The sequence below is a fragment of the Micromys minutus genome (genome assembly GCF_963924665.1).
Source record: "Micromys minutus genome assembly, chromosome: 4".
Lineage (NCBI taxonomy): Eukaryota > Metazoa > Chordata > Mammalia > Rodentia > Muridae > Micromys > Micromys minutus.
In genome coordinates this window covers 45,284,536-45,356,624 of record NC_137973.1, presented here as the reverse complement: position 1 = coordinate 45,356,624, position 72,089 = coordinate 45,284,536, and positions in this window count along the sequence as shown.

The window sequence follows — 72,089 nt, the reverse complement described above, 5'->3', positions numbered from 1 at the left end:
CCGGGAAAGGTGATAACATTTGAAATGTACATAAAAATAACCAAAAAAAAAATGAAAAGCTCTTCATGATCTTGAGGCTGATATACACGGACAGGCTTATGACTTGAGTCAGGAGAAATAGTGGCCATGAACAGGATCGGCCTAGGCATAGTGGTATATACCTTTCATCATGAGGCATTCAGGAGACAGAGCCATGAAGATGTCTGTGTTTAAGGTATGTCTACAGAATAAGTTTCAGGAAAGGCAAGCTTAGGCAGTGAAGGAGATGGAAAATAAAAGTTATTGACCATGTAGTAGAAAAATAAGCCCATGTTCCAAATCCAACAAGCAGCAGAATTTGACAAATTCAGCCATGTGGCTATATATATTTAGGATCAAGGAGATAATGTCATAAAATGATGATTTGTGGGATAATCAAATGGTGACCTAGGGTAAATGATTAAACTGATAGGCAATTCTTAAGAAGTTATCTTATACAAAGTAAAAGACTAGGCTTTGTTCTACAAGAGAGAGCTATCTTGGCAGAGAACTATCCTAGGTATCTTAAGAACACAGAGCTGGCAGCTTGAATCCAACACTGACGCCAAGTCATTTATCCACCACAACCCCAAAACCTATCCTCAGAACCCTATCACAAGCTGAAACCGGTATTCAGCAATGAGAACATTAAAGATCCACAAAAGAAAAATTAAGTCAATATGTTTACATTGTTTGTCTTCCAAGAAACATGATAACTAACCACAAGAGACATCATTAAAATTTGGCCCATAAGGAACATAAAATATTTTCTGTGAGTTGGCTTATATAATAGAATGTTGAGTCAACACTTTGAACAAAAACATTGGAAATAAGTTGATGTCTAGGAAAAATAAGAGCAAGCACAAGATATGGTAATGGTGATCAGGGACTGTTCAAAGACCCAAATTAAACTTTTGTAAATGAAAATATATAAGACAGTAGACGTAGTCACTGATTCATAGAAGTGTACTGAGAACCGCAGACATTGATTTATCTAAAAAAAAAAATGAAAAAGGCAATTAAAAATCATCAGAATATTAAAACTGAACAAGATGAACATAATTTGAACCCTGAACTCTTAAGAACTATATATATACATATATGAGAAAATTCAAATTTGTTAAAAATAAAGAATCTCAGTTATGAAAATAAATGGAGTACAAAGTATACAAAAAAGTAGAATGGAAGGAGACATATACCATCTACAGAATCATTAAATATCTTAACATTATTTTAAAGAGAAAATCATTAAAAAAGAAGGATTAAGACACATATGCTCCAAAATGAACAAAGATAAGGGAGGGAAATTTTTTTACAAGCATAATAATTTTTTTTTTAAAACAGGACCAATAGAAATAAATGTGTGAAAACAATTGAAAATCCTGTTGTATAGAACACTATGCTCAATGAAAAATATTTAAAAATAATTTTAAGTGTATTTTCTAAAATAATTTATATATAATTATGTATATGAGTGTATATATATATACTCATGTTTATATATATTTGTGTGACTATAGTTATACATATGTATAAACATACATATTTATGTATATTTCACATATATATGTATAAAACACTATTCACAAACTCAGAAAAAGTATGTTTGAAACTACATAGGAGAAAGAAAAAAATAACAACCATAATAAATATGCTTTTCTTTATAAAGAGAAACAAGAATCATTTATCAGTTTAAAATTAAGTCATTGTTCTTTACTAAAATCATTTAACACAGTAACATTTAAGATAGTAAAACATTTTGTAAAATAATAGCAATATACAATAATATTATAAAATGGCATATTTAAAAGCCATATAAACTATAATGACATACTAGGAGAGGTATGTTTTGCACTACATATAAAATATTTAAATATAACTTATTAAAGATTGTGAAGCGGTTACAGATGCTTAACTTAATATGTAATTAGCCAATAATATCAGAAAATGAAAACATACATATAATACCCCCAAACAAATAAAAATACAACCTTAAAATATTAGTATTTCTTCAAAGATGGAAACAGGCAGAATAACAACTAATAATAGTCTTCAGAACCAAGACCAGATCCTCCTAAGTTTAATCAGGACTGGTGGCCTACCTGCAGGTTTCTGGGTACCCAGAAGAGGTGCAGGAGGGTTCTCATTTCTAAGTGCAGTGGTGAGTCCACATGCCCTCCAGATTGCCTATACCAAGAAAGGTTGTCTGGAAATCTAATGGGGTAGGTGGCGCTGCTGCCTTGGGGCACACACTTCTGACCCAATGTCAGAGCTGGCCAAGTTGCATCGGGACTGAACACTGCCATCAGAACTCACAACCTACACAAAGAGCCAAACGCCCAGAAGAAAAATTCCCTCTAGAGACCACAAGTGCACAGACCCACAGGAGGGAAAAGCTCCAGTAAGAGACAGCAAGATCACCTAGCATCACCAATAACAAGATGGCAAAAGGGAAGTACAAGAAGCTAAGAAACAGAAACCAAGACAACCTGGCAATATCAAAACCAAGTTTTCCCAACAAGACAAATGGTGGATATCCCAACTCACCAGAAAAACAAGATTTAGATTTAAAATGATACTTGATGATCATGTAAAGTCTCCAGAAGCACATACATAACACACTCAAAGAAGTACAAGAAGACCAGTAGAACACATGAAAACTAGTTCAAGCCAGTAAAGAGGAAACACACACACACATACTCACACACAGTCACACACATACGATGAAAAAACCAAATATCAAGTAAAGAGATAGAGGAAAACACAGAAAGACAAATGAAGGAACTGAAAACAGAAACAATGAAGAAATCACAAAAGGAGACAACTATGAAGTTGGAAAACCATCGGGAGTCATAGATGGAAGCATGAAAAACAGAATGCAAGAGAAGGAAGAGAGACTCTCAGGAGCAGAAAGTACCATAGAAATCATTGAAAGAAAAGTCAGAGAAAATGCAAAATTCAAAGATTCTAACCCAAGACACAAGGAGAAGACCAAACGTAAGGATTACAGTTGTGGAAGAGAGTAAAGACTGGCAACTAAATATCTTCAATAAATTTATAGAAAAAAACTTCCCTAACCTAAAGAAAGAGATGGCCACAAACATACAAGACACCTACAGGACCCCAAATAGATTAGATCAGAAAAGAAATTCTTCCTATTCATAATGGTCAAAACAACAAATGTTCAAAACAAAAAATAATACTAAAAGCAGTAAGGGAAAAAGGAAAGGTAAGATTTAAAGGCAGACTCATCAGAATTACACAAAACTTTTCAACAGAGACTATAAAAGCTAGAAGATCCTGGCCTGACATCATATAGACCCTAAGAGAAAACAGATGCCAGTCCAGGTTACTATATCCAACAAAATTCTCAATTACTATTGATGAAGCAATCAAGATATTCCAGGACGAAATCAAATTTACACAGTATCTGCCCACAAATCCAGCCCTACAAATGATGATAGATGGAAAATCCCACCACAAAGAGGAAAACGTCACCTTAGTAAAATCAAGAAATTATTCCTCTTGCAACAAACCCCAAAAAAGAAAAGCACACAAAGAAAATTCTACCTCTATAAGTGAAAATAGCAGGAAACAAAAATCACTATTCTTTAATGTCAGTTAATACCAATGGACTCTATTCTCATTTAAAAAAACCAAACCAAAAAAAAAAAAACAAACAAACAAAAAAAACAATACAAACCAAAAAATAAAAACAGACCTAAACTATCAGACAGGATACATAAACAGGATCAGACAGTTTGATCCATACAGAAAACTCATCTCAGCAACAAAGACAGGCAGTACCTCAGAGTAAAAGGTTGGAAAAAAATTTCCAAAAAATGGTCCAAAGAAACAAGCTGGAACAGCCAGCCTAATATCTAATAAAATAGATTTTCCACCAAAAGTTATCAAAAAGGACAAGAAAGAACACTTTTTACTCATCAAAGGAAAAATCTTTCAAGATGAACTCTCAATCCTGCAAATCTATGCTCCAAATACAAGGGCACCCACATTCATAAAAGAAACTCTTCTAGAACTCAAAGCATATATTGTACCACACACAATGATAGTGGGAGACACCAACTACCCACTCTCATCAATGCACAGATCTCAGAAGCAGAAACTGAACAGACACAGTGAAACTAACAGAAGTTATGAACCGAATGGATTTACCAGACATCTATAGAACATTTCATGTTAAAATAAAAGACTATACCTTCTAAGCACCTCATGAGACCTTCTCCAAAGATGACCATAGAGTTGGTCACAAAACAAACCTCAACAAATAAAAGAACACCAAAATAATCCTGTGCATTCTATGAGATCACCATGGACTAAGGCTGGTCTTCAATAACAACAAAAATAGCAAAAATCCCACATACACATGGAAGCTAAACAATGCGCTGCTAAACAATAGCTTGGTGTAAAAGAAATAAAGCAAAAAATCAAAGACTTTTTAGAATTTAACAAAAAAGGAAGGCACAGCATAATAAAACTTACATGATACAATGAAAGCAGTTCTAGAGGAAAACTCATAGTTCTGAGTGCCTCCAAATAGAAACTAGAGAGAACAAACACTAACAACTTGACAGCATACCTTAAAGTTTTAAAACAAATAAAAGCAGATACTCCTAAAAGGAGTGGATAGAAGGAAATAATCAAACTCAGAGTGAAATCAACCAAACAGAAGCAAAGAGAACTACACAAAGAATCAACAAAACCAGAAACTGTTTCTTTTAGAAAATCAGCAAGATCAATAAACCCTTAGCCAGACTACTTAGAGGGCACAGAGAGAGTATGCAAATTAAAAACTTCAGAAATAAAAAGTGAAACAGAACAACAGAAGCTGAGAAAATTCAAGAAATCATCAGATCCTACAACAAAAGCCTATACTAAAAAAAAAAAAAAAAAAAAAAAAAAAAAGAAGAAGAAGGAAAATCTATAGGAAATAGACAAATTTTTATACAGATACCTTCCAAAGTTAAATCAGGATGAGTTAAACCATCAAAGAGCCCCATAAACCCTAAAGAAATAGAAGCTGTAATAAATGGCTCCTGCTGAAGGAAGCCTACGACTTGATAGGTTTAGTGTAGAATTCTAAAGGACCTCCAAAGAAGACCTAATACCAATACTCTTCAACTATTCAACAAAATATAAACAGACGAAATACTACCCAACTCACTCTTTGAAACCACAATTATGCTCATTCCTAAACCACAAAAGTACCCTACAAAGAAAAAGAAATTTAAACTTCCCTCATGAACATCAATGCAAACATACTCAATAAAATTTTGCAAACAGAATCCAAGAACACATTTAAATGATCATTCACCATGACCAAGAAGACTTTATCTCAGAAATGCGGGGGTGGGGGGTGGGGAGGTGGGTCAATATATGGAAGCCCATCAACATAAACCACTAGGAAAACAAACTCAAAAAAAAAATAAATACAATAAAAAACACATAATCATCTCATTAAATTTCAACAACTGTTCATGTTAAATATCTTAGAAAGGTCAGGAATTCAAGGCTCATAATTAATAATTGTAAAAGCAATATATAGCAACCCAGTAGCAAACATCAAACTAAAAGGAGAGAAACTTGAAGCAATCCCACTAAAATCAGAGACTAGACAAGACTGCTCACTCTTATTCTACCTATTCAATATAGTATTGGAAGTATTATCCAGAGCAATCAGACAGCAAAAAGAGGTTAAGGGGATACAAATTGAAAAGAAAGAAACAATATCAATATTTGCATATGATATGATAATATACTTAGGTAACATCAATACATCTACCAGAGAACTTTTACAGCTGACAAACAAATTCAACAAAGTTGCTGGTTATAAAATTAACTCAACAATTAGTACCCTTTCTCCACTCAAAGGATAAACAGACTGAGAAAGGTATTAGAGAATCAGCACCCTTTATTGTAGTCACAAAGAATATAAAATACCTTAGTTTGAACCTAACTAAGCAAGTGAATGATCTCTATGACAAAAAGTTCAAGTCTCTGAAGAAGGAAATTAAGAAACACCTCAGAAGATGTAAAGTTTTTCCTTGTTCATGGATTGGCAGGATCAACATAGTAAAAATGGTCATCTTGCTTAAAGCAGTCTTCACATTCAATAAAATCCCTATCAAAATTCCAATTTAATTCTTCATAGAGTTAGAAAGAGCAATTTTCAATTCATTTGGAATAATCAAAATTCAAGGACAGCAAAAACATTCTCAACAATAGAAAGGGAATCATCATCCCTGACCTCAAGCTATATTACAAAGCAATTATGATTAAAAACTGCATGGTATTGTTACAGAGACAGGCAAGTACATCAATGGAATAGAATTGAGGACCCAGAGATAAACCACACACCTATGGACACTTGATCTTTGACAAAGGAGCTAAAAATATTTAATGGAAAAAGCTTCTTCAACAAATGTGCTGGTTCAACTGGCAGTCAGCATGCAGAATAATTCAAATTGATCCTTTCTTATCTTTTTGTAAAAAGCTCAAATTCAAGTGGATTAAAACCAGGTACACTGAAACTTATAGAACAAAAAGTAGACAAGAGCTCAGAACACATAGACACAGAGGAAATTTCCCTGTACAGAATACCAATGGATTATGCTCTAAGATCAAGAATTAACAAATGGGATCTAGTGAAATTGCAAAGTTTCTGTAAGTCAAAGTACACTGTCAAAAGGACAAAACAGCAACCAACAATTGGGAAAAGATCTTTTCTAATTCTACATCTGATAGACGGCTAGTATCTAATATATACTAATATCTCAAGAAGTTAGAATATAGTGAATCAAAAAGTCCTATTAAAATGGGGTACAAAGCTAAACAAAGAATACTCATCTGAGTACCTAAAGAAATGTTCAACATCCCTACTCATCAGGAAAATGCAAATCAAAACAATCCATCACACTAGTCAGACTGGCTAAGATCAAAACTCAGGTGACAGCAGATGCTTTTGAGGGTGTGGAGAAAGAGGAACTTTTCTCCAATATTGGTAGAATTATACACTGATACAACCAATCTGGAAATTACTCTGTGGGTTCAGCAGAAAATTTGACATTGAATGACTGAGAAGCACCTAAAGAAATGCTCAACACCCCTAGTTATCAGGGAAATACAAATCAAAACAACCCTCAGATTCCACCTCACACTAGTCAGAATGGCTAAGATCAAAAACTCAGGTGACAGCAGATGCTGATGAGGATGTGGAGAAAAAGGAACACTCCTCCACTGATGGTGGGGTTGGAAACTGGTACAACTACTCTGGAAATAAGTCTGGTTATTCCTCAGAAAATTGGACATAGTACTACCTGAGGACCCAGTTATTTCACTCCTGGGCATATACCCAAAAGAAGCTGTAACATCTGAAGAAAACACTGTCTCAACCATGTTCATAGCAGCCTTATTTATAATAGCTGGAAGCTGGAAAGAACTCAGATATTCTTCAACAGAGAAATGGATACAGAAATTGTTGTATATATACTCAGCTATTATAAACACTGAGTTCATGAAATTACTAGTCAAGTGGATGGAACTTGAAGCTATCATCCTGAGTGAGGTTACCCAGTCACACAAGAACACTCATGGCATGTACTTACTTACAAGCAGATTCTAGCACAGAAAACTCATGAACCTCATGAAGCTCAAAATAACCACGAAACCATCTACAAAATTTATGAAGCTCAAAGGGAAGGAAGGCCAGAAAGGGGATGTCTCAGTCCTTCATAGAAGGAAGAACAAAACATTCATGGGAGGAAATAAAGGGACAAATAGAGAAATTGGGTGTTGGGATTCTGTAAAGCCACCCATCAGTTACCTGGCAGTAGTCAAGTATGCTCTGCCCCAATGACCTGACAATATAAAAGGTATTGCTTGCCCCCTTCTCTCTCTCTTGCCTTTTGCTCTTGCTCTTTTGGAGCCTTGCTCTCCCACCCCTACCCCTCCTCTTCCACTTCCATTCCCCCCTCTCCCTCAATGTGCTCATGGCCAGCATCTACTTGTCTATTCCTCTCTTTCTCTCTCTCTCTCTGCCTCTCCCTCCCTTTCAACTCTCCCATGACATGAAAAATCTCTATTCTGTACTATACCATTGTGTGGCTTGTCCCTCCGGGCTCCCCAGAGGCATCTACCTCCCTTGTCCCCAGGTCTTGCAGCACCTACATGGGCCATATGCCCCCCACTCTCTTTCTCCTTTTTTTTTTCTTTTCTTTTTTTTTTTTTTTTGATGTCATTAAGAATTTAATGCAGACTCAGGAAGAAAATACACAATCTGCTACAAAGAACTGCATTTACCTACAGATAATTATTAATCTCAGATAGTGCTGAGCATTATGTAATCACAGCATTTACTATGCTGTAATCTTACAGATTAACGGAATATATTAAATTAAAGTTTTTACATTGTTTTTATAGTAACAACTTAGGGACAGACCACAGCAAACAAACACATCTAGAAAAATCAGAGGTGTTTTATGCTGAAGTCACTTTCTGTCCAGTCCTCAGAAGTGTGTTTTATGCTAAAGTCACTTTCGGTCCAGTCCTCAGAAGTGTGTTTTATGCTAAAGTCACTTTCTGTCCAGTCCTCAGAAGTGTGTTCTATGCTAAAGTCACTTTCTGTCCAGTCCAAAGCACTGTCCCACTCGGGTTCTTTCTCTTCTTCAGATTTTGAAAGTTTTCATACAGCTCAGAAAATTCCTTCCCTTCATCTTCATTAATGGACGGTCTTGTGTGGGCAAGCACAGTCATTAAATGTGCCTGACTAATAGCAAAACTGGTTTTGATCGGTCCAGGCTGGTTAAGGGATTCATCCTCTCCACTTTGGCTCCGGTATAGGCCTTTGATGATGCTGATGTCTCTCTGCTCCTGTGTAAGGTCTTGGCAGCCTTCTTGGGAAGGTGTCCTGAGCACAGGACGTTGTGTACCCAATGGGTCTTTCCCAGGAGCTGCTGGTAAATCCTGAGTCATGGAGCTTGGTGCGGACAGACAGTGTGAGCTCAAGTCAGAAGAGGTTCCATTTCCAAGTTCTGATTCATATGAGCTTCCAAAGTAGAGCCGGTACATATGGGAAGCTTGGTGGCGCTCATCGCCACGAGCCAGCTCCAGCAGGCTCTCCATCCTTCACTTGTGTCTGCTCGGACAGTTGCTTCTCTTTTTCAGGTAACAGGACACCGTGCTTGCTTTTGTCATGCTGTTGTTTTGGAGAATGTAGCTTAACTAGTTTTCCATAGATCACAGTAAAGCTGGGCTCCACATCAAAATATTCTTGATCCCACGGAAATACATGGACAGTGCAGTGTGTGTGAAACACGGAGTTAGCTGGGGTGTTACACACACTAGGAGGCTGAACTTGGCATACTCTGAAAATACTGTCTAGAGGGACAGCCTGTGACTGCATGTTTTTGAAAGCACTGAGTTCCAAAGAGCCCCAACCTGACTCTTGTTTGTTGTCAGGCCCAAAGGAAAACATGCTTCCTAGCATAGTCCACCAGCGTGGCTTCATTGAATCACCTGGGGCTTTTGGGTCTCTCCCATTAGACTCGGTGACACCCTCTGTGTTCATAGGAAGCTGATTAGTTAGCAATTCTTTTGACATTCCTTTCTGTTCTCGCCCATAACTGTGAACTTGTCCATGTGTATCTCCTTTGGGAAATGTGTTCTGTTTGGCTTGAATAAGGAGTTCGGTGTTAGTTTCTAGCCTTCCATAAGGGGCAGCTGGCATCAGAGTAACAATCTGGATAAATATGTAGGTCTGCTGGTCAACCCAGATGGGAACAATGGCTTTAGGGAAAACTATTCGAATCTGATCTAGAAGATGCTGTTCAAGGGAAATGGCGTGCAGCTCCAGAATCTCCCAGTCGTCTGCTGAGAGAGGCTCCACCTCGTCCTGTTGGCAAGACACCACATGGGAACAAGGCCTGAGAAACACCTGATCCCCACTTGAGAGTCCAAGTTTCTGGCCAACTTGTCTATTAATTTCTGCCACATTTTCACTTTGATCACTAAAATGCCGGCCTTCCACCCAGCTCAACTAGGTAGGCTGCTGATCCCCAGTTACTTCTATAGCTTGATTCTGCAGCAGGTGAAGCTGGGCCACAAGGCGCCGCGGCAGATGAAGGAAGCAGTCCCGAGCGTTCGTGAGAGCCACCGTCACCACCGCCCCACCAGACCCTGTGCCCCCTAAGCGATCACCGCTCCACATGGTCCAAAGGTTCAACTCTCTCATCTTCCTCCTTTTCTTAAAATTGGTGCCGAAACCCGGGACATTACCTTTTTACAACATTGGTGCCCTGTGACTTTTCCTTTCAGTGACTTTTCCTTTCATAAGGATTGGAGAGAAGATAACCCAAAGACACTCATACCTGGAGATACACCCCATATGTACCCAACAAACACAAGTACACTTGCTGATTCCAAGTAGTGCTTACTGTCAAGAAACTGATATGGGTTCCTCCTCTGTAGGCTCTGGTAAAACTACAGTGATAGAAAGGAGGATACTTTCAGCTATCCATCAGACTGAACATGAACACCTCAAGGAAGGAACTAGAGAAAGACTGAAGGAGCTGAAACTATCTGCAACCCTGTGGAAAGAACATAATTATCAACTAATCAAGCTCACCACAACTTTCAGGGAATAAAACATCAACCAATGTGTTTGAATATAGAGATCCATGGCCCCAATTGCATATGCAGCACAGGATAGAATTTTCTTAAATCAATGGGAGGAGAGGCCTTTAGTCCAGTGAATGCTTATTTTCTTAGTCTAGGGGAACACCAAGGTGCTGAGGTGGTAGAGGATGTTTTGGAGAGTGAACTCCTTCATGAAGGAAATGGGAAGTAGATGGGGGAAGAAATTGTTGGAAAGAGATAACATCTGAAATGTAAATGCAGAGACTATCCAATAAAAAAGTTGGAAAAAAAAAACAACTGATAACATATGGTAGATTTATAGTTATGTAAATAATCATGTGCCAAAGGTGTAAATCCCATAATTACAGTGGAGTAAATAAACACAAGTTTTATGTATGAAGATAAGAATGAGTTCAGTGGGTTAATTCTTTCCTCCATGGGGAACCAGATCATGGGAGTTTAAAGAAAAAGAGGATCTGATAGAAGCTCATCAAAGTGAGACAATCTTTATGTCCTGGTAGGAATTGAAACATCCTTATTGGTAAACAATCAGCTTACCTCTGAACTGCTTAATCTAGCTAAGGACATTAAGCAAAATTACAAAAGTACTGTCTTGCCTGCTATACACTTGAGGATCAGCCTGGGTACATGATTTTGAGAAAAGAAGGGAAAGGTGAAGATTTGTAGTAGGTCTATATGTTTCCGTAGCTGGAGACTAAACCAAGTCTCTGCAAGATTCTGACAGTACGGAGAAAAATTACGTGGTATCTACCTAATTGTCCACCTTTTTCAACAGATTTTTACTTTAGAACTTTATGTAGTTTTGGCATAATTCTTAAGGATCCTTTTTCCTACAAAATCGATACTGTTGGTTGCAAAATTTTAATTATACTTCTGGGACCAGAGAGAGGCATAAGCAAACAATCGGGATCCTCTCTACTTTTGACAGGAGCAGTAACACCTTCTCATGAATTTCTTTGTTTCTTCACACTTCTAAACAGAGAAGTCCGTTTAAAGTCTCCTTTAGATTTAAACTCTTTCTTTATACACTCTGTCACAGTTGCATTAATTGATCATGAAATGTGTGAAGAATCATTCTTCAGCATCTTTCGTGTAATACTCTGTGCACTATTTCCGTAGTACTTTGAAGGGACAGAAGAAGGTTTATAACCAAGCATATTCTGTGAGTGCTGCCTAGTCAGAATTTCCCTGGGTTTAAGATTTTCTTCTTTCTCCATTTATACTGATGCTGTTTATACAGAAGTGTGTAATTACACTTTTTCTCTGGTACTTGAGTATCTAAGAATGAATCTTCCTGTGATAGTTTGTGAAGAGCTTTTTGGCCCTAATGTCCAGTGGCAGCAGGAAGTTTTTACATCACCAGGACAATTAGAAGTTAGTCAAGGCAGAAATCTGACTCTGTCCCTAAACTCTGGAAACTGGCCTGGATTAAGAAAATTTTACATTTGAAGCTCAGGGAAGAACATTTACTATTAAAGCTCTGGGCAGGCTCAGAGGATGTAGGTGTGGTGGTTTCTTTGTCACATGGGACCTACTTTGGTTCCCCACCTAGCCCCAAGAAAGATATTTAAAGTATTTTGATTATTAACTTGCTTGTTCCTAGTCTGAGAACTGATGTTATCTTTCTACATGTAATTAAAGTGGTTTAAAAGAGGACAAAATAAAAAAGACTTTGCTTTATCCTCAGAACTGCCTATATCTTATTATACTGTTGTCTCTTTTATTTAAAAATCCTGCCCTGGGAATCTGTTGTCTGACCAAACTGGCCTCAGACAGTAATTAACATTCACACAATCACATCCATGTATGTAACATGTATCCTATAATAAAAAATGTTATAATGAAGATTTTCTAACCTCTTTGAGAATAAAAATGGCAATTTTTTCACCTCATTTTAAAGTTATTTTTCTCTCTGGAATTTTGCAATAAATTGCTTTAGTGAAAAATAACTTTTGTGTGATTTTAAATTTTAATTAAAATATAATTATATCCATTTCAATTTCTTCTTCTTTCTGAAAAACCTCTCAATTGCCCTATTTCTGTTCACATTCATGTCCAGGATTACATACTCTTTGATTACCTTCTATATTTCTTCCTTCCTTCCTTGCTTTATTTCTTTCTTTCCATCTTTCTTTCTTTCTTTCCTTCTATCTATCTTTCAGATGTCTATTATCTACGTATTTATATAATGTATCTATCCATCCATCATATATATATATATATATATATATATATATATATATATATATATATATATATATATATATATATATATATGTAAGTATATATTACAGGGATATAAAAATTAATGAATAATTAATTACAATATTTAAGTCACTTTAGTGTTTCTTGTAAGTATATTTATTATGATTAACCTCTTGAGATTGAGTAAAAATTTGGGGGGGTAATCTATGTGCAAAGGCTTCTTTTTTAATAGTCTTTATTTGCCTGTGGCAACTTTTAAAAATCTTTAATATGTTTCAAATATTTTAAAAAGTTACCAAAGTTAAATTTTCCCGTAAACTTAACTACTATGATCTGTTGCTTTTCAGTTCTTTTATGAGTAATGACAAAAGTCCTTGATACTCAAAAGTCATATTCAGAATTGCTTGTTATTATGTTATACCATGAAAGCAGGCTTTGGTTTCTACTACATGACTCAGCAACAGTGTAAAGGCATTGATTAACTACTTCACAAAAATAATAATTTTCTAATGTCCTATATATAAAATATTATATGGCAAAATCTTAATTAATCTGTTCAGTTCAAGTGTTATACTTCTATTCAAAATCAATTACAATTTAATCTAATTTATTATCCTTAGGTTCTTTATTTTAATTGAGTTCATTAGATGATACTCTCAATATATTCTCTATTTACAAATCTGCAAACTTCTTATGTTTCTTTTTATCTTGATAGATGATAAAAATTTTCAATTTTTGCTTAGGTCAAGCAGCAAAACTTGATTATTCACTTAAGTATTAGAAATATTTCATCATTTCTTACCATTAAAGTAAATAATCAGATATGATTACCATTGTACCTTCAGTGAGAAAATGACCTGTTTCAATGAATAAAAATCTAGATCTCTCCAGTTAATCAGAAAGATAAATCTTCTGGGGACTAACTGTGTATAGCCAGGAGGTACTGACAAGAAGGGCATTTAAAAATTTAAGACAGCTCCTCATAAGAATTAAAGAAATTAAATTTGTGAAGGTCACATCTGGAAGGCTGGTTGAACTTCTTTCCTTACTTTAAACTCTAAAGAATATCATAGCATGGAGCTAAATAAGCCATTTTCTCCTAGACATATTTTATTACCACTTTGCACATTAATAGTTCTCTCTTCTCAAGAAAATTATGTGTTCAGTAGAAGAATGTGTCAGTTTGAAACGCTACCTCTTATTTTTTCCAGACAGTAATTCTGGCTATTTCAACCATACAATTTCAGCTCATCTTTTCATTATGATTTCTTGTATAGGTTTACCATAGCAGTGGTTCAATCTGAATGTTCAAACACTGTGAGCAAATACCTTAGTTTTGCATATATTTTCCAGAGTTGCTCCTGCTGACTCTAATCTATCCATACTAGCTCTTTATAAATTTTTTAAAGCCTGAAAAATTCTATTATAGTTTTTTTTGTCAAATCTTTAGTGTGAATAGAAACATTTGAGAATATTTTATCTACTTTCAAGCAATCTAGATATAATTCCCAGGCACTCAATACTACACTATATTCTGCTAAAGGACTTTACAACTGTGAATGAGATGGCCCCTATATGCCTGTGTATTTCAATACTTAGAGTTGATGGGAATATTTGGGAAGAATTAGGAACTGTGACCTGGTTGGAGAAGGCATACTGCTGGTGATAATGATTTCAGAAGATTCAAAAGCTCACCCGAATCACTCTTAGCTTTTTTAATTTCTAGGCTTCCAACTTGTTTGTCAGAATGCAAGCTCTCAGCTTTTGCTCTAATGCTTTGCCTGTCTGCTGCCATGTTCTCTTCTGATGATCATGGACTTAACCCTCTGGAAAAAAGATTCCACATACATGTTTTCTTTTAAAGTGGCCTTACTCTGGTCCTTTGTCACATTAGTAGAGAGTAACAACAAAGTACGTAATCTGCTTTAAGTCACCAAACCTGTGTCCTTCAGGAAAATGTAGGTTTTGAGGTTCTGTCTTTTCCTGTTTCACTTTTCTATACAAGCAGAGTTTTCTCTGTCAGTTTTCTGTCATGACATCATAGGCCCAACACAATAGGGCCAATGGTTTCATCTTTCACTAAAGCTTCTAAAAGTGAGAAAAAAAAAACTTTCTGTTAATCAGATTAAAAAAAACTTTCTGTTTTCCTACACATTTTTTAAAGCAGAGGCTTAACTGACATAGTTAACTACAATTGTGTTCTTTCAATATTGAAAATTTTTATAACTTATGGTTCTTCTCATTAAGAATGTAGTATATTTTCTTTTCTACTTTAATCCCATGTACTATATTCTAATTGAAAACTGAGTCCCTTCCCTTGTATTTCATGTTACTAGGGCCCAAAGTTTCTTTTTAAGTTCCCAACCACAAGGTTTAGATGTAAGGTTAGTGACAAAGCTGGGATTATATTCCTGGTCCAACTCAGCCCAGTGGATAACATATCACATTAGCAAGGCCTACAGTATCTGTGAGTCTGTGAAAATGTGGGCAGTATTCTAATGTCTTTTATTACATTTTTTATTTGTTGCCTAAGGCTTCAACTTTAACACTCCTTCCCCCACTGGTGAATCACACAGTGGAGTTCATTGGCCTACCTGTTGCTTCTTTTTTTTTTTTTTGTTTTTTGTTTTGTTTTGTTTTGTTTTTCATATATATATATATGAAATTTATATATATTATATATATATATATTTTCAAATGTTATTCCACTTCTCAAATTCCCTTCTGCAAACCCCCCAGGCCAACCACCTCCATTGTACTTCTATGAGAATCCTTCTTTATCAACCCACCCACTCCTGCCTTACCCTAGCATTCACATTAGGGCTTCAAGCCTTCACAGGATCGAGGGCCTTCCTCCCAATGATGGCAGATAAAGCCATCCTCAGTACCTGGAGCCATGGGTCTCTCTATGAGTACTGTTTGGTTGATAGTTTTGTTCCTAGGAGCTTTGGAAAGTCTGCTTGCTCAATAATATTGTTCTTTCTATGGGGTCATAAACCACTTTAGTTCCTCCAGTCCTTCCCCTAACTCCTCCATTGGAGTCCCCTGCTCAGGCAGATAATAGGCTGCAAGCATTGATATCTGTATTTGTCAAGCCCTGTGAGAAGGTCTGCTAGACGTTCCTTCTTGATGTGGCATTCACTCTTCTGTTTTTCCAGTTCCCTATCTCCCCTCCTAGTTCCTTTGTGAATTTATAGTGCTTTTTCTGCAGCTTGAGTTTTTAAATTAATATATTCTCTTCACTGCATTTCAGGTAGGTATTTCTAACCCTGCATGTTACCCATAATTTCTATATTTTAAAAACAAGTATTCTACATAGAATTATGTTTCTTTGATAAATGGAAATGAAGCTTAATTTATGGAAGGAAAGGTTTGTCAGGTTTAAAGACTAAGATCTATCATTAGGGGAGAAAATTGTACTCAGAGTGGAAGCAGAAATTGAAACAGAGACCACAGAAGAATGCTGCTTACTGGCTCGTGAAACAATGAGTTGTTTGGCTATCTTCTTATTTAGTCAGGTACATCTGCACTGGGATGGCACTGCTCAGAATAGTCTGGGTTCTTACATGTTAAGTGGAAGTTAGAAATACCTCACAGTTGTGGCTATAGAATTTAGTTTGCATCACCTTGATCAACACTAAACATCATGGTACGTATAAACACTGATAAGATAGTACTAGTTGTCTTAGCTATTCATCTCTTACATTTTCCTTACATTAATGTTCCTAAATTTAATAAACTGCACACATTTTTGGTTATTCTTGTGAGGCAGGGTTATACTCCCTAACTCAAGCTAACAGTCCTATTGCAACACATTCTACCATTCTGAGCACCAGAATTCCAGAATTGTGCTATGATTTTCGGCTAACAATTTTATTCTGTAGATAGCACATTTTATTTTAAATTTAGCAGATATCCAAATTAATTGATATGCTAAATGAACAAATATGCAATAACTTTGATGAAGATTTTACAAAGTTTATTTCTTCTAGTTAAGGAATTACCACTTATATAATAACAACATATTTCATTCTTACTTTTTTAGAACAAATGGCTACTAAACAAGTTAAAATATTATAACTTGCAAATAATTTCAACAGAATATTGCCAGATATATGCTCTTGTTTTACATATATTTTTCTTGCTTATTATTTGTATATATACACTAATTAACATATGATATTATATTTTAATAGCTACATGATCTAAAACTAAGCAGGATCATGGCCTTATATAGTTTATTCTTTATACTAAATATTGATATCTATCACCTCAAAATATATTTATTAGTTGTATTTTTTTCTAAAAATATATTAGAGCCTTATCAGTGTCTATAAGTTTGAAAAAAAATCTGTCCATTCCCCGGGGATGATTAGATGCCTATAGATTCAGACAAAGAGACAAACTTATGAGTGCATACCACTGAGCCATTACTATCTATTTCTGGGTCCTTTGGAAAGATTCAGCTCAAAGACCTTTCTTCCTCCCCTAACAGAATATTAGAAAAAGCACTTTTGTGGATGCATATTAGTCAATTAAAATTATTTCTGGAGTCAGTAGTGCAGCACATTGGGTTATAAAAACAATAAGCAGTAAAGCAAGCTATAAATGAAGAAAACAGCCCAAGTTGGGTGAAGAGGAGTTATTCAGGAGTAATGGGAAAAAGTATAGGGCAAAGGCAATATGAATAAGCGAAGAATATATTATATGTAAGAATAAAAATGTTGTAACAACATATATTGTTATGTATAATTAGCATTAACAAAGACAAATTTAAAAACCTGTGTTCTGTTTTTGTACTATGTGTTATCTTGCAGACACTTTTAGGCAAAATGTCCAAGATTACAAAAGTGGTTGGTTAGATTATATGTGTAATATTACTGAGAAAAATAAAATGTAGGAAATGAAATTAAGAAATTGACCATCACAACAGTTTAGGATAAAATTAATATCCTTTTTACCCAAATAATATTCACAAATTTACATTAAAATAAGGACAAGCATAAAATTATTACATAACTGACTTATTCCTATACTCTTAGAAAAATGCAAATCACTTCATGTGAACCATGTTGTTGAATTTTAGTTTTAATGTGGGGTAGAGACACTTTAGCAATGAAGAAATAAATTGAGAAAAAAAACATGAAGATTTTAATTCAATTTAGTGCAATAGAGATCAGTTAAGTTTGGGTGGATTAGTATAAAATTAGAAAGATAAGTTTAGTTGTGATTCTCCAAAAAAAAAATAAAACAAAACAAACAAACAAACAAACAAACAGAAAACAGAGTCTTAAACAGGATCGTTAGTGAGAAGCTGTAAGGTTCTTGGGTGAAATTTCACTTTGATGCAAGTCTTGCTAACATACATGATAGAATCAGTGATGCTATTAATTATTGCCTATTGATTTCTACCTATTCCACTAAATCTGAATTGTTTCCTTTTTATTTGATCATGTCATTAGTTTTATGTGTATCATAATTATAATTATATATTTAATTATATATTTGATGTTTGGCTCAAAATGTTAAATTTAGCTTCTCAAATAATTATTTTAAGAAGATGTAGCCAAGACTTGCATTTTGATTTCATACCTGTCTTGAAATATTATTTTGTCAAAATATTATTTTGTTTTCATCTCAATAGCTACAGTTCACATAGAGAATGGCCCTGTTTCTCCGTTTGATTTCTCTATTTCTCCTGTCATGTCCTTCCTTGCATTGTGCAGCATATCGTTTCCTTCTTACTTCTCACTTTTTTCTCTTCTCATTTTGTTTGTTTATAAAGCAATGGTAGAAATCCAAATCCATACCTGTCTTACACAGGTTGAGCATTCTACTTCTCTAACTCCAGCAAGGACCTTGAGACTTTGTCAACTACAGTTAACATAACTTAAACAAATTTCAGTAGATACATGTGCCACCAATAGCTGAAAACATGCCAGAGTGTCCATTTCAGTCATATGTGAAAAACCACACCTTAACATCTTTATTAGTATATGATAAATTACCAAAAAGTAAGGTGACTTTCCACATTAGAAGATTTCAGAGAAGGCCATTTATATTTTACATTCTACTAATGTTTATTCGTTTTTCTCTTATAACAGTTTAAATTATTGCCTATGAAAAAAAAAGTTAATGTAAAATGAAATGGCTCTATGTTTTTAGTAAGTTGCTGTCTAAAATACCAATTAGCAACATTAAATAAAGTGTGGCCTATTAATAAATGTCAAAATTTGATTTATTCTGATAATTCTATTTGAAAGTTATTTCATTTGCATTTCCCTGATGATTAAGGGTATTGAACATTTCATTAGTAGCCACTGGATATTCCTCAATTGAGAATACTTGGTTTCACACTAAACCCATTTTTTTATTAATCATTTTATTTGTTTGCATTTAAAATTATATTTCCCTTCCTGGTTACCCCTTCATAACGCCCCACATTCCATTCTCCCTCTTATCCCTCCCTTTTGTCTTTATGACGATGCTCCTCCACTCACTAACACACTCCCACCTCACCTCTCTAGCAACCCATTATGCTGGGGCATCAAAACTCCATAGGACCAATGGCCTCCCCTCCCATTAATATCAAATAAGGCAGTACTCTGCTACATATGTATCTGGAGACGTGAGTTCCTCCGTGTATATTTTTGTTCATGGTTTACACACTGGGAGCATTGGGCCGTCCAGTTAGTTGATGTTCTTTTATGAGATAGCCATCCCATTAAACTATTTCCCTTAAGAATTCAGCAATTCCCCTAACTCTTCCATTGGGATTCCCAGGCTCAGTAAGTTGTTTGGCATTAGTATTTGCATTTGTATTTATCAGATGATGGTAGAACCTTTCAGGCACCAGACATATCAGATTTTTCTCAGAAAGTGCTTTTTGGCATCAGCAGTATTGACTGGCCTTGATGTTTGCAGAGGGGATTGATCCCTTGGTGGGGCAGTCTCTGGATGGCCTTTCCTTTAGTATTCATTCCATTATTTTCTCCCTGTCTTTCCTCTGGACAGGATGTTTCTGGGCTAAAATTTTTGAGATGGGTTGGTGGTCCCATTCCTCAACTGGGGTCTGTGCCTACTGGAGGTAAACTCTACATGCTGTATTCCCCCATTTGAGGGAATTTTAGCTAAAGTCATCCCTTTGGGTCCTGAGAGCCTTTTGCTTTCCTGATATCTGGGACTTTCTGGTGGCTATACCCATTTCCTTATCACCTACTGCTATATATTTTTATTTGGTTTTCTAACCCTCTGTACTTCTCTCTTGTTCCTTCCAATATCTGCACTCTTTTCTCTCTCCCTCCTCTCCCTTCCTCCCTCTACCTCCTGTGATTATTTTGTTCCCTCTTTGATGTAGGATTGAAGCATTTATACTTTGTTCTTCCTTCTTCTTAAGTGTCATATGGTTTGTCAGTTTAAAAGGGTATTCTACGCTTTTGGGATAATATCCACTTATTAGTGAGTACATGCTATGTGTGATGTTTTCTGTCTAGGTTACCTCACTAAGGATGATGATATTTTCAGTTCAGTTCATTTGCTTGCCAATTTCATTAACTCATTGTTTTTAATAGCTAAAAAGTACTCCGTTGTATAAATGTATCACTTTTTCTGTATCCATTCTTTTGTTGAGGAATATCTGGGTTGTTTCCAACTGATTGATATTATAAAAAAGGCAGGTACACACACAGCATGTGTCCTTCTTATATGTTGCAGGATCGTTGAGTATATGCCCAAAAGTTTTATTTGATTCTCTGGAGTCTATCTTATTGAAGTCTTTGAATATTTTGGATATTAGCCCTCTATCAGATGTAGGATTAGTAAAGATCTTTTACCAATCTGTAAGTTGCTGTTCATTTCAATTATTAGTATCCTTTGTCTTGTAAAAGCTTTTTAATATCACGAGGTCCCATTTGCCAATTACTAATCTTAGAGCCTGAACCACTGGTATTCTGCTCAGGAAATTTCCTCTGTACCAAAGTCTTTGAGGCTATTTCCTAACTTCTCTCTTCTATTAGATTCAGTGTATCTGGTTTTATGTTCCAGTCTCTGATCCACTTTGACTTGGGCTTTGTACAAGATAAAATATTCCACATTACACCAATCAGAGGGTCTAAAATAGAAAACTCAAGCAACAATCAATGCTGGTGAGAATATGTAGAAAGAGGAACACTCTATTGCTTTTGGGATTGCATGCTGGTATAATTATTCTGGAAATCTATCTGAACCTTCTTCAGAAAATTGGGAAAAGTTCTACCTAAAGATCCAGTTAAAACACTCCTGGGCACATACCCAAAATATGCTGCACCATATCACAAGAACACATGCTCCACTATCTTCATAGCAGCCTTCTTTATTATAGCTAGAAGCAGGAAGCAAGATGAATGTCCCTCAGTGCAAGAATGGATACAAAATATGTAATACATTTAAACAATGGAGTGTTGCTCAACTATTAAAAAAAGGAGGACTTCACAAATTTTACAGGCAAATGAATGGAACTTGAGAATAGCATCCTAAATGAGGTAACCTAGAAGTAAAAGGACATACATGGTATGTACTCACTGATAAGTGTATATTAGCCCAAAAGCTTAGAATACCCACAATACAACTCACAGACCATATGCAGTTGAACAAGAAGGAAGGCCAAAGGGTCAGGATGCTTTAATCCTTCTTAGAAGATGGAAGAAAATTAGCACATAGGGCAGACAGAGGAAGGCATCTGGGAGGGTCAGAGGATGAAGAGAAAAAGAGGGGGATGGGGATCAGATATGGGAAGAGATGGAAAGAAGTCCAAAGTTCGAAAAGAATGAATAGAAATATGTAGCAATGGGGGTTGAGAAACAGGAAGAACCAACCACACTAGAAAGTCCTAGAGACCAGGGGTGTGAAAATTTCCCAGTACCTAATTGGAATGACAATAGTCTAAATGCTCAATAGTGGGGATATAGAACCTGAAGAGTCCCAGTTGAGCAATGGGGTCAACCACCTTTCTCAAAGTTTTTTTTTTTTTTTTTTTTTTTTTTCCCACCCAAATAGATCCTGTCTAAAGGATATGCTGGACTTTAAAAAATTAGAAACAAAAGGAAAGGCCAGGAAAAGATTGCCCAAACTCCAACCTTGGGGTCCATCCCATCTGTTGACACTGAGCCCTATCACTATTACTGATGACAAGATGTGCTTGCAGACAGGAGCCCAGTTGGCTGTGTTTTGAGATTCTCTGCAAGCACATGACTTATACAGATGTGGATATTTACAGCCAAAAAGTGGACTGAGCCCAGGGACCCCAATGGACCATTTGGGGGAAGGATTGAAGGCACTAAATGAGATTGCAACCCCCATTGGAACAAAAACTCAGAGTTCTCAGGGACTAAACCACCAACTAATGACTATGAATGCACCATTTGATGGTTACTGCTACATGTGTAGCAGATGATAGCCTTTTCTGGCATCAGCGAAAGAGAAGGCCCTTTGTCCAGTGAGGGCTTAATGCTACAGAAAAGACTGGCAAAGGGATGAGGCAGGAGTGGGTGAATGGGTGGTTAAGCACCCTTTTAGAGGAAAAAGAGCACAGGAAGGAAATATAAATAAATAAAATAATTAATTTAAAAATATTTATTTTTTTAGTTTTATTGAAAATATTATTTATGCAATGCTACCAAATCACAAATATTTCTCATTCTCCTTCTCCAAGCTCCCTATCCCCATAACTCTCTTCTTCCCAAGATCTATTCTCCTCTAATTTCTTTTCCAAAAAGAATGTCATTCTATGAGATGACAAAACAAGATACAAATAAGATAATGCAAAAGCATGCCCATTGTTGCTGTAGAAGGCAACCTAATCAGAGGAAAATAGTCCCAACAACAGACAACAATCAGAGACACACCTGTTAAGAAAACCAAGTCAGCATCCATAACATACACAAAAAAACAAAACTAGGAAAGACTCAGGTGTTTTGCTCATGTGTTAGGCCAAGCGTTTGCTAGTTCAGTCTCTATGAACACATTTATGCTTTCCTGAGTTGATATGATTGGCCATATGCTCTTGGTGTCTTCTGTTCCCTCTGACTCCTACAGCCTTTCCTCTGCTCATTCTTAATGTTATTCTACTATACTCACAAATCTGTGCATTGTCTATACTTCATAAGAGAAGCTTCCTTGGGAGCAGATGGTAGTGGGTGGGGAAACTCATGGAAACTATGAGGAGAAAGAGACTAAATTAGAGGTATCTATCCTGTCACTTTCATCAAAGAGAAATTTACTTCTTTCTTATAAGCAAAAATACTTGATTTTTGATGTTCAAAATTTTCTATACTTAATATGATAAACTAGCAAATAAAATAACTTCTTTGATAAGTATAACTATCAAGTAAAATATTTTATGATATTTTAAAATGAAATATTTTTAGAGTAATGAAATAATACAGTATGCTTTCAACTAATAATATTTACATAAATATAAAGGCTGAATCATTGTTATTTAGCAAAAAGTTACTTGAAAGAACAAATTTTATTATTTTACTTTGTTCCAAGGGCATTGCTTGTAGATGAAAGGTAAAAGAAATATTACCTAAATAAAAGAATAGCATAATTGTGGTGGTTTGAATAGGGTTGGCTCCCATATATTTTTGTGTTTGAAAGAATGCTTGGCTCATATGGAGTGACACTAATTGGAGGGGTGGCTTTCTTAGAAGAAGTATGTAACTGAAGTATTAGGCTTCAAGGTCTCAAATATATGTTTAAGCTATGTGGAGTGTTAAACAATCCTCTCCTGGCTACCTTCAGATGATAATGTAGTACTCTTAGCTCCTCTAGGAGCCATGTTTGCATGCTTGCGGCCATGCTTACCGCCATGGAGGATAATGGTCTAAGCCTCTGAAACTGTAAGTCAGCCTCCACAAAATGTTTGCCTTTATTTTTTTAACAACTTTATTTCCAAAAACAGAAATAAATGTACAGATTATTAATTCATTTTTGCAAAAAACTATATGAATATATTTTTGTTAGTACTTAATTATTTTTAAATGTTTGATAGTATTAATTGAAAACTTACTAGTTTCAATGAACATAAAGTACATATAAAACAAGACATAACATAAAAATAGTCAAAGTCTTTTCGGTGTGTGGCTCAGCTGTTAAAGGGTAGGCTCACAACCAAAAATGTTTGCCTCTGTAAGAGTTGCTTTGGTCATTGTTTCTCTTCACATCACAGCAATAAAGCCGTAAGACAATAATAAAATAGTTTCTCCATTGGTATCACCATATGTTTGAAAATTCTAATAACAGCCTTCATTGTTTTTTCTCATTTATTACATTTTGGGTATTGAATGTAGTTTTACATATAATAGAATGTAGTTCATAATTAATGTAACTACTCTCACTTTATTTAAAAATAACATAATTGCCATTTTATAAAATGCTGTACTCTTTAATATAGACTTTCTTTTAGGCAGTCATTGACCTTGTTTTCTCTAAGGACTTAACTTTCTCCATTAACATGTGTTAAATTACATAGAAATTATGTCTAATGCTTGTGATGATTAAATATTTTAATTTAAAGGGGTGCTTCTAATGTCTTTATATATCAAGATAGTCTTATAGTTGAAAATAATTTCTCTTAGCATATCTATGAATTAACAGAAAGGGGCATATGACAATGCAGAGAACAGGCTAGTGTAGAATATTTTGGAAGAAATACTTGTGAGAAAAGAATGGAAATTGGTACAATATTGAAGTTAGTAAAGTGAGAGAAATTTTCAGATGATTCACACAATACTTACTAGCTTTTATTTATGACTTAGCTCCAACAAGCATGTTTTGAATTTATGCTATGCTTTAAGAATTATAAGCAACCTTATTGTTTGTAAGACATAATCAAACAGGGCTTGAACATCTTTAAGTTCATCCTGCAAGTACATGTGTTACTGCTTGTTTACAGAGAGACCACAATGTAGGTAACACAGAAATCATTTGAAGAAGTCACTGATATGTTCAACACTCTGAAAGCTCCAGAAACTCTTCCTCCTGGGAAACCCTTGAGTTGCTTGAAGTATAAACAGTCATTGCAGAATGAAAAGATAGAGAGAAATAGATAGTTATTAAGGAAGTATTTTTAGCTAGCCATTAATATCAAGTTCTATTATAATTTAACAATCTGATCATCAAATAGAAATACAGTGTCCAAGCAAGCAATATTCAAATTCTCAGTACTAAAACCTACATAGTTTGATTTTTAGTTTTGTGTCCCTGTGAAGTAGAACAATTTTTTTTTCTAGTTACTCTCTAGAAATTATGCAAATAAACATTTTAAAAAATTCAAACCAATTTTCAATTAAATAAACACATTAGAATATGCATGTATTATGATTCAAAAAGAAAGTTAATTCATATTGAGGTATTGAATCTATCCTAGGAGTAAAACTTTTGCTTTTTTATATTAAAATATTGGATAATAAGTTGCAATGCTTTTGTAAGTTTGTAAAGCAATGAGAGTATTGTTGACACTCGTTTAATGAGAAAAAATTTTATAAATATTATGTAGTATTGAATTGCCATCATAAGTAAATCCATGTATCTGTGATTTCCATATGATTTCAATATAATACTTGTATAATTTATCAATATTGACACACACATTCAACCTTTCAGGAACTTGTAGCATCCTGTTGAAGTTTTATTGATAATTGTAAAATGCTACATAATATATATTAGTACTTGTTTTACATATTATTGCTCTTCTTTTTCGTGTGCCAAAATACTATTATACAGGTGAAAGTTTATTAGCCCACTAAGACTTAGCCAAAGCACATTAAATATCTTCAGGAATATCATCAAATATTATGAGAAGGAAATTTTCTTTTCAGAGAAGTTATATGTCTTTGATTGTCTACTTTGGATGTGATGTCATCATTATTAAAATTTAAAATTTCACATTTTTATGGAACATCAATATTTTCTAAAGAATGAGAATGAAAGTTACTAATATTATTTTGATTACAAGGTTTAAAACATAGTGTACACAATGAACTTAACATAGAATGATAAGAAATAGCTTCCTATACTAAATTTCAAGACAGTTGTTTATTTTTTAAAACCACATTTTCTGTCTAAATTACACTTTATTTTTTCAATTAATTACTTTTACATTAAAGAATTTACTCATTTCTTGGTCCACCCTCCTACTGTTCCATATGCCATACATTCCCGCCACTGCTGTCTCTACATGGATATGTCTACCCTATCCACCCCATCAGACCTCTAAATTTTCTGGGGCCTCCAGTCTCTTGAGGGTTAGGTGCATCATTTCTGACTGAACCCAGACCTGAGAGTCCTCTGCTGTATATGTGTGGGCCTCATATCAGCTGGTAGATGCTCCTTTATTGGTGATGGAAAAAACTCAGGGTCTGGGTTAATTGAGACTGCTAGTCCTCTTACAGGGTCACCATCCTCCTCAGATTCCTCCAGCGTTTACCTAATTCAACCACAAGGGTTAGCAACTTCTGTTCATTGATTGGGTGCAAATATCTACATCTGACATTTTCAGCTGCTTGTTCAGTCTTTAGAGTCATGATAGCTCCCTTTTTGTGAGTCCTACATAACCTCAGAGGAATCTCAAAATGTTGAGAAACAACTAAAGAAATGGTCAAAGTCCTTAGTGATGAAAGAAATGTCAGTCAAAATGACCTGAGACCCTACCTTACACCAATTAGAATGGCTAGAGTAGAGATCTATCATGGAGGGAAAGGAAAGAAGAAAGGTAGGAAGGAAGGAAGAAACAAATGTATAAAAATGAATGAAAAAATGATGAAAGAGAGGGAAAGAGTATAGGAAAGAGGGAGATATTAAGATTTCTCAATTTTAATGATATTTTGAGAATGTAAATTTATGTTGGTTATGATAATTTTAGTTAGAAATTACTAATGAAAATAAATTATTTGATAACTTATTTAGGCGACATAAATAATTTTTACTATGAAATATTTATTCTGAAATAGCTTTTTTTACAACTTTATTTTTAAAAGCAGAGATACATTTAAAGATTGTTAAAAGCATTTTGCCATAAAACTATAGGAATATAAAATCATTTTTAATCATAATTTTTTAATCTTATTTCATTTTACATCAGAAAAGTTGCCCCTCATCCTTGACTGCCTCCAAGAGTTCTTCACATACTTATTTTTTCTCTAAGAGGTTATTCTCTTATCCACCCAACTACTCCTCCACTCACCAGTATCCCTCTTCACTGGAGCATAAAGCATCTAAAGGATTAGGCACATTCTCTCCCACTGTTGCTTGAAAAGCTTGCATCCACTATACATGTGTCCAGGGCCACAGATCAGTCCATGTATGCAACTTGGTTTTTTGCTTAGAACTTGGGAGTTCTGTGTGTGTGTGTGGGGAGGGGGGAGGTTCAGATTAGTTGACACTTTTGTTTTACCTATTGGGTTGGAATCTCCCTCATCTTCTTCATTTATTCCCCCTACTATATCCTATGGATCCAAAAACCTCATATATCTACTGGAATTGGTCACTTCAGGCTCCATATACCCCCTGTTGGGCATTTCAGCCAATGGCATCCCCATTGTGTCCTAGTAGTATCTCATATCCCAGGTCTCAGAGTTTTTCCAGGGTTATGCCCCTGTCCCCAGTCCCCAGTGCTACATATTTGGCTTCATTCTCCTGACTCTCTGGTTTCTCCCCTGTTCCCCTACACCTAGTTCTGACCCCCATTCTCTGATCATTCCTCCCCTCTCACACACCCAGTTTTCTCTTTGCCTCCCATGATCATTTTATTTCCCATTCTAAGTGAGCCTACTGTGGCCACACATGGGCCCTTCTTTATGTCTAGCTTCCTACAGTCTGTGAGTTGTTTCATGGGTATGTTGAATTCTGGGGATAATATCCATTTATTAGTTAGTATATACAATGCATGGCTTTGGGGTCTGGGTTTTCTCATTCTGGATGATATTTTCTGGTTTCATTCATTTGCATGTAACATTAATGATACTTTCATTTTTAATAGTTGAATAGTATTCAAATTTGTAAACCATCCACATTTTTGTAATCCATTCTTTCTGATTGAGGGGTATCTAGGTTTTATCTAACTTCTGGATATTATAAATAATTTTGCTATGAACATAATGAAGTACCTGTCTTTGTGGTATAGTGGAGTGTTTTTAGGGTATATTATCAGGAGAGGCAGAGTTGCATATTAAGTAGAGCTACCATATTGATCTCCAGGTGGTTGTATTGTTTTGCAATCCATCAGCAACAGAAGCATGTTCCTCTTTCTTTACATCCATGCCAGCATATGCTATCTCTTAAGTTTTTTTTTTTTTTAACTTTTATTACTATTGCTCTGTAGTACTGCTTGTAGTAAAGAATTTGTCTCAGTGACAAAGACAGACAGTATTCCATAGTAAAAGTATGGGAAAACCTTTCCAAGCAAATGATCCAAAGAAGCAAGATGGAGTAACCATTCTGATATCCAATAAAATAGATTTTCAGTGAAAAGTTATCAAAAAGGATAATGAAGGACATATTTAACTCATCACATGGAAAATGTATCAACATGAACTCTCAATCCTCAATGTATACATTCCAAATAAAAGGGCACCCACATTCATAAAAGAAATTCTACTAAAGCTCAGAACATATATTGGACCACACACAATAATAGTGGGAGACTTCAACACACCACTCTTATGAATAACAGATCATGGAAGCAGAAACTGAACAGAGACACAGTAAAACTAGCAGAAGTTATGTATTAAATGAATTTAACAGACAACTATAAAATATTTCAAGCTAAAACAAAAGAACATACTGATTTTCTAGGCAACTCAAGGTACCTTCTGCAAACCTGACTACATAATTGGTCATAAAATGGGCCTAACAGATACAAGAAAATTGAAATAACCTCATGCATCTTTTCAGATCACCATGGACTAAGGCTGGTGGTATTCAATAAAAACAAAAGCAAAAAGCCCACATACACACGGAAGCAGAGCAATGGTCTACTAAATGATAACTTCGTCAAGGAGGAAATAAAGAAAAAAATTAAAGATTTTATTGAATTTAACAGAAATGAAGGCACAAGATACCCAAACTTAAGAGATACAATGAATGCATTAGGAAGTGGAAGACTCATAGCTCTGAGTGCCTCCAAAAAAGTAGGTGAAGAAAGCAAACACTAAGAACTTGACAGTACACATGAAAGCTCTAGAACAAAAAGAAGCAGATATCACAAAGAGGAGTAGACAGCAGAAAATAATCAAACTCAGAACTGAACACAACCATGTAAAAACAAAAAGAACTATTCAAATGCTCAACAAAACCAGGAGTTGGGTTTTTTTTTTTTTTTTTTTTTTTTTTTTTTTTTTTTTTTTAGAAAAATCAACAAGATTAATAAACACTTAGCCACAAGAACAAGAGAGTGCTGAGATATTATCCAAATTAACAAAATCAGGAATGAAAAGGGAGACAAACAACATGAAATGAAGGAATTTAAGAAATCCTCAGATCCTAATAAAAAACATATACTCAATAACAAACTTATCAAGAGGAATTGGACAAATTGCACAACAAATACCAGGTACCAAAGTTAAGTCAGGACCAGATAAACAATCTAATCTGTCTCATAACCCCTAAAGAAATAGAAGCAGTCATCCAAAGCCTTCCAACCAAAAAAACCCCAGTACCAGACAGGTTTAGTCTATCAAACCTTCATAGAAGCCCTAATACCAATACTCTTTAAACAATAACACAAACTAGAAAAAGAAGAAACAATACCAAACTCATTCTTTGAAGCCACAATTCTGCTAACACTGGAGCCATGAAAAGGAAATACTAAGAAAGAGAACTTTTGACCGATACCTCTCATGAACATTGACGCAAAAATATGCATTAAAATTTGTTTAAACTGAATCCAGGAATGCATTAAATGATCATTCACCATGATCATGTAGGCTATATCCCAGGAATGCGGGGATGGTTCATTATACAGAAATCCATCAATGTAATCAACTATATACAAACCCAACAAAAAAGATGCATGGTCATCTCCTTAGGTGCTGAGAAAGCATTTCACAAAATTCAACATCCATTCTTTTTAAAAGTCATAAAAATATAAGGAATTAAAGGGTTAAACATAGTAAAAGAAATATACAGCAAAGCTTTAGACAACATCAACTAAATGGTGAGAAACTCAAAGCAATTCCACGAAAATCAGGGACTACAAAAGGCTGCCCACTCTCCTCCAACCTATTCAATACAGCACTAAAAATCCTAGTTAGAGCAATTATACAGGAAAAGAAAGTCAAAGGGATACATGTCACAAAGGAAATAATAGCATTGTTTGCAGATGATATGATAGTATACTTAAACACCAAAAATTCATCCAGAGTACTCCTACAGCTGATAAACAACTTCAGGAATGTGGCTGGATATAAAGTAATCTCAAACAAATCAGTAGCCTTCCTCTACTCACAGGTGAAAGACTGAGAACAAAATTAGGGAAGTGACACACTTCACCCTAGCCACAAACAAAATGAAATACCTTGGAGTGACCCAGACCAAGCAAGTGAAAGATCTGTATAACAAGAACATCAATTCTATTAAGAAAGAAATTGAAGAAGATGCCAGAAGATGGAAAGATCTTCCATGGTAATTGATTGGAAGAATCAACATAGTAAAAATGGCCATCTTGCCTAAAGCAATCAACATATTTTATGCAATCCTTATCTGAATTCCAACTCATTTTTTATAGACTTAGGAAGAGCAATTTGCAAATTCATCTGGAATAACAAAAAAACCTAGAATAGAAATATCTATTCTCAAGAATAAAAACACTTCTAAGGGGATCACCATCTCTGATCTCAAGGTATATTACAAAGCAATTGTGATTAAAAAAAAAAAAAAAAAAAAAAAAAAAAAAAAAAAAAAAAAAAAAAAAAAACTTCATGGTATTGGTAAAGAGACAGGCAGGTAGACCAATGGAACAGAATTGAGGACCCAGCAGTCACTTGATCTTTGACAATTGATCTAAAAACATTGAATTTAAGGACAGTCTCTTCAACAAATGGTCCTGGTTCAATTATCAGTCAGCCTGCAAAAGAATGAAAATCAATTCATTCTTGTTTTGTTGTGGAATCCCAAGTCCAAGTGGATCAAAGACATCCACACAAAACCTGGTACTAAAACTAAAAGAAGTGAAAATGAGGAAAAGTTTAGAACACACAAATTGACAAATGGGACCTCCTGAAATAGCAAATTTTCTGTAAGGGAAAGGACACTGTCAAGGGGACAAAATTGCAACTAACCAATTGGGAATGGATCTTAATCTATTCTACATCTGATAGTGAGTTTATATCCAATATATACAAATAACTCTAGAAATTAGACTCCAGAGAAAAAATAATATTATTAAAAATGGAGTACAGAGCTAAAAAACAAAAGAATTCTCAATTGAGGGATACTGAATGGCTTAGAAGCACCTAAAAAAATATTCAACATCCCCACTCATCAGGGAAATGCAAATTAAAACAACCCTGAGAACTCACAACATACCAGTCAGCATGGCTAAGATAAAAAACCCAGGTGACAGCAGATGCTAGTGAGGATGTGGAGAAAGAGAAACACTCCTCCATTGTTGGTAGGGTTGTAGCTTGCACAACCACTCTGGAAAAAAGTCTGGCGGTTCCTCAGAAAACTGGAAACAATAATACCTGAATACACAGCTATTCGACTCAAAAGACACTCCAATATATAACAATTATTCATGTTTTACCATGTTCATAGCTAGAAGCTGGAAATAACCCACATGTCCTTCATAAAGAAATGGATATTAAACAAATGTGCTTCATTTACACAACTGAGTACTACTCAGCTGTTAGAAACAATGACTTTACGAAATTCCTAGGCAAATGGATGGAAATAAAAGAAATCTTTCTAAGTGAGGTAACCCAGTCACAAAAGAACACTCATTGTATGCGCTCACTGATAGGCAGATACTAGCCCAAATAGCTCTGAATAACCAAGAAACAATTCATAGAATTTATGAAACTCAAAAAGAAGGAAGGCCAGAATGTATCCGCCTCAGTCTTTTTTAGAAGGCAAAATAAAGGAACCACATTAGGAAATACAGGGGCAAATAGTGGAGCAGGGACTGAAGAAAAGATCATTCAGAAACTGCCTCAGCTATTACGCACCCTAATACAGCCATCGAACCCAAGCAATATTGTTGATGCTAAGAAGTGCTTACTGGCAAGAGCCATAAATGTATAACTCCTCAGAAGCTCTACCAGAATCATAAAGATAAAATTTAGGATGCTTACAGATAACTATCAAACTGAACAAGAGGTCCTCAATGAAGAAGCTTGAGAAAACTGAACAAGCTGACAGGGCTTGCAAACTCATGGGAAGAACAACATTATCAACTAACCAAACCCTCCAGAATTTCTAGAGACTAAAACACCAACCAGTCAACATACATGGAGAGACCCATGGCTCCAGTTGCATATATAACAGAGGATAGTATTGGCATCAATAGGAGACAACTTTAGTCCAGTGAAGTTGTGTTTTTCAAGTGTAGGGGAATGCAAAGAGCTGAGGTGGAGAGGGTGGTTTGGAGAAGGAGCACCTTCATAAAAACAAGTTGAGGGGAAGGAAGTGATGGGAATTGGGAGAAAAAGGGTATAATATTTGAAATGTAAACACAGATAGTATTCAATAAAATAATTTAAAATATTCTTGCAAACCTAATCCAAAAATAAATCGAAATCTTTTTTTATCACAATCAACTTGGTATCAACCCACAGATGTAAGGATGGTTTAATATATGAAAATTCATCAATGTAAAGAAACACAAAGGGTAAAAAAAGCATAATCATCGCATTAGATGTTTAAAAGACTTTGACAAAACAAAACACCCATTAATATAAAATGTCTTGGACAGATCAGGAATTCAAGGCCCTTACTCAACATAATAAAAGTCATATACAACAACTCAAAACTTGGTAAAGTAACTGCACTAAAATCAGAGACAAGTCAAGGCTGACCATTTTCTCTTGATCTATTCGATATACGTCTTGAAGTTCTAGTAAAAAAAAAAAAGTAAACAACAAATGAGGTCAAGGGGATACAAATTGGAAAGGAGGAAATTACAGTACTACTATTTGCAGATGATACAAATAATAAATGTAAAATCTTAAATATACTACGTGGTACCTTTAAGACCAGAATAACATAATTACTTTGATGTCAGAAAATAATGATGTACTGTTTCGTTAAGCCTTTAAAATATAATTATTTATGTCAGTTTTGTCTGTAATTTTAATAACAGAAATGGAGCACATAAAAACAAAACAAAACAAAAATATGCTTGACGGTATCTTAGGAAAATAAACATTAAAAGGGAAATGCATATTTAAAAGCTACATAAAGCATTATTTTATTAACCTGTCCCTCATTATAATAGAGAATAACCATAGCAAAACTGACTTATTATAAGATAGTAATACCAGAAAACATAGCTTTAGTAACTATGTATACCTAAAATTAAATAAGTTTTTTTATTCCTTTTTTGATAAGATACTCTGTATTTACATTTGAGCTGTTATCTCTTTACTCTGCTCTATACCCATCCCTTCCCCACCAGTTGCATTCACAAAGGTGCACTCTCTTCTGGTCCTCCTCACCACCCCTATTCCCTTGTCATTCTCCTCCATTGGCACAACATGCCCTTTCTGGAACAAAACCTATTCTCACATTGATGCCTGACGCTGCCATCTTCAGCTACATATGCAACTGAACCAATAGGCCTCCCAAAGTGTGCACAGAGGTTGTTGTTTTACTATATAGGAGTTTTGGAGGGTTTGGTTGGTTGATAATGTTGTTATCTTCCCATGAGATAGCAACACCTTTCCTAGGGTTCTTTCTTTAGCAATCTCATTGAGATCCCCAAGTTCAGAATGATGGTTAGCTGCAAACATGTTAAGCTGTATCTATATGACTCTAGCATAGTCACTGAGAGCTCATCTTTGTCTGGTTCCTGCCAGTAAGTATATTTTGGGACCAGCTATAGTGCTTGGATTTGGTAACTGTATATGTGGTGGATCCCCAGGTGAGGCAACTTCTCAGTGATATTTTCTTAAATTCCTGTTCCTCTATTTGACCTTGAATTTCCTCCCATGAGGAATTTATCTTTCCTTTCATTTTTTTCTTACAACCTTATTTAAAAAAAAAAAAAAAAAAAAACAGTTTCCGGACGCAGAGCAGAGCCTAGGTTTCCAGACGCAGAGAAGAGCCTGGGTTTCCGGACACAGAGCAGAGCCTGGCCTACCTGCCAGGCAGAATGGCGGCTCATAGAAGCTGAGCAACTGCAATTGGGAACAGAAAATTGGAACTTCTGTTTCCACCCAGAGGGGACTTCCAGACGCAGAGCGGAGCCTGGCCTACCTGCCAGGCTGAATGGTGGCTCATAGAGGCTGAGCAACTGGCGACTTCCAGACACAGAGCAGAGCCTGGCCTACCTGCCAGGCAGAACGGCGGCTAATAGAGGCTGAGCAACTGGTGAGTGGGAGACCAAGACTGCAGGGGAGCAGAGAGATCTCTGCGGAGTGCACACGGAAAGTGCACACCGTACCTTACTTTGCCCCGCCCTGCCCGATCCAGCAATTGCGAACAGAAAATTAGAACTTCTGTTCCCACACGGAGGCGACATCCTTACCCAGAGCAAAGCCTGGCCTACCTGCCAGGCTGAATGGCGGCTCATAGAGGCTGAGCAACTGCGACTGGGAACAGAAAATTAGAACTTCTGTTTCTACCCGGAGGCGACTTCCAGACACAGAGCGGAGCCTGGCCTACGTGCCACCCAGATCAGCAGCTCATAGAGGCTGAGAAACTTCGATTGGGAGCAGAAAATTAGAACTTCTGTTTCCACCCGGAGGCGACTTCCAGATGCAGAGCGGAGCCTGGACTACCTGCCACGCAGACCGGCGGCTCATAGAGGCTGAGCAACTGGTGAGTGGGAGACCTAGACCGCAGGGGAGCAGAAAGATCTCTGTGGAGTACACAAGGAAAGTGCACTCCCTGCTTTGCCCTGCCCTGCCCTGCCCTGCCTGATCCAGCAAACAGAAACAGAACATTGGAACTTCTGCTCACACCCAACAACTGTGAGGCATAAAACAGGGCTCGACCCAGCTGACACCTCAACCAGTGGAGAACCAGGGACACAGACCAGATACAAAAGAAAGGTAAGAACATATCACTGGCAACAAAATGGCAAGAGGAAAGAGAAAGAGTATATTCCAAGGGAACCAAGACAATCTAGCAACACCAGAGCCCAGCTCTCCCATAACAGCAAACATCGGAATTCCAAACACTGCAGAAAAAGCAGACACAGACCTGAAATCATACCTCAAGACGCTGATAGAGTTACTTAAACAAGAAAGGAAGGAAAAGCAAAAAGATTCAGAAGCTTTTAAAGAAGAAACAAGAAAAACACTCAAAGAACTCAAAGAACGAGAGGAAAACAGAACCAAAGAAATAAAGGATTGGAAGAGGGAAATTAAAACAGAGATTGACATGATAAAGAAAACACTAAAAGAGATAACCCTAGAGTCAGAACACCAAAAAAAGAAATCAGGAGTCACAGAAGCAAGCATTTCCAATAGATTACAAGAGATCGAAGAGAGAATCTCGGGGGCAGAAGACAACCTTGCAAACATAGACAAAACAGCCAGAGAAGATGCAAAGAACAAAAAGCTCCTAACCCAAAATGTCCAGGAAATCCAAGACACAATGAGAAGACCGAACCTAATGATAATAGGAATAGAAGAGGGAGAAGAGTATCAACTAAGGGGCACAGTAAATATCTTCAACAAAATCATAGAAGAAAACTTCCCTACCCTCAAGAATGAGATGACCACGAGCATAAAAGAAGCCTTCAGAACTCCAAATAGGTTGGACCAGAAAAGAAATACCTCCCGACACATAATAGTAAAAACATCAAGCGCCCAAAGTAAAGAAAGAATACTAAAAGCAGTAAGGGAAAATGGTCAAGTAACATATAAAGGCAGACCAATCAGACTCACACCAGGATTTCTCAACAGAGACTCTGAAAGCTAGAAGAGCCTGGACAGACATTATGCACTCCTTAAGAGAGCACAAGTGCCAGCCCAAGCTGCTATACCCAGCAAAATTATCAATCACCATCAATGGAGAGACAAAAATATTTCAAGACAAATCAAAATTCACACAATATCTGACCACAAACCCAGCACTACAACGAATTATAGATGGAAAACCCAATACAATGAGGGAAAATACAGCCTAGTAAGGACAAGAAAACTCCTAAAAAAGAAAACTAAAAGAAGAAAAAAAACACAGACACAACTCAACCCAAAGAAGCAATAATGGCAAGAAACAGAAACAACTATTCTTTGATATCTATTAACATAAATGGTCTTAACTCCCCAATAAAGAGACATAGACTATCAGACTGGATACATAAACAAAATCCAGCCTTTTGCTGCATACAGGAAACTCATCTCAGAGACAAAGACAGACACTATCTCAGAGTAAAAGGGTGGGAAAAAAACTTTCAAGCAAACAGCTCCAAAAAGCAAGCTGGAGTGGTTATTCTAATATCGAATAAAGTAAATTTCCAACCAAAAGTTATCAAAAAAGATAAGGAAGGACACTTTTTACTCATTACCAGGGAAATCTGTCAGGAGGAAGTCTCAATCCTTAACTTATATGCTCCAAATAAAAAATCACCCACATTCATAAAAGAAACCCTACTAAAGCTCAAAAAATACATTTCACCCTACACAATAATAGTGGGAGACTTTAATACCCCACTCTCCTCATGGACAGATCAGGGAAACAGAAACTGAACAAGGACACTGCAAAACTAGCAGAGACTTTGAACCAACTAGAATTAATAGATATATACAGAACATACTATCCCAAAGTAAAAGAATACACCTTCTTCTCACCAACCCATGGCACCTTCCCGAAAACTGACCCCATAATTGGACACAGAACAAGCCTCCATCGATATAAGAAGATTGAAATACTCCCATGCATTTTCTCAGATCACCATGGTCTATGGCTGGTCTTTAACAACAACAAAGACAACAAAAAGCCCACATACACATGGAAACTAAACAATGCTCTGTTAAAGGTCAGCAGGGTCAAAGAAGAAATAAAGAAAGAAATTAAGGACTTTCTAGAATTCAACGAAAACGAAAACACAACATACCCAAACCTATGGGATGCAATGAAAGCAGTATTGAGATGAAAACTCATAGCCCTAAATGTTTCCAAAAAGAAACTGGAGAGAGCTCACATCAGCAACCTGACAGCACAGCTAAAAGCCCTAGAACAAAAGAAAGCAGATATACCAAAAAAAGTAGACGGCAAGAAATAATCAAAATTAGGGCAGAAATAGACCAAATAGAAACAAAAAGAACCATTGAAAAAATCAACAAAACCAAGACTCGGTTCTTTGAGAAAATCAACAAGATTGATAAACCCCTAGCCAGACTAACTAGAGGGCAAAGAGAGAGTATCCAAATTAACAAAATCAGAAAGGAAAGTGGGGACATAACAAGTGAAACTGAGGAAATTCAAGAAATCATCAGATCCTACTACAAAAACTTATACTCCAGAAAATTGGAAAATCTGGAGGAAATGGATGAATTCCTAGACAGATACAAGGTCCCAAAGTTAAACCAAGACCAAGTAAACCATCTTAATAACCCTATAACACCTAAAGAAATAGAAGAAGTCATCAAAAGCCTCCCAACCAAAAAAAGCTCAGGTCCAGACGGGTTCAGTGTAGAATTTTATCAGACTTTTATTGAGGATATAACACCAATACTCTCCAAACTATTCCAAAAGATAGAATCAGATAGATTATTACCCAACTCATTTTTTGAGGCTACAATAACCCTCGTACCTAAACCACACAAAGACCCTACAAGGAAAGTGAACTTCAGACCAATCTCACTTATGAATTTGATGCAAAAATACTCAACAAAATCCTTGCAAACCAAATCCAAGAACACATCAAAACGATCATTCATCATGACCAAGTAGGCTTTATCCCTGGGATGCAGGGATGGTTTAACGTAAGGAAATCCATCAACGTAATCCACCATATAAACCAACTCAAAGACCAAAATCACATGGTCATCTCACTAGAGGCTGAGAAAGCATTCTACAAAATCCAACACCCCTTCATGTTAAAAGTCCTGGAATGAACAGGAATCCATGGCCCATACTTAAACATAATAAAAGCTATATACAGCAAACCAACAGCCAACATCAAACTTAAAGGCAAGAAACTTGAAGCAATCCCACTGAAATCAGGGACTCGACTAGGCTGCCCACTCTCCTCCTACCTATTCAACATAGTACTGGAAATCCTGGCTGGATTAATTAGACATCAAAAGGAGATCAAGGGGATACAAATCGGAAAGGAAGAGATAAAAATATCTCTCTTTGCTGATGACATAATAGTGTACTTGAGTGACTCCAAAAATTCCACCAGAGAACTCCTACAGCTGATAAACAAGTTCAACAAAGTGGCTGGATACAAAATTAACTCAAACCAATCAGTAGCCTTCCTGTACTCAAAGGACAAACATGTGGAGAAAGAAATTAGGGAAAACGTACCCTTCACAATCGTTACAAACATATGAAATACCTTGGTGTGACTCTAACTAAGCAAGTGAAGGACATGTATGACAAGAACTTCAAACCTCTAAAGAAAGAAATTGAGGAGGATCTAAGAAAATGGAAAGATCTCCCATGCTCATGGATTGGAAAAATCAACATCTTAAAAATGGCCATCCTACCAAAAGCAATCTACAGATTCAATGCTATCCCCATCAAAGTTCCAACCCAGTTCTTCATGGAATTGGAAAGATCAATGTGCAATTTCATATGGAATAACAAAAGACCTAGAATAGCGAAATCCATCCTCAACAACAAAAAAACATCTGCGGGAATCACTATCCCTGACCTCAAGCTATATTACAAGGCAATTGTGCTGAAAACTGCATGGTACTGGTACAGAAATAAGCATGTGGATAAATGGAATAGAATAGAAGTTCCAGAAATGAGCCCTCATGTATATGGTCACCTGATCTTTGACAAAGGAGCAGTAAACATTCAATGGAAAAAGGACAGCCTATTCAACAAATGGTGCTGTTCTAACTGGCACTCAGCATGTAAAAGAATGAAAATAGACCCGTTCTTATCTCCTTGTACAAAGCTCAAGTGTAAGTGAATCAAAGATCTCCACATTAAACCAGATACACTGAAACTATTAGATGAGAAAGTAGGGAAAACCTTAGAACACATAGGTACAGGAGAAAATTTCCTGAAGAAAACACCAATGGCTCAAGCTCTAAGGTCAAAGATTAACAAATGCGGCTTAATGAGATTGCAAAGTTTCTGTAAGGCTAAAGACATTGTCAAGAAAACAAAACAGCAACCAACAAAATGGGAAAAGATCTTTACCAACACCACATCAGATAAAGGCCTAATATCCAAAGTGTACAAGGAACTCAAAAAGCTAGACACCAGAGAATCAAATAACCCTATAAAAAATGGGGTACAGAGCTAAACAAAATGTTTTCAGTTGAGGAACACCGAATGGCCGAGAAACACCTGAGGAAGTGCTCGACATCCTTAGCCATCAGGGAAATGCAAATCAAAACAACCCTTAGATCCCACCTCACACCAGTCAGATTGGCCAAGATCCAAAACTCAGATGACAGCAGATGCTGGCGAGGCTGCGGAGAAAGAGGAACACTTCTCCACTGTTGGTGGGGTTGCAAGCTAATACAACCACTCTGGAAGTCTGTCTGGTGATACCTCAAAAAATTGGATATAGTACTACCTGAAGACCCAGCTATTCCACTTCTGGGCATATACCCCAGAGACACTTCAATACACAACAAAGATATATGCACCACAATGTTCATAGCGGCTCTGTTTATAATAGCCAGAAGCTGGAAGGAACCCAGATGTCTTTCAGAGGATGAATGGATATAAAAATTGTGGTACATATACACAATGGAATACTACTCAGCCACCAGAAACAATGACTTAACCAAATTCTTAAGAAAATGGCTGCATCTAGAGAATATCATCCTGAGTGAGATAACCCAGTCACAAAAGAACAGACATAATATGCAGTCACTGATAGTGGGATGCTCATCCCAGAGGCTTGCACTCCCCCAGAAACAACTCACAGACTGTATGAAGTCCAAGAAATAAAGAAAACAAAAAATATACATATATTTACAAAACAAGAAGACTTTGACTATTTCCATGTTCCCTTTTGTTTTGCATGTACTTTACGCTTATTGTAAGTATTAGGTTTTTAATGCATACTGTCAAGCCCTTGAAAAAAATCAAGTTCTGTTGAAAAAAATATATTCACATGGTTTTATGTAAAAATTATTTCAATGTCTGAAAAAACATTACTGACAAAAATGTATAATTTTAAGCAAAAAATATTTAAAATCTGTACATTTATCTTTGCTTTGTAAAATAAAGTCGTTTATATAAACAGAGATACATGTACAGATTATAAAAGACATTTTGGCATAAAATTATATGAATATATTTTTGTCAGTACTTGATTTTTTTAAAGGTTTGATAATAGTATTGATATCTTACTACTTACAATAAGCATAAAGAACATGTAAAACAACATGTAACATGGAAATAGACAGTTTCTTAGTGTGTATATTAAACATAATGATTTTTAAATACCAAAAATTGTCATCAGGCTATCTTTTTAGCTCTTGAGTTACTAATGATTCAAGGTCTATTTGTACCTTTCTCTAAGAGAGTGCTATACACTTAATACTTTTTGTTTGTCTTACTTGTTTTTGTTTTGCTTGTTTTGTGTTTGTTTATTTATTTTTTCTAAGAAAGGCTGAGGCTTCCAAGTTTTGGCCTTTATTTTTTTGAGCTTCATATGTTTTATAAGCTGTTTTCTTGGTATTCAGATCTTTCTGGGGCTGGTATCAAATTATCAATAACTGCATATTTTATCTGGGTTTTTTTGTGACTGGATTATCTGTCTTAGGAAGATATTAGCTACATTTATTCATTTTCTTAGGAATTTCATATAGTCATTGTTTCTAATAGCCGAGTAGTACTCCATTGAGTAAATATACCACAATTTTTGTATCCATTCATCTTCTTTCCAGCTTCTGGCTATTAAAAACAAGGTTGCTATGGACATGGTTGGGAATGTGTCCTAATTGTATGTTGGAGCATCTTTGGGGAATATGCTTAAAATTGGAATTACTGGGTCTTCAGGTAGTACTATGTTCAATTTTCTGAAGAACCGCCAGACTGATTTCCAGAGTGGTTATTTTGGCTTACAACCTCACCAACAGTGTTGGAGTGTTCCTCTTTCTCTGCATCCTCACCAGCATCTACTGTCACCCGAGTTTTTCATCTTAGCCATTCTGACTGGTGTGAGGTGGAATCTTAGAGTTGTTTTAATTTGCATTTTCTCGTTGACTAGAGATGTTCAGCATATACTTAGGTGTTTCTTAGGCATTTGTATTTCTCAACTGAGAATTCTTTGTTTAGCTCTATACCCCATTTTCTAATAGGATTGCTTGATTCTCTGGAGTCTAACTTCCTGACTACTTTGTATAGATTAGATATTAGACCTCTATCAGATGTGGGATTGGTAGAGATTCTTTCCCAATCTGTTGGGTGCCGTTTTGTTTTTTGACAGTGTCCTTAGTCTTACTGAAACTTTGCAATCTTATTAAGTCCCATTTATCAATTAATGATCTTAGAGCACAAGACATTGATATTTTGTTCAAGAAATTTCCCCCTGTTCCTATGTGTTCTAGGGTTTTTCCCATTTTCTCTTCTAATAGTTTCAGTGCACTTGGTTTTATGTGGAGGTCTTTGATCCACTTGCATTTGAGCTTTGTACAAGGAGAGAAGAAAGGGTCTATTTTCATTCTAATGCATGCTGACTGCCAGTTAAGCCAATACCATTTGTTGAAGAGGCTGTCCTTTATCCATTGAAAGTTTTCAGCTCCTTTGTCAGAGATCAAGTGACCACATTGTGAGAGTTTATTTCTGGATCTTCTAGTCTGTTCCACTGATCTACCTGCCTATTTCTGTACCAATACCATGCAGTTTTTAATAAAATGCTTTGTAATATAGCTGGAGATCAGAGAAGGTGATTCCCCCAGAAGTGTTTTTATCCTTGAGAATATATTTCCCTATTCTAGGTATTTTGTTATTTCAAATAAACTTAAAAATGCTTTTTCCAACTCTATGAAGACTTGAGTTGAAATTTTGATAGGAATTTCATTGAATCTGTAGTTTGCTTTAGCAAAGATGGCTATTTTTGCATTGTTAATCCTGCTAATCCATGTGCATGGGAGATCTTTCTATCTTCTGATATCCTCTTCAATTTCCTTCTCAAGAGTCTTGAAATTCTTGTTATATAGATACTTCACTTTCTTTGTTAGGATCACACCAAGATATTTCATAATGTTTGTGACTATTGTGAAGGGTATCTATACTCAAATTTCATTCACAGCCTGTTTATCCTTTTAGTAGAGGAAGGCTACTGATTTATGAGTTAATTTTATAGCCAGCCACTTTGCTGAAATTGTTTATTAGTTGTAAAAGTTCTCTTGTGGAATTTTTGGGGTCATTTTTATATATTATCATATAATCTGCAAATAGTGATATTTTTAATTTCTCCTTTTAAATGTGAATCTCTTTAATTTGTTTTTGTTCTTTAATTGCTCTAGCCAGTACTTCCAGTACTATATTAAACAGGTAGGGAGTCAGTGGGCAGCCTTTTCTTAGTTCCTGATTTTAATGGAATTTTTTTACAAGTTTTTCTCCATTTAGTTTGATTTTGAATACTGGTTTCCTGTATATTGATTTTACTATGTTTAGGTAGGGTCTTTGTATTCCTGCTCTTTCCAATACTTTTATCATGAAGGAATGTGTAATTTTGTTGAATGCTTTCTCAGCATCTAGTGAGGGAATCATGTGTTTCTTTTCTTTGAGGTAAGTACTGACAAAATGTATTCATATACTGTTATGAAAATGCTTTTAAAATCTGTACATTTATCTTTGTTTTTTTTAAATAAAATTGTTCAATTAAAAAAAGAAACTATATTCTTTTGTTTTGGATGAAATTTTCTGTAGAAGTCTGCTGACGGCCCAAGGCTGCGCCCTTACAAGATGGCGCTGGTTTCAGGTGCCATGAATCAGCTAAAGTGTGGTAAACAACCACTGGGCACATGTGCAAAGAGTGGTGCGAGCCAAGTCACCGCCCATCCCGGGGCGTCACAATCGGACCACTAGTGGGCAGCCAATCACACAGCGACATGCCACCCTTTTGGGTATAAATTAGGGTGCCTTTTTCTGCCTGGTGTCTTCCTCTTCAAGATGCAATAATCGTTTTCCTGCAGAAGGATCCTGGTGTCCGTGTGCGTTCTGGCTGGCGAGACGGTAGCACAGGACAGATGTCTGTAAATCCAATTGGTTCATAACCTCTGTTAATTTTGCTGTGTCTTTGTTCATTTTCTGTTTCTATTATCTGTCCATTGATGCGAATGGGGTGTTAAAATTTCTCACTATTATTTTGCATGGTGTAATATGTGCTTTGAACTTTAGTGTGCTTTCTCTTATAAATGTTCTTGCCCTTATATTTGGAGCATAGTTATTCAAAATTGTGAGTTCCTCTTGATAGATTTTTTTCCTGTAATGAGTAAAAAGTGTCCTTCATTTCTTTATTTTTTGATAGCTTTTGGTTGAAAATCTATTTTATTTGATATTACAATAGCTAATTTCTTTGTCTCTGAGATGAGTTTCCTGTAAGCAGAAAAATCTTGGATTTTGTTTACATATCCAGTCTGATAGTCTATATCTTTTTATTGGGGAACTGATCCCATTTAAGTTAAAAGAAATTATGGAATAGTGATTTTTGTTTTCCTTGTGTGTAGTTTTTTTCTTGTGTTAGATATTTCCATCTATCTTTATTTGTAAGGCTGGATTTTTGGACGGATATTGTGTAAATTTGGCTTTGTCCTGAAATATCTGGGTTTCTCCATTAATGGTAATTTCAAGTTTTGCTGGATATAATAACCAGGGCTGGCATTTGTGTTCTCTTAGGGTCTGTATAATGTCTGTCCAGGATCTTCTAGCTTTTATAGCTTCTGTTGAGAAGTGTGGTGTAATTCTGATTGGTCTGCCTTTATATGTTATATGTCCTTTTTCCTTTATTATTTTAGTATTCTCTCTTTGTTTTGAACATTTGGTATTTTGATTATTATGTGTCGGGAAGAATTTCATTTCTGGTCCAATCTATTTGGAGTTTTGTAGACTTCTTTTATGCTCATGGTCATCTCATTCTTAAGGGTAGGAAAGTTTTCTTCTACAATTTTGTTGAAGATATTACTGTGCTTTTTAGTTGATATTCTTTGCCCTCATCTATTCCTATTATTCTTATATTTCATCTTCTCATTGTGTCCTGGATCTCCTGGTCATTTTGGGTTAGGAGCTTTTTGGTTCATGCATCTTCTTTGACATTTTTGTCTATGCTTTTTTATGTTGTCTTAGGACCCTGACATTCCCTTTTCTATCTCTTGTAGTCTGTTGTTGATGCATTTATAATTCTTAGTTTCTTTCTTTCTTTCTTTCTTTCTTTCTTTCTTTTTTTGGTTTTCTATCTCTAGGATTGTCTCTTTTTTTTTTTGTTTTGTCTGTTTGGTTATGTTTTCCTGTAGTTTTTTGAGTGATTTTTTTTTTTTCTGGTTATCTTGTAATTGTTTAAGGGAGTTATTTATGTGCTTCTTCAAGATCTCCATCATCATCATGAAGTATAATTTCACATCTGAGTCTTCTTTTTCTGATGTTCTTGGCAATCTGCTACTTGCTGTGGTGGGAGAGCTGGATTCTGATGTTTCCAGGTTGTCTTGCTTTCCATTGCTTAGGTTCTTTTGTTTAACTCTTGCTACCTTGTTATTTGTGATTGGAGGTGATCTTGTTGTCTCTGCATGGAACCTGTCTCTTCTGTGGATCCTCCTGTTTAGGATGGAAAGTGTTCCTGTTGCTCCTCTGGGCTGGTCTGGCTTTGGCCTGGAAATGTGCACCTGTATGCAGTTCTGTTGCTTCAACAATGAGAGCGCTGTGCAGGATTTCTCGAAGTATAATGTGGGTAAAACAAGTTGACTCACCTTCTGCTTAGGATGAAAAAGATTCCTGCTGCTCTTTGGAGCTCCCAGAACCCTTCCTCTTAGGATATAAAGCTTTGCTGTTACTCATTCTGAACTCTCAGGGACCTGTAAGTGGGCAGGCTGCCCTTCCAGATGCGGCCGGGCTGGGTCTGGCTTTGGGTCGAAGGTTAATATGTTATTATAAACTATGGTCATAAGATTATATTATAAACTTAATTTTTAGTTTTAAAAAGTGCAGGGAAAAGGTGAAATATTTCTAAAGAAACATACATGTTAAAATTTAATATCTTTCATTTCTCCACATTTTTTTCCCAAAACGCTAGTCATCAGATTGAATACGGTCAGCAAACTCTACAATTTTCTTATGCATTTTCTACTTATAAAAGACAGAAAAATCTCTAAGGTGTTGGGTGTCTACTTTTGAAACCAAAACAAACATTAAAATAATAGAAACGAAGATATACATAATGAACCCTGAGGAAAATATCAACCATGCTAGAGGTAGGCAGTTAGGTATGACAGGTAAGCCCTTATTTGGCTTCTACGATCTCAGTAAATCAAAGCAATGGAATCTTGAATGTGGGATAATTGTCTCTGATATGATGCTGGAGGGTTATTTATGATTTTTCTTTACAAAATGTGCTGCAAAAACCTCCATGGTATTTATGGAGTAGCCTGACTTTAAGTACCTTGTGCTAGACAAAATTTTAAATAAGGAAAATAAAGTATGCTCAGCATTTTCACAGTGAAGTGGTCTTGTGCTTTTTTATATCGATGTGAATAAATTTTAAAATGTGTATATGAATGATATCTAGTTTGATTATTTGTTTACTGTGAATAGAATATTAACTCAACTAAATCATCCCATTCAGCTTGTGTTTTTACGATGAAAATTAAAATCAGATGACCTCATCAAGAGTGCTGCTGGGAAGTTATCTAGATATGTTGATAGCATTAAAGTTGCTTTAATGACAAGGAACTTCTTACATGATTTAACTGTTAAGTGTCTTTTTGATATTTCAAATATACTATGCATTCAAACTGATGATACAGTTGTTTTATTGTATGTAACTGTTAATCTTGTTGATGAACTATCATTTTATTCAGATAGAAGAGACTTGAAAAAGAATTTTCATTTATGCACCGAGTATGTGACAACCAAAATAATGAGAAATATTTTCTTTCTGTAGAAATAAAATTGGAAAATATTAAAGCACTGAGATTATTTGTCATTATTAATGATGACTTGACTTTAGATACTATATAAATTTATATTATGCTCTCATAGTAAAGGAACAATAAAACTAATACAATAATTATCTAAACCACAGTTTTATTTCTATTTACTTTGTGTGTGAGAGAATAGGCTGTCTATGAATAAAGTACATGCAGTCTGATGATGGTATCAGATTCTTTCAGGCATGGAGTTTCTATTTCCAGCATGGTATATGGGTACTGGGAGTTACTGAGTTTGGACTTTCAGCATAAGCTCTGGGGACTGGGGTTTAATGGTCAGTCCTCAAGACTGAACAGCAATTTCACCAAACTTCCATCTCTTTTGGTCATTTTTTCCTTATAATATTTATCTGTTAATTTCTTTCAGAGAAACTTTACATCTTAAATAATGATATTTCATGGGAGACTTTATTCATTGAATGAACAAAATGTTCTAATAACAATTTGGTCTGGGTTTCTATTGAGAAGAGTAAAACAAAATAAAACAAAAAATGAATTTGTGATTTAGCATTAAACTACTTCTAATTTATATAGTAAATGCATTTATATAATCATATGTTATTATAGATATTTTCTTACTACCACGAGGCTGAATTTAAAATACTCAAAAATTAGGAGATCATTTTTTGCAGAGATATTCAAAATAAAGCATAACAAAATATAGGCATGTGTTATGAATATCATCTAGGAAGAACAAACTTAACATAGAATTGTAGAAATGAGAGTATCTGCTTATCTACATAAACATGATTGCTTTCTTTGTATATGATGTAATAAAACGCTTCAAGTATAAAGTCAGATAATTTTAAGAAAAAAAAAGAATGAATGAAGAAATTTTAAAACAGCATAACTCTAAATTAGCTTTTTTAAAAGTCATTTTGGGATATTCTATGTATTTCCATTTCAGTTGTAGTCTCCTTCACCTCCTCTCATCCTCCTCCGCTGCTCCATTACTTCCTTGAAGATTCTCCCACTTCCAACCACTCACTCCCACTCCTGCATCTGCACCTTGACATTCCCATACACTTGGAAAATGATCCTTTACTTGACCAAAGCCTTCTGCCATTGCTGCCAGACAATCCGCTCCTCTGCTACATGTGCAATTGGAGCCATGGGTCTCTTCATGTGTACTCACTGCTTGGTGTTTTACTCTCTGGGAACTTTGGAGTGGGGGGAGTTGTTGGTTGATATTGTTGTTTTTCCCATGGGATTGCAAAGCTTTATAGCCCCTTCAGTTCTTTCTCTAGCTTTTCCTCTATTTGGATCACTGTGCTTAGTTCCATGGTTAGCTGCAAGTATCTTCATCCACAATAGTGACTGGGTTTGATGATATTATATAGAATGGTTCCCAGGTGGGGAAGTCTCTGGATGATCCTTTCTTCAGTTCCTTTTCTACCTGTCCCTGTATTTCCTCCTGTGAGTATTGTTATCTCCCTTCTCATAAGACTGAAACATCCAAACTTTCTTCTGTTTGAGCTTCATAAGGTCTGTGAATTGTTTCTTGGGTATTCTGGGTGTTTGGGCTAATATCCACTTATTAGTGAGTGCATACCATGTGTATTCTTTTGTGACTGAATTACCTCACTCAGGATGATAGTCTCTAGTTCCATTCATTTGCCTAAGAATTTTGTGAAGTCATTGTTTTTAAAAGCTGTGTCATAGTCCACTGTGTAAATGTACCACCTTTTCTGTATCCATTCCTCTGTTGAAGGACATCTGTGTCCTTTCCAGTTTCTGGCTTTTATAAATAAGGCTGCTATGAACATGGTTGTGCATGTGTCCTTGTTAGAAGTTCGAGTTTATATTGGGTGTATGCCGAAGAGTGGTATAGCTGGGTCCTCAGATAGTACTATGTCTAATTTTCTGAGGAACCATCAGACTGATTTCCAGAGTTGTTGTAAAAGCTTACAACCCCACCAACAGTGGAGGAGTGTTCCTCTTTCTCGGCATCCTCACCAGTATCTGCTGTCATCTGAGTTTTTGATCTTAGCCATTCTGACTGGTGTGTGGGGCAATATCAGGGTTGTTTTGATTTGCATTTCCCTGATTACTGGGGATGTTGAACACTTCTTTAGATGCTTCTCAGCCATTCAGTATTTCTCAGTTGAGAATTCTTTGTTTAGCTCTGTACCCCATTTTTAATAGGATTTTCTGGTTCTCTGGAGTCTAACTTCTAGAGTTCTTTGCATATATTGTATATTAGACCTCTAACAGATGTAGGATTGGTAAAGATCCTTTCCCAATTTGTTGGTTGCCATTCAGTCCTTTTGACAGCGTCCTTTGCTTTATAGAAGCTTTTCAATTTCATGATGTCCCATGTGTCGATTCTTGTTCTTAGAGCATAAGTTTTATGTGGAGGCCTAAGAGACACAATCACATAGCAGCAGATTACTTGATCCTCTAGCACTCACATTCTTCTTATTGGATAGTCCTGGACATGTCTTGTGTTGCAGGTGTGCTGTTGTTGTTGGGCTAGCCAATAGATTTTTATCAATGTATGATGGTCATTATGTGTTATTTTCATATATGCTTTTTCATTTCCCTGGATATAACCTTCTAGACTTGACTGGGCTGGCTATTTGCAAGTGTCAGGGATTTGCTGATCTCTCCCTCTCTACAAACAAGTGCTACCACAAATGACATTTTATTTTCACATGGGACCTGCAACTTTAGCAATGTACACGTTCATGAATTAAAAATCTTCTAAAATTTAAAAATCATTTGCCATCATTACTGAAACACATTGCAGTAGCTTTAGCCCTTGGGAGTCCAAAGCAAGTGGTTAATGAAGTTCAGTGTTACACTGGGCTATATATTAAGGTCCTGATATATATTTTAGCAAAGAATAAGTAGTGTGACATAGCATGACTCATCTTATGCAAAGAAATCGTTTAAATATATGTTTTCTAAAAACACTAGATTTTTTGTATAGAATTCATTTTGCATTATATTGTATAAATTGTAGTTGATGATGAAAGGGTTTTTTAGTTTAATCTATTTTACATTTTTGAAATGTTTTTGATCATCTTACTACCCTTTTACTGACGATATTAACAAGTGTCCCCTGTGCTTTCAAGCAATCTCATTTAAGTGTCTGTCCTGAGTAGCGTTTGAAGGCATGAATATCTTCTTAACCTGTAACCCTAAGCCTAATTTTTAGAATACAAAGATATTCGTCACAGTACCAAGTATGAAAGTTACTTCTTTAATATCTGTAAAAGTTTGAATCAACAATGCTGATTTTACTGTTTCCCTCAGGTAAAAGGGACAATTGAAAATGTATACAAAAACGTGTAGATGGGATAGATAATTGTTTTATCTCACTTTGTAGTAGTTATAACATTAACTGTATCAGAAAGTTATTGAAAATATTAACATACTTTGTTTTATAAAAGGCTTTAAAGTAGAATGTGAAGAACAACAGATTTAAAAACAAACAAACTATTTTTTCTGATTCAGTTTGAAATACAAAATTTCATCTCATAGTATCTAAACTGCGGAAAGAATGAAGAAATGACTCTTGGTAAAGATGTCAAATATATAATGATGCTTAGTTACTCCTCACCCTATCAACACAGTTTTGCCCTCAATCATGTTCATATGTATTCTTTTTGGTTTCAGAATAATTTGAGATAATTTAGTCTCAAAATGTAAATGAAGTCAAGATGCACTCAATAGGTCCTGAATTTTAAATGTCCTGTTACCTTGCTAGTGGTAAGTAATATGATATTCTCTTATTGAGTTGAGACTCCCAGTGTTCTCTGTAGTGACTGTGTTGCTAAGATACAATGTTTGAAAGGTTCTGTGAAGGAATGGAATTTTCTACTTATGGTACTTTCATCTCATAATGCACACAAATCTATCAAAAGCAAAGGAGCATCTATATTGTATTGTAAATTATTCATCATTGAAAAATACACTATTATATAATCAAATCTGATGTAATTTTAAATTACATTTAAAAAATAACTTGATCAACGTGGCACAGAAATAATTTTAACTCTAGAATAACAATAAATCAATGTTAATCAATAGTGTTGAATTATTAACAAAATCACACATATTAAAATTCCATTATTTTTTTAAAAGATTGTAAATATTAACTTTAACATAACTATTAAAATTTTGCTACTCATGTGGGTTTTATATGTTTTACTTCAAATGATTATTGATTATAAAAACTGATCTCAACTTTTAAAAATACCAGTAAATTCTTGCTATATGAAAAATGTATAAATAGAGTTCCGTACAATTTACAATATATAAGGTTTCTACGAGGCTTTCTAAACTGCTATCATTTTTAATTTCTAATTTGAAAATGTCCATTTTTGGTAAATTACCAAAATATAAATTTTGAAAGCAATATGAATATTACCAGCATATTTTGAATTGTATGTATCTATTTAATTCCCATAACAATACATACTGAGCCCCCAGACTTACTGGAAAAAAATGTGATAAAGCTATGATTTTAAATTGACTTTTTTTTATACCAGCTACCCTATGAAGGTGATAGAAAATGTTTTCAGGACATTGGAACTTGTTTCTTTGTGCAATGATATACCTTAAGCTAATGATTTCTTTTCTTTTTCAGTCAGTGTAGCCCTGGGTATGTAAGGAGGACTTCATAGTGGTTAATTGATCGTCACAGAGCCTCTCATACACTAAAAGCATGGGGCAGTGGATTGAATTACAATCAGAACTACACTGACTTTCTCTCGGCTTTCATCTTGGCAGGTGGTCTGCCCACCTTTGTGTTTTAATATCAGCTTGGTAAAGGAGAATTAAGATCAACACATTGAACAGCATTGCTGATTGATCTCATTTGGGAATAAAATTGAGGCACAAGTGTTTTAAATGAGACATTCCTTTCAGCAATTTGCTTGAACATACATAGAAACACTTTTATATGCTGCACAAAGTGACCTTTGGAAGAAAGCATTCAACATGCTGTGTGAGTTTTCCTTTGTTATGAGGAATCATGCTGCTAAATTATGCAATTGACCTGCAAAAACTAACTCAGAGCTGTCTTGAAATAGAGTTCCAAAGAAAAGTGTATGGATTTATTTTAGGCATATTAGTTAGCACTTTTCTATATAGATTAAATTTTAGATTAAATTTTATGTCAAATATCAGGCTATTAAGTTTTATGTAAGTGGGATTATATTTTAATGGAAATTTTATAAATACAAGAAAAATCACTTGAACAATAGATGGTTTCACTTACTGTTTGAGCTAAATGTGATTACCACATTCAGGTTAAAAGAGTTAAAGTTTTTGATGAGTTTATCTACAGTCCATGACACGCTTAATTTGTCTTCATTACATAGGCTTGGTTACAAATTTTTCCAACAATATGTTAATCTTTAAGTTCATATTTATAGCTAATAATACCATTACATAAAATGGGCAATTTATTTTGGAAATATTAATGCCTTGAGAACAGGCTCAGTAGTTAAAGGCATCTGTTGTTCTAGTAGAATATCTGAGTTTAGTCCTTAGCACTTATATGATGCCTCACAAACATATGTAATTCAGGTCCAGGGTATCCAACACATTTTTCTAGCCTCTGCATTTGCCAAGTACACATATGGTTTTGGTAAATATATGGATGAAAATTATTCATCCACATAAAATTTGAATAAATCTAAAATACAAAAGAACTATTTGGGACATATTTTTAAACTCACCCCAAAATAACAGCAGCTAATATTTTAAACAAACATAGCAGGGAATTAGATTTGAAACTGACTGACACAATGGCCAATCCCATGTCGTGTCACAAAGGGACAGATGCAATGACTATGTAATTGGCATAGCTGTCATGACACAGACTGTGTGCTTCGGTGTATGGTTTCTATGCCAACATTTTTCACAGGAATTTTGTTTACGTAAATTCCAGTTTCAAATTAACTGTATTGTTGAAGAATAAATTGATCTTTTAAAGAGAGAATTAAGTGCAGGTTCTATGAGTAACAGTTCTCCGGAAACTTCCAGAGTTTATATGTGTGTACTATTTTTGCCACTGCGATGTATATTTAATACTTCAGCTATAATCAGTGACGGCAAAGATATTACTGGAGCAAAAGATAATGTGATCCTACAAATAACAAGGAAAAAAGATTGCTTCTCTTTTGAATCTTAGAATATGACATAAAGAGTAAAAGCATCATTTCTAAATACAGTTAAGTCTTTCCCCTAAAGTTGAGAATAAAATGTAGCTTCACTTTTTGTGCAACATTTTTTAATAGATACTGCAAAAACAAAAATAGAGTGTAGACAATCTCACAATTTGATGCTAGCTGTGAAGGAATTTTTGCTATCTAATATTATTGTCTTTTAGGTTACCTCTATAGCTATGCTGGTTGCTGTGGTTCATTCACATATAGGTTAATATTTAAACTATATTTTTTCTAGCCAACCTCTATGGTTTTTGTCATTGCAAACCCCAAGGAAGAATTTATTTTCATATATTCGAATTAGTATATGTAGTTATTACTTGTTTTTTGCTGATGAAGATATTTCAAAGTTGCAGGACAAAGATCTTTAAAATAAAACAACCCTTTAAATATTTCTTCGATACAATTATTACAATTAACATATGCTTTCTGAGAAATAAGGGGCAAATAGCTGTTACCCACAGAATGAATCCCATTAGTGTTTAATTACCACATATGTAAAACTTCCCATCTGTAAGATGTATTCATTCTAGAAAGAGCATTCTGTTATCTTGCTGGGAGTAAATGATGTATCAGAAATCATGCTCTATTAAAGTACATCTCCATGAAGTATCATGCATATTCTCCCTTGAAATATCCAGAGCAGGTAGATGTTATTTATTGGTGATAAATTACCTGAGGAGATAGGCCACTCAGTTTGTTTTGAAGGATATATTTTTATTAGTTTTATATAAACAGGTAGAGCTATTTAATTATTTCTATACATATAATATTGACATGTATATATGCTTTTAAGGAATATTAGTAAATGTTATACTGGATAACATAACAGATCTTTTCTTTATTTTCTCCATGAATGAATGATTTTTCTTCATAGTAACAGCACTCAAATATGAAGAAATATAATCAGTATTGATTTACAATAAAAATAATTATGGATGAATGTGTGAGAAAGGATCCTAATAGAATTCTGTCAATCAGTGTCTAGCCCAACTTTCTCATTACATGTTTGCTGAAACTATATGATAGGATTTGTCCGGTGACATTTCAGGGATAGTGACTTTTGATTTCCAAGGAAATGTTTCAGGTTCATTTCATTACCTTAGAAAAGTAAAAGCAAATTTGCCTTATAAAAAGCAATTACTTCTTAGCTGACCAGGGCACAATAGCAATATAGGAGAGATTTCTCATTCCACTATTCAAATCCTGAACCAGCAAACTACTGTTTGATTTTGCTTTAAGCCAATTTTACCATGTTTGAATTGCAAAAGCATTTAATCTTCATAAAGCAGGTTATTATAATGGAGATCATATTGTATTGGTATGGAATAACATCTAAGAGGCAGTGGGTTTGGGCATAATTTTAGTATTGATGGAATTATGAAAATAATTTTAGCTAAAATATATCTATGAACATTTTGAGTAGTCCACAAAACAGATCACAAGTTATCACTGCATTCATTGTTGTACAGTCATGCTTTTATTTCACGTTTTAATTATACATAGGTGAATAAATAAGCATTAAGGTATTTTCAGTACTTAAACAACGCTATTCTGTCCAAAATATTATATCATTAACTAGTTACATGTCTCCATTTGTCTTCACGTTACTAAGCTGCTTAATAGTATCCACTATTTACTGCTCTGTCTTTCAATGTGCAGCCTAAACTAGGATAAATGAAAATTTTCCATCATATTTACCACAAAATTGAATAACTTAAAAATTGAGATCAATAAAAAATGTAAAATTTAAGGTAATAATATTTTCCCTTTAGTCTTTGTTAAGTAAACAATTTAAGCGTTTTTTTGTAAATTAAACTCCTAGTATAAAATCACAAGACAACAGAGATAATGTTATAAAAAAATGTGAAGTCTAGGAAAGCACTAAAATTACCAAAAGAACAACAACAAGGTAAATTTTAATATTAAAATATTGTTCCTTTGTTATTTTTATTCTGTGAGAGTATCACTATTGTAGCATACTATAACACATACATATATAAATATATATAACGTAATAATGTAATTATATAAATATATATTTTATAATATAATATAAAATATACTTATTTAAAATATCCACTTAAATATTACATTCATAATGTGTGTCCATGTCATGATAATTTCTCCCAATTTCAATTTACTGATTAATTTTATCTTGCAATTTTATTAATACAATCTATAATTCTGATTCTTTTTGACACTGTCTCATGTCTCCTATCTGCATCCATAACACACTTCATATTGATCAGTCATATTTCTAGGATTATCACATTATATTTGGATTTATGAAATGTTTATTCCACTAGATTTTAGTGAAATCATTAGTCAGATTAATCATTATACAGCATGTTATTATTCTTGTATATCCTTTTAATTTAAATTTTGCTAATTTTATACTATGATATAGTGTATTTACAAGTCTTTTTAAAAATAATTTTGCGCTAATTATTCATTGTATGTCTATGAGCATTTTATTTGTATGTATGTCTGTATACTAAGTTCATTCCTAAGGCCTGGAGAGGCAGAGTGTAGGTTCCCAATCTTCATGTGGAGTTACAGATAGTTGTGAGTTTCATTGAAGGTGATGGTAATTAAATATCTGTCCTATGTAAAATCAGTCAGATTTTATAATCGGTGAGTTAAATTTCTAGTCCCAAATAATTTCATAATTATTTTAATGTGCATGTACAACAATATATTAGTCAAGGTTGCCTAAAGCAACAAAACTAACAAAAGAGAGAGATAGAGAGAGAACAGATTTAGTACACTCACAGGCTGCACTCCAACTAATCCAACAGGCTATTAATAGAAGATTAACAATCTAAAAGTGTGGATGTCTCATATGGTCTTTGGTAGACCCTAGAATTCCAAGGACTTAACATATAATGCCAGTGAAGGAGCAGACATATTAAGAAGGCATGAAATCCTGGAAAAGAACAAAAGCTTTTGGTTTTCTATGTCATTATATGGAAATGAAGCAAAAAGTGTGGTCCAGATTAAAGGTGTGTTTTCCTGCCTCAAGATATGTATCTGTATTCAGTGGATGGATCTATTCTTTATGCACACACCAAACCCCCACACTGATGCTAATGCCAAGAAGCACTTACTGAGAGAAGAGTGAGAGAGAACAGATTTAGTACACTCATAGGCTGCACTCCAACTAATCCAACATGTCAGGCTATTCCTAACATGTATGATGTACATGCTCTTCCCGGAAAGGTTCTACCAGCACCTATTCAATACAGATGCAGATAGTCACACCCAACTATTCAACTTAGCCTTAAAAACCAATTGGAAGAGGTAGGAGAAGGACTGAAGAGGCCAAATGGGATTGGAATCCCATAGGAAGAACAATATCAATGGACTGGACCACTCAGATCTCCCAGGAACTAAACCACCAACCAAAGTATACATAGATGGACCCATTGCTCCAGATACATATGTAGCACAGGATGACATTATTTGACATCAATCGAAGGCGAGGACCTTCGATGGAGGCTTGGTGTTCCAATGTAACTGGATGCTAGAGCAGTGAGTTGGGAGTAGGTGAGTGGATGAAGGGCCACCCTCTTAGAGGAAAAGGAGAAAGGACAGAGGGTGTGTTGTGGAGGAGTAATCATGAAGGCAGATATTATTCAAAATGCAAACAAATGAAATTAGTATTGAAATAAAAATATATGTGCAAGTAACATTATAAATAAACATAGTAGTTTATCATTGTAAAGACTGAATCAAGTCACACAAACATAGTGAGGAATGTGGAGAAATCACCTGATCAATGTTTATTGATATATAAAACACTATAGCTATTGTGCAGACCAGTGTGGTATAGAGGTATAGTTCCTTAAACTATAACCACAGAAACACTGAAAGTACTATTTGATCTAGTAATTCTGACACTGAATAGATCGATAGATAAAGCATAGATAGAGAGGGAGGGAGAAAGAATGGTAAATAGATAGGCAACTGATAGGTATAATATATACAAATTTGATATGTAGAGGTAAAATCAACTCCTATATATTCATGTCCTTGGAAGCATTCCAAATTTCATTGATAAGTAGAATGTGCTATATGTTCATTATACAGTGATGAATCTCTGAAATAAAAAAAATTCATATACATTCTTCAATATAGTTGAATAATCAAAACATTGTGCTGTGTGAAATTATCAAAATAAAAAAGGTGATGTATTGAATCAAAAAAACAAGTTATAAAATTTCCTTTGGTAACATAAAAAATTGAAAGCAAGTTCTATATAAAATTATTTGATAATATATGGCAATATAAAATTAGTATTTTGAGTAAAGTATAATATTAAAATATGTGTAAAATAATAAATTTATATATTAATATGTTTAAAAATTGAGAAGTCTATGATAAATAATTTAAGTTTCATACACTGCTTTGAAACTTATTGGTATTGTTTAGAAATCAAGAATATACAAAATGACTCCATGAGAAATTTTAGCCAAATGTTCCTTTTCCACTTTCCTGTGGAGAGAGAAAATACATCTTTGCAATTATGATAGATGTCATGTTGCTTGGTGTAAGAAAAAAGTTCTTTAAAATTGTCTGGAAAATGTAGCAAAGGTGACATCATCAGTCCTGTGATTGCATATTGTTTAGGAGCCATCTGAAAACTTATTTAGTTATAGTGTCTGTGTGTTTGTGTGTGTGTGTGTGTGTGTGTGTGTGTGTGTGTGTGTGTGTGTGTAAATTGAGGCAAAAATGTAGGTGTCTATTTTTCTTGGCTACTGACAAAAAAAAATTGGGACACAGGAAGCTGATGAGAAGTCTGGATCTTTTACAATTGATTTGAACTTCAGCCACTGCAGTTAGTGTGGATGTCTCTAATCTGTGTCAATGCTTAGTATAAACAATTTCTTTATATTCATCTGATTGGTACTACAGTTCAGGATTATTCAACTTGTAACACGACAGATGACTCTTTCTAGACCCATGAAAATTTTTTTTTCATATTACAGCATACAATAATATAAGATAAAACAAAACCATCCCATCATAGCTGGAGCCTAAGAGAAGCAAGTGTCACAAGTTAGGCAGAAGAATCAGTGATCTACCTATTTACACTCACAGGAGTCCCCAAAAGTAATAAATTGAGAAAGATATATATGCAGGAGACTAGAGACTGTGTGTGCCCTATGCTTGCTGCTTCTGTCTGCGTACATGTTAGCTTTGCTAATTTGGATTGAGAAAACGTTATTTTCTTGATGTCCTTCATCAATTCTTGCTCTTGAAGTCTTTCTTCCATCTCTTCTGTAGGGTTCTCTGAGTAATGAGGAGAGGAATTTGATGGAAACTTCCCATTTAAGGTAGTGTTCCAAGGACTTTTACTTTCCTCATAGAATCTGCCTGTGAGTCTCTACATTGCTTTTCATCTGCTACAGGGGAAAAAAAAACTCTTTAGTGATGGCTGAGTTAGGCAGTGATCTATGAATACATCAGAACACAACTAGGAGTAATTTATTGTACATGCGTTTCTTTTATATGAATAGTTTTTTGTTTTATTCTAGGTGTCTGGGCTCTCTTGATTCTGGCTAATGTTCATTCAAGCAGTTTAGTGTGTGGGTTCCATCTAGTGGAGTGGATCTGAAGATAAATCACACATTACTTGGTTTCTCTCATTAGTTCTGAGCCACCATTGCCAAAGCATAATTTGCAGGTAGAGCATAGTTTATGTCAAAGTTGGTGGAGCTGGGTAAATATTCATATTTCTGTTTTGGTAGTCTAAAAAGTACCTTTTCTTATCAAAAGCATAATTATTTGCTCAAATTAAATTTTTACTTTATATATTATGTTATTCACAAAAATTGATGGAGATAATTTATTTTAAATAGTCTTCTATAACCACTTATCCATATATGTATGTCTAAAATATGTACATTCTATGCATCATGCTGACTTAAATATTTCTAAATGTGTCATTTTATCTAGATTTTAATATATATAATTCATCACAAAGTTCAGTAAGTTAATAAATCTTGTTGGTTGAGTGATTTTTTCAAAAAGTCAATAGATAATGTTTTAGAGAGACATTTGTAAATTACTGGCAATTAGAATCAGCATAAAGTATTTCTATAAATGGTCTTATGTTTGCACATATATCATTGACAAAATTACAAAATTGTCATAATTGATATGCTTTCTGTTGTTTATGGCTGTTATTTGTAAGATGTTATATCTCTTCATTTTCATTGCAAAAACAATTGAGTTTCATAGTGCCTATTTTATTTTAACCAGTGATGAACCAGGACTTGTAGAATTGGGCCCAGATCATTTTACGTTTGCCATGATAAGCAAAGCATAATTTAGAGAAAAGTACTAAGGTAAGAATTAACTCAGCCCTAAGAGTACAACAAAACATATCACATGTTTACATTGAAGTTCTCAGCAAAGTCCATATAACATCATCTGCTTTAGAATGCTTGTAAACAATGTTCAAGATAAGGGTTGAGGGAGATTGACAGAAGTAAGCATAATGTCTATGGGAGTCAGGATTGGCCTGACTCTTTGATAACATAGAAGCCCATTGGTCTGTATTAAAGCATACATGACGTCGCTCATAAGTATAGGTTTATGATGTAAGAGTAATGCATTAGGATTCAATTAGAGTAAAACCTCAGAAAATTTAATTCTGGGAGATGCAGGCAGCAATATCTCAACTACACCAAAAAAATCACAAGAATGTAAAATTATGTCAATCTTGGAATTTCAGTAAGAACAGCTAGTAACATCATTCCATTGAAGAGGTAAGCTGTGTGTTAACTTTCCCGGTTTCTTCAGTGTTTATATGTGTACACAAATCATTCTCATCATCTACACTGATTGACTTCTTTACATTAATTTTTACAGATGAAATTAGAAGACCTAGCATTGTACCATAATCTAAGGATTATATAAAAAAGAGCAGATAAAAGCACCAATATTCATGAGAAAGAGACTATAACAATGAGATAGATAGGCTTCAAGAAACATAGACATCTTAGCACTGTAGCATATGATTTAAGATCAGCTTTTAGATGCTAAATAGGAATTCAGAAAAGCTATACTAAGCAAACAGAAGTAGAATTTCTAGGAGCCTCCCAGCCAGAAGAAGTCGGAGACAGAGCATAGTGTAGGACTTTGGTGTAGCTTTAAAGTCTGAGGATCTCTTGATATTCTAACTCTCTAACTATACTGAAATACTGATGGCAACTTCTAAACCATCCTAAGAAAAGTTCTTCTATTTCAGGGGGTTAAAACATTTTAGCTTAGGCAATTGACACCTGTAGCCTTATAGCTAGGTACTAAGTAATGTGGCCTTTTTTCTATCTCATTGAACTTCTCAGCTCTAATTTTCAGCCCACTAGTCAGAAGTCAAGGAAGAAAAAAGAAACACTTTTAAAAGTGATTACAGTGTTTATTACTAAGTTCAAAAAAGTTTCTTGTGAAAGATATTTAACCAAAGGGGAAAAAGCAGAAAAAGCCTAAGTGGATTAAGAGAATTTTGTTTCATCTTGTCCTCAGTACTTAGACATGTTTCAGAATACTTGATCACATGTTAAAAAGTTCATCACAATTTTACACATAAAATAAATTCATAATTGATATAGAAGTTTACAACAGAGAATGTTTATAAGCATATACATTAGGTGTAATTATCTGTGTAAGCATTCATCACCTGTCATAGCTCCACAGGTTCATTGAAAGTTAAAATTAATAGCTAATAGTAAAATTTTGGACAGATAAACAGTCAATATTTTGTTTTCTTTTTGTTTTATTGGGTATTTTCATTACTTACATTTTAAATCTTATCACCTTTTCCTATCTCCCCTATGGAATCCCCCATCCTATCCCACCTCCACTTACCTCTATGACTATTCCCTACCCACCCATTTTGTCAGCTTGGAATTTCTGCTACCCCGGGGTATTGTGCCTTCACGGAGTCAAGGACCTCTTCGCTCCTTGATACCTAATTAAGACATCCCTACTACATATGTTGCTGGACCATGGGTAACTCCATGTGTACATGTTGATTGGTTTAGACTCTGGGAACTCTGAGGGGTCTGGTTGGTTGATATTATTGTTCTTCCTATAAGATTGCACACCCCTTCAGCTCCTCCAGTCCTTTTGTAACTCCTCCATTGGGGACCCCAATCTCAGTATAATAGTTGGTTGAGAACATCCGACACTGTATTTCTTAGGCTCTGAATGAGCCTCTCGAGAAACAGCTATATCAAGCACCAGTCAGCAGGCAATTCTTGGCATCCACAATATTGACTGAGTTTGGTGACAGTATATGTGATGTATAACTGCAGTCTCTGGATAACCTTTCCCTCAGTCTCTGCTCCAAAATTTGTCTCTGTATTTCTTCATGTGAATATTTTGTTCCCCCTTTTAAGAAGCACTCTCTAGTCTTCCAATGTCTTGAGCTTCATGTGATCTGTGGTTTGTAACTTGGGTAATCTGAGCTTTGGGGCTATTTTTCACTTATCAGTGAGTGCATAATGTATTTGTTCTTTTGTGATTAGGTTATCTCACTCGAGATGATATCATGTAATTCCATCAATTTGCATAAGAATTTCATAAAGTGATTGCTTTTAATAGTTGAGTAGTACTCCATTATGTAAACATACCACATTTTCTATATCCATTACTCTGTTGAAGGACTTTGGGGTACTTTCCACCTTCTTGCTATTACAAACAAGGCAGTTATGAACATAGTAGACCATGTGTTCTTGTTATATATTGAAGAATATTTTGAGTATAAACCCAAAAGTGATATAGCTGAGTACTCAGTTTTTGTTCAGTTTTTTTTTTTTTTTTTTTTTTTTTTTTGAGGAACTGCAGACTTACTTTCCAAGTGGTCATACCAGCTTGCAAATGAACAAAAATCATCCTTGCCAGCATCTAATGTCACATGAGATTTTTATCTTAGCCAACCTGACAGTTTTGAGGTAGAATCTCAGGGTTATTTGGATTTGCACTTCCCTGATGAACGAGGATGTTAAACATTACATTAGGTGCTTCTCACTGTGCAATATTCTTCAGTTGAGAATTTTTGTCTAGCTCTGTCCCCCATTTTTAGTAAGATTTTTTGATTCTCTACAGTTTAACCTCTTTAGTTCATTGTATATATTGGATATTAGCCCTATATCAGTTGTAGAATTGGTAAAGATCTTTTCCCAATCTGTTGGTTGTTGTTTTGTCCTATTGACAGTGATTTTTGCATTACAAAAGCTTGGCAATTTTATTAGGTCCCATTTTTCAATTCTTGATCTTAGAGCATAAGACATTTATCTTCTGTTTAGGAAATTTTACCCATTGCCTATGTTGTGTTCAAGGGTCTTCCCCACTTTCTCTTCTGTTAGTTTCAGTGGATCAGATTTTAAATGGAGGCCCTTAATCCATTTAGACTTGAGCTTTGTACAAGGTGTAAAGAGTGGATCAATTATCATTTTTCTACATGCTGAATTCTAGTTAAACCAACACCATTTGTTTAAGATGCTGATTTATTCCACTAGATGGTTTTGGTTCCTTTGTCAATGATCAAGTGACCATAGGGGGCTTGGTTCATTTCTGGGTCTTCAGTTCTATTCCAATGATCTACCTGCCTGTCTCTGTACCAATACCATACAGTTATTATCATGATTGCTGTATAATACAGCTTGAGGTTGGGGATCATGATTCTCCCAGCATTTCTTTTATTGTTAAGAATAATTATTCCTATTCTGGGTTTTTGTTATTCAAAATAATCTTGCAAATTGGTCTTTCCAAATCTATGTAAAACTAAGTAGAAAATTTGATGGGAATTGCATTGAATCTGTAGATAGCATTAGGGATGCTGGCCTTTTTAACTATATTAATCCTTCCAATTCATGAGCATGGGAGACCTTTCCATCTTCTCAGAGCTTCTTCAGTTTTATTCTTCGGAGACTTAAATTACTTGTCATACAGATTTTTCAGTTTTTTGGTTAGAGTCACACCAAGGTCTTTTATATTCTATGTGACTATTGTGAATGGTGTTGATTCCCTAATTTCTTTCTCAGTCTGTTCGTTCTTTGAGTAGAGGAAGGCTACTGATTTGTTTGTGATAGTTTTCTATCCAGTTACTTGGCTGAAATTGTTTATCAGCAGTAGAAGTTCTCTGGTGGAATTTTTGGGGTCATTTAAGTATACTATCATATCATCTGCAAATACTCATATTTTGATTTCTTCCTTTCCAAATTGTATCCTTTTAACAATCTTTGTTTTCTAATATCTCTGGCTAGGACCACAAGTATTATATTGAATAGGTAGGGAGAGAATGGAAAGATTTGCCTAGTTCCTGAATTTAATTGAATTGCATTTCCAATTAGTTTGATGTTGGCTAATGGTTTGCTGTATAATGATTTACTATGTTTAGATATCAGCCTTGAATTTCTGATCTTTTCAATACTTTTAACATGAAGTGGTGTTGAATTTTGTCAAATGCTTTCTCAACATCTAATGAGATGATCATTTGTGTTTTTTTCCCTTTGAGTCTGTTTATATAATCAATTATTTTGATGAATTTCCATATATTGAAACAGCCCTGCATCCTGGGGATGAAGCCTTACTTATTCATGATGGAAGACCATTTTGATGTGTTCTTAGATTTTGTTTGTGAGAATTTTATTAAATATTTTTTGCATTGATGTTCATAAAGGAGATAAGTCTAAAGTTCTCTTTCATTTTGGATCTTTGTATGGTTTATGTATAAGCTTAATTGTGGCTTCATACAATGAGTTGGATAGTGATTTTTCTGTTTGTATTTTGTGAAATAGTTAGAGGAGTATTTGTATTAGGTCTACTTTGAAGGTTTGATAGAATTCAGCACTAAATCTGTGTGGTTCTGAGCATTTCCTTTTAATTTGGTTGAGAGACTTTTGATGACTGCTTATATTTTTTAGGGTTTATGGGACAGTTTGTAAGGATTATCTGGTCCTGATAACTTTGGTACCTGGCATCTGTTTATTCATCCAGACTTTCCTGTTTGGTTTAGTATAGGCTTTTTTATTAGGATTGATGATTTTTTTGAAATCCCTCTGTTTCTATTGTAAAGATTACCTTTTTATTTCTAATTTTGCTAATTTGGATATGGGTCCTGTGCCCTCTGGTTAATCTGGTTAAGGGTTTATATATCCTATCAATTCTTTTTTCAAAGAACCAGTTCCTGGTTTACTTGATTCTTTGTATAGTTCTTTTTGATTTTACTTGGTAAATTTTGCCCTGAGTTTGATAATTTCCTGCTGCCCATTCCTCTTGGGTCTATTTGATTTTTTTTTTTTTTTTTTTTTTGTTCTATAGCTTTCAGATGCATCATCAAGCTGCTAGTGTGTGCTTTTCCCAGTTTCTTTCTGGAAGCACTCAGAGTTCAGTACTTCTCTTACCAGAGCTTCCATTGTCTCCCATAAATTTGGGTATGACATGCCTTCATTTTTGTTAAATTCTAAATAGCCTTTTTTTTTTTTATTTCTTCCTTGACCAAGTTATCATTGAGTAGAATGTTGTTCAGCTTTTATGTGTATGTGACCTTCCTGTTGTTTTTATTGTCATTGAAGGCCAGCCTTAGTGCATGGTGATCATATAGTATGCGTGGGATTATTTCTATATTCTTGCATCTGTTGAGGCCTGGTTTTTGATTGATTATATGGTCAATTTTGAATAAATTACCATGAGATACTGAGAAGAAAGTGAATTTTTTTGATGAAAAGTCATATAAATGTCTATAATATCTATTTGTTTCATAACTTCTGTTAGTTTCACTATATTGCTATTCAGGATCTTTTAATTTGAACAATCCATTGATAAGAGTGGTGTGTTGAAGTTTTCCACTATTATTGCATGTGATGCAATATATGCTTTAACTGTTAGTAAATATTTTTTTTTATTAATGTGCATGTCCTTGCATTTGGAGCACAAATCATCAGAATTGAGAGTTCATCTTTTTTTTTTTTTTTAATGTATATGAATTGCCTTTCCTTATGATAGCTTTTGGTTAAAGGTCATGTTTTTTTTTTTTTTTTTTTTTTTTTGTGGAGAGCTGTTTGCAACTGTAATTTGCAGAATAACCAAAATACACACCATGTGTCCATGAATGGAAGGGTACCATCACTGCACTGAAGGATGCATCTTATTCATCTTTAAGGTGATACAGTACCATAATTTGAAAGAATGGACTTTAAAAACATGCCAAGCTCAAGTCACACACTAAAGTCACACAAAAGAGTTCAATTTATACAAAGAAAAAAAATCGAGAAAGGGTAAAACCATAAAAACAGAGGGAAGAGTGGGGATCTACAGGAGAGGAAGGAGAGGGGAAATGGGCAGTAACTGCTTAGTGGGGAGTGTTCAATTTGAGTGATGAAAGTACTTTAGGGCATAACTAGAGGTGGGTAGAGGTGGGAACTATCTTTTGTCTAAATGCCATGGACTGTCTGTTTTAGAATGGGAAATATTAAGGGATAGGAATTTCACACAAACTTCTATTTTTTCTTAATTTAATAGGCTAACTTCAGCCTTTTCTTTCTCCAATCCTCTGTCCTCTGGACCATTTGCCAATGCCTGAGGAATGTGTATTGGCTACAGGATGCTTATAGAGTTGGCCTGAGTTCAATAATGACTGACCACACTTTCCAACTTCTCTCAAAGAGGGGAGGGAACAGGCAGGGGGAGTAGCCAGAATGAGCAGAGCTGACCTCAATTCACTACCTAGAGTGAAACTTCAATAGGTCACAATCTAGGGCAGTGAGATGCAACTTTGGTAAAGGTCAATTTCATTCACCATTAAAATAGCTACTTCAGCTTTTTCTTGAGACCATTTGCTTGGAAAATTGTTTTTATGTATCTAGTCTGTTAGTCTGTGTTATATTATTGGAATATTGATTTCATTGATATCAACAGATATTAAGGAATACTGATTATTGTCTCCTGTTATTTCTATTAGAGGTAGAATTATGTTTGTTAGGATATCTTATTTTGGGTTTGTTGCAAAAAGGTTATTATCTTGCATTTTCTTGGTTGTAGTTTCTCTTTTTCTGTTGGAGATTTTTATAATTCTTTGTAGGGTATTTTTGTGGAAAGATATAGGCTACATTTATTTTTGTCCTGGAATATCTTAGTTTCTCCCTCTATGGTAATTGAGAGTTAAGGTTGGGTATAGTAGCATGTGCTGGCATTTGTGTTCTCTTAGGGTCTGAATGACATCTGTCCAGGATTTTGCTTTCATGGTCTCTGTTAAAAAAATCTGGTATAATTCTGTTAAGGATGTTAGTTGACCCTTTTCCCTTACTAGTTTTAATAATTTTTCTTTGTTTTTGCATTTGGTGTTTTATCTAAGTGAATTTCCTTCCTGGCTCAGTATTTGGAGTTCTCTAGGCTTATTGTATGCTCATGTTCATTTCTTATTTTAGTTTAAGGACTTTTTTTTCCTATAATTTTATTGAAGATATTTACTGGTTCTTTACGCTTGGGAATCTTTGCTCACTTCTATGCCTACTAATTTTAGGTTTGGTCTTCTCATTGTGTCCTGGATTTTCTGGATGTTTTGGGTTAGGAGCTTTTTGCACATTACATTTTTTTTTTGATTGTTCTATCCATATTTTCTATTGTGTCTTCTGCCCCTGAGATTCTGTCTTCTGTCTCTTGTATTCTGTTGGTGATGCTTACAGCTATGTTTCCTGTTTCGTTTCCTAGGTTTTCTATCTCTAGGGCTGTCTCCCTTTGTGTTTTCTTATGCTGTTTTGTAGTGTTCTCCTGTATTTCTTCAAATGGATTATTCATGTCCTTTCTCAAGTTTTCTATCATATTCATGAGATATTATTTTAAATCCAAATTTTCTTTTAGGATGTGATAGGATATCCAGGACTAGCTGTAGTAGGAGAGCTTGGTTCTAATAATCCCAAGTAGCCTTGGTTTTTGTTGCTTATGTTCTTGTGCTTCCCGCTCACCATCTGGCTGTCTTTAGTGCTACCTGCCATAGCTGTCTCTGAATGGATCCTGTCTTTCCTGAGCATCTGATTGTGTCAGAACTCCTTGGATCTTGGGATTCTGCCATCCCGGGATCCTGAGTGTGTCAGAGCTCATGAAAGTCAAGCTGCCTCTGAGATACTGAAGTCTCAGTGCGACCAAACTACTAATGTCTTTGAGTATGTCAGAGCTACAGTGCTCATGGGTATATCAGATCTAGGAGTCTAGTTTCTTCTGTGATCTTGGGCCTGTTAGCACAACTGTGTTTCTGTGTACCAGTGAACCTGCAAACCTGTAAACTTGTGATTGTGGACATGTTAGAACACCTGTGATCCTGGGTGTGTTAGGGCACCTGGGTGACAGGCTTCCTTTGGGTGTTGTGGGATTGGGTGCAGTATTGGCACCCAAGGCCTGCTCAGGGCTCAGGTTCATACTGGAAGGGATCCAGACCACTGACTGGGTGGAAGTTCCTCTGTCCCTGGATCCTGGGGGACCCAGTTGCTCTAATTATTGGGACAGATGTTATGTCTTTCTCAATTATGATCCTGGGCTTGTTAGGACACCTGGGTGAAGGGCTTTCTCTGGGTGTTGCTGGATGGTGTGGTATTAAAGCCCAACATCTGCTTCCACAGTCAATATTTTATCTTTTGTCCCCACACTTAGCTCAAATGGTTAGTTCCATTTTTATGACCTTTGATTAATTGTTTTACAACCTCTTGGAATCTGCTCTGAGTTGTAGAAAGCCTATTTACTAGATCTATCCATTTTACTAGGAATTTCATAAAGTCATTGTTTCTAGTAACTGAGTAGTACTCCATTGTGTAAATATATCAAAATTTTGTATCCATTCATCTACTGAAGGACATCTGGTTTCTGTCCAGCTTCTGGCCTTTATAAATAAGGCTGCTATGAACATGGTAGAACATGTGTCCTTATTGTATTTTGGTGCATCTTTGGGTTATATGTCCAGAAGTGGAATGACTGGGTCTTCAGGTAGGACTATGTCCAATTTTTCTGAGGAAGCTCCAGACTGTTTTCCAGGGTGGTTTTACCAGCTTACTCAATACCTTGATTTCACACTTCAAGCCTCCAGACCCAGAACAGTGAGTTCTTGTTATCTTGCACTATGGTGGCTCCTGACATAGAAATACTTTGATCTAACCAATAAAATGATTCCATTAAAACATGGACATGTTGCTTTGAATATTGTCTGAACTTTTCAGACATGGCAGGAAATGTCATTACAGGGAAGTTAGTTCATCTTATTGTTACTTTTTACCAGATATTTTTTATTTACATTGCAAATGTTATATCCTTTCCAGGTTTACCCTCTATAGCTCTTATTCCAACCCCTTCCCTTGCTTCTATGAGGGTGTTCTCAAAACCATCCAACCCTACCTGCCTTGCCACCCTGATATTTCCCTAAACTGGGGCATTAAGCCCAAGAAGGACCAAGGGTTTCTCCTCCCTTTGATGCCCAACAAGGCCATCCTCTGCTCCATGTGCAGCTGGAGCCATGGGTCTGTCCATGTGTACTCTTTGGTTAGTGAAATAATTCCTCCGAACTCTGGTTGGCTGTTACTGTTGTTTTTATGGAGTTTCAAACCCCTTCAGCTTTTTCAATTCTTTCCCAAACTCTATTATTGAGGACCCAGTTCTCAGTTCAGTAGTTGAGGACCAGGTTCTCAGTTCAGTGGTTGGTTGTGAGCATCTGCCTCTGTATTTGTCATGTTCTGGCAAAACCCCTCAGGAGACAGCTATATCAGGCTTCTGTTAGAATGCACTTATTGGCCCCAGCAATATTGTCTGGGTTTGGTGGATGTGTGTTGGCTGGATCTCCAGGTAGGGCAGTCTCTGGATGGCATTTCCTACAGTTTTTTCTCCAAACTTTGTCTTTGTATTTCCTCCTTTGAATTTTTATTTCTGCTCCCCATTCTAAGAAGTATTGATGCATCCAAAATTTGGTCATCCTATTTGATCTTCATGTTGTCTTGTCTTTGAATTGCAACTTGGGAATTCTGTGCTTTTGGCCTAATATCCACTTATCAGTGAGTACACACCATGGGTGTTTTTTTTTTTTTTTTTTTTTTTTTTTTTTTTTTTTTGTGACCGATTTACTTTACTTAGGATGCTATTTTCTAGTTCTATCCATTTACCTAAGAATTTCATGAAGTCATTATTTTTAATAGCTGAAGTATTTCATTGTGCAAATGTGCCACATCTTCTGTATCCATTCCTCTGTTGAAAGACATGTGGGTTCTTTCCAGCTTCTGTCTATTAAACACAAGGTTGCTATAAACATAGAGGAACATGTGTGCATGTTATATATTGGTGCATCTCTTGGGTATATTTCAAGGTATGGTATAAGTGGGTCCTCAGGTAGTACTATGTCAGATTTTCTGAGGAAACACCAGACTGATTTTCAGAGTGGTTATATCACCTTGCAATCCCACCAAAAATGTTGCTCTTTATCCACATCCTCACCAGTATCTGTTGTCACCTAAGGTTTTTTTTTTTTTTTCCCTAAATTTGTTTTATTGGAAATTCTTTACATTTATATTTTAGATGATCATCTTACAGGTTTTTGATTTTTATTTATTTATTTTATCAAATATTATTATAGCTCACAAAATTTGTTACATAATATATAATGAATACACTTTTTTTTTTCTTTTCCTTTTCCTTTGTTTAAAGAAGGATTGAGGCTTCCAAATTTTGGCCTAACTTTTTTTGAGCTTCATAAGGATTGTGAGTTCTTTCTTTGTTATTCAGAGCTTTTTGGGGCTAGTATCCAAATATCAGTGACTGCATATTATTTGTTTTCTTTTGTGACTGGGATGCCTCACTTAGGATGAAAATCTCTAGTTTCATCCATTTGCATAGGAATTTCGTAAAGTCATTGTTTCTAATAGCTGAGTAGTACTCCACTGTGTAAATGTACCACACTTTCTGCATCCATTTCATCTTATAGTTTTAATTGCTAGAAAGTCATGGAACGATTGGACCAACAGTCAAAAATGCTGAAACACACACATGAACACACTTTATATTGTGACAGAGAATAAAAATATTACATTTTAGTATAAAGTAATTATCTCTAGTCATGGTTAGTATAGAACAAAGTGATTCCACAGCTGCTATATGTAGTCTTTTAAAGCATCTATTGTGTGACTAAAATTAGAAAGTTCCAAGAGAAAGATAGATAGATTGATAGATAGAGAGAGCGAGAGAGAGAGAGAGAGAGAGAGAGAGAGAGAGAGAGAGAGAGAGAGAGAGAGAGAGAGAGAGAGGAGTCCTAAGGTTCTCCATTCTGGAGAACATAAGAAGTTGACACTCAGATGCTCTTAACCTTAAATCAAACTTTTTTTCCTCTTTGTTATTTCCTCCCATGGTGTGGCTGCCTTCAAAGCCCAGGCCACATCTAGCTCATACAGATTTTTTGGATCTTAGTTAAATGTCATGTGGAGCAAGTTCTATCAATTCCTCAGAATTTGCATCATTGATGATTTGCGGGATCAGAAGAGAAAAGGTAGGTTTCTGTGAGTTTGTTTGTTGTTTGTTGTTTGTTTGTTTAGTTTTGGTTGGTTTGCTCTACTTTATATTCTCATGTCTTTATTTCTGTCTTTCAGTTGAATAGACTCACACTATCATACCAATGTGGACATAATGTAAATCTAACCCATGTGATTTTCTGCCTGATAATTAATAATGGTAAAATGATTCTAGTAGTGAAATAACCTACTATGATGTCTCAAATTTATCATTGTTTGAACATATTATCAGAGCCAGTAAATATTTAGTAAAATTTAGTATATTTAGGTAATAAAAATCTCATCTTCCTTTAATGTTTTATTTTTATTAACTGTCAGTTCCTTTTCTATCACATGGGAAATATTATTTTCTAGTATAAAAATGATAAAAATCACAATTCATTTTAATAAACAAAGGGGTATAATAAAGCTAGCTTTGGTGATATTAATATTTTGTCTAACTCTACATTTTAGTAATTTTTCAGAAATAGATGCCTATAGGGGCTTGTTCTTTCTTGGTAGTTTCAATAATAACTCTACAAAATATTAGGTTTATACCCTGCTGATATTGTAATAGACTTCTGTGTCACTATTTTGTACTTTCAAAAAAGCACTATCACCTAGTAATAAAAATAACAATTTTCTTTATGTCCATTATTTTTCTAGGGAGTTGCTGAAACTCAAAAGCATATTAACATGTTTCAAGTTTTAGTTATTTGTCTTTGATTTTTTTATAACAAAGAGTTATAAATATACATCAGGGTGCCAAGAGCTCCTGTAAGTTTAGTCCAACTAAATATGAATGTACAGAATTCAGCATTGGGCTTGTTTAGTTAATGTTACCAATACTTTCTGAGATAATTTCAAATGAATCAAAGTCAATGAAACTGTAATGAAGCTTTTTAAAAGGAAATTTAATCTGTGACTCATGTTAGTAGATATGAATATGCAAGACATGAGAATAAAAGGAAATAATAAAGACCTGGGCAGATTGAAAATGACTGAAAAACACTTAGAAAATGAGACCATATTGATATGTTTACAAATTCAAGAGATTAGTCACATATTGTAAGGAAACATTCTTTTTCATTTTATTAGTTATTTTATTTACTTAACTTTTAAATGTTATTCCCCTTTCCCATTTCCCCTCTGCAATCCCCCTCTCCTAATCTCCTCACCACCTCTATGTGAGTACTGTGCCACCCAATTACTGCCTTACAGCCCTAGTATTCCACTATGCTGGACCTTCTTTCCCATTAGTGCCAGATAAGGCCATCCTTTGCTACATATTCATCTGGAGCCATGTGTGTACTCCTTGGTTGGTGGTTTAGTCCCTGGGAGATCTGAGGAATGTTTCTAGTTGATATTGTTGTTCCTTCTATGAGGTTGCATACTCCTTCTTCTTGTTCTGTCCTTCCCCTAAATCTTCCATTACTGTCCTTGTGCTTAGTCTAATGGTTAGCTGCAAGCATCTTCATCTGTATTGGCCAGGATCGTGCTGAGTCTCTCAAGAAACAGCAATATTAGGCTCTTGTCAGCATGCAATTCTTGGCATTAGCTATGTGTCTGGGATTGGTGGCTGTATATGGGTTGGATACACAGGTGGGGATGCCTTGGTTGGCTTTCCTCCAATCTCTGCCCCACTCTTTGTCCCTGTATTTTCTTTAGACAGGTACAATTCTGGATTAAATTTTTTAGATGAGTGGGTGGCCCTAATTCCTTAACCAGGAGTCATGCCTATCCTCTGTAGAGGAATTCAAAAGCTTCTCTCTCTCTCTCCTTTGTTGGGTCTTTCAGCTAATCATAGAAGTATGGGAACTTTAAACAGTTAAATTTTGTATGACAAAATTATATACAATAAATCTAATATGGCAAGTGAATGCTTTTCCTACCATTTTACATGTTTTGTTTGGTTTTGTTTTCTTTCTTTCTTTCTTTTTGTTTATTTGTTTTGCTTACTTTCATTTGCAACATTTCAATGTTTGAAATCACTTTAG